Source organism: Apium graveolens, chromosome 11 (genome assembly GCF_009905375.1).
Source record: "Apium graveolens cultivar Ventura chromosome 11, ASM990537v1, whole genome shotgun sequence".
Taxonomy (NCBI): domain Eukaryota; kingdom Viridiplantae; phylum Streptophyta; class Magnoliopsida; order Apiales; family Apiaceae; genus Apium; species Apium graveolens.
In genome coordinates this window covers 4604327-4665274 of record NC_133657.1, presented here as the reverse complement: position 1 = coordinate 4665274, position 60948 = coordinate 4604327, and the positions used below count along the sequence as shown (strand labels likewise).

Below are 60948 nucleotides of genomic sequence, written 5' to 3'. Positions count from 1 at the left end.
TATGATGCATGCATGTATCTTTTATAATAATTAGTTATAAATAAATATATATACTAATTATGCAACAACTAATCGATATTAGTAAGTCAATTATGTATTATATAAATTCTTATGCAAGGGTTATCATTTAAATTTTTTATACTAATTTTTTTTAATAGAGTGTGTAAATTTTATGAAGAAATTATTTTTAATGACTTGCATATTAATGATGTTTTAATTGAGGTAATAAAAATTACATGAATAAATACGTATTAAATATATAATAATTAATGAGTTGCATATTAATGATGTTTTAATTGAGGTAATAAAAATTACATGAATGCATCGGTATTAATTATATAATAATGAATGAGCATTAATGGTTAAAACAAATCATGTATGGATATTAATTACTGTATTTATGATTAAATTTGCTCAGCGAACCCCCCTGTTGCTGTATTAGATATATAATAGATGAGCAGGTGGACTAACGTGGTTGTAAACTTATTGATCTATTAAAGCAGTAGTGATACTTTATATAGAATTTGTTGTATAAATTAATTGGTAATATGTTGTTTAAATTTGTTTGTTACCGTTATATTATAAATATGACAGGATAACTTTCAAGAATTACATTTTAACTGCTACAAAGAATGATGTATCTAACCAAAGGTTCCCTTTGGTTAGACGTTTTACTTATTCTAGTATTATAAGATGCTCTAAAAAAAGTAATTGTGACGATTAAGGGGATGTTTGGTTATTAGTGAATTTTATGTGATTGAACTCCTCTTGTTTTATATAGGAGCGGTTTTGGACAGGGGAGTAGATTGTTTGGTATTGAAAGGTGTTGACAGGAGCAATGAGTAGACTCCATATTTTCAGATAAGTTGTTCTAATTTTCTTTTATGGATGTTCTCTTTTCAGACCTTAAGGCTTTATTATCTAAGTTTCCGGACATCATGCATGACCTTCGGTTAGATGATAAATTTTATTGTATTAAATAAACTCATTTTCTATATCTCGGTACAATTTATGTACGAGTTTGTATCACCCTGACAAAAAAATACATGAAACTGATACCTAATTTCGTATTACCCCAACGAAACTACCGCTTCTGTAATTAAAACTGGTTTGAGTTTGCATGTTACTAGTTTTATAATGCGATGTTTATATATTTTTGTAAAAGTTTTAACTAAAAATTTGATATCTTTATTTATTCGTCTATTTATTTACATTAAAATCAACTTTACAAAAAATAGAAATACACAAACAATTGAATACACGAATCTTAAATAAATTGGTTTTATATTTGACATTTCGAATACATGAAATACGAACATGTAAATTACGAATTAATTGACAATTCTATTGTTAGTATGTTTTAAATTGAAGATGAACGTGTCGATATATAGCTTTTATTTTCAGAAAAATTTGAGGACGTAGCAAACTGTTTGAGGATTGTTTTTTTTTTAAAAAAAAATCTGCTTGCCATCTGCTTTCTTTCCATTTTTAAGGAATAGAAAGAATTATTTAATATTAAGTCAGTTTTTTTTTGCTAATTTTTTGTCAAGCAAAACCTATAAAAAGAATTATTAAATAAATCTTGGATATCTCTCAAAAAATCTCAAATTAATAAGAGTCAATTGAAAGATCGGCCTTACTGACAGAATGCTTATGTATTTGATTTAGATATTCTATTTGTTAGTAAATCCGATATTTCATTTTAAACTAGTTTATTTTTAGGTTGTGTTTACTCGATGATAATGGAATGACAAATGAATGAAATGAAAATTTATAAACAAAATGAGAGAGACAATTTTTATGAAAAATAATATGAAAAATATAAACAAGGGGAATAGAACACTTCATTCTAGGGCTGCACATGGGTTTGGATTGCCCGAGTTATAGGTGATTTTACAATCCGACTCAATTAAATTGATTTGAAATTTTTTAACTCAACCCGTAAAATATAAGTTCATAATCCAACTCTACCCGTCGTACATCGGTTTGTGTCAGTTTGGCTCGGTTTGGATGGGTTGAATGATTATAGTGCTAATATTAAAACTTGACTTATCATAATTTTAGTAATGTATATCATATCGTAAATAATATGCATATCCAAATAAATTAACAATACATCTGTAACCGAAAATGAATAGCAAACATGAATTGAACAAATAAAATTATATCATATTACTTAGAAATCTTAATATGATATTGGAGATGGAAAATAAATATACAAACCATTTAAAATATGGTAATAGTTACGTGCAAATATATGAGAAAAGGTGTAAATACATGTCAGACTTAAAAAATTAAGATATTGTAGTAGTTCCGTGAAAACAACCAAGAAGAGGTGAAAATACATATCAAACTTAAAAAATTATATAAAATTATGGGTGATATATTAATGAATCGGGTTGAGTTGAGTTAGGATAAAAATATTTGTAACCCGTACCCAACCCATTTATATCGGGTTGATAAAAAACAATTCATCTATAATTCGGTTTACGTTGGATCAGATTTTTTGGGTTGAAAAAAAGTTAAGTTGGGTCGGATTGGTCGATTTGCTCAACCGATATGCCGCCCTACTTCACCCGGTCTTCCCCGAAAACGACTATGAATTTTATTACATTATCTCCCGATTTCATTACATCCAAGTACACACTCGGTATAATGTGAAAGCTGATATTTATGCTCCAATTTGAGCAGAAAAGTAAAAAAGAACGATAGAGAATGGATAGCCAGTTAGTATGACTTATTCTTCTATTTCTAAATGCGGTATGCGGTTTGAAAAATATTAAAATAAATAATTTATAATTTAAAATAATAATTGACTTACAAATAATAAGTGTGTGAATACTTATAAGTTAAATAAGTGTTTAAATAATTTGATTTATAAGTCAGAATTTTTTTTACCTAATTAAACTACAATAAATATTTTTTATATATAATTATCTTAATTCGTGATTTCTAAATTAGAAAAATATTTAAAAATATAAATTTTAAAACTAAAGTTAATAAAAAAACGAAAAATTAAAATAAGTTGAGAAAAAGTACGTTACTCCTAACATTCAACTTATCAGCTTATAAATTATAAATTTCGCTAATAAGTTGAGTTGAAAAACACTCACCGATAAATTATTACAGGCTTATAAGTAAATAAGTCACTTAAACCGTGCCGGCCAAATAGGCCCCTTTCCTCGTATGCCACATATATTCAAAATTACGTGGGCCCGTTTAATTCGTAAAAAATGTAATTTATAACTTAAAGATGAAAAATATATGAATATCGTAACTTATAAATTATTTAAATGTTTGAATAGCTTGAAATATAAATTCCTTATAAGTTAAAAATGTATTTGATAAATTATACTTATAAGTAATAATTTTTAGAACACTTGCTCCAAGCCAGAACAAGAAATAAGTTGACAAATTGCAACAGAACAAGAAACAGAAAAAAAACAGATGGCAAGGTTAATAACCGAAAAACGTGGAATATAGAAGAGCAAAATTTGGATACATTTAAGTGGTGAGAAAATGGATTGCAAGCTTTTTCCTCTATCCTTTATGGAAAATATATCTAACCTGCACCTACTATCAAAATTTAAACTTGTGTTCCTATCAAATATCTGCTACACCAGCCACACAGAAACTTTTATGAGTGTATATCTAAGAGGCTCTGATTTTCTCAAACAAGCACAATCTGTTGTCTGCAAGTTTTGATTTATATGCAGATTTTTTATACTCAAACCAAGTGAACTCCTTGTACAAGCTGTTGTTGCTTCCTTCCTTGAGCAGTGAAGGCAATGGGGCTATTTTCTCACTCAATGGTGGTCCTCCAAAGTATATCATTGATACTCTTGATTTATAGCTGTTTGCCAATACCCTGTGCCTCACACTTTTGAATCTCCCATTGGTCATCACCTACTCAGTCAAATTATATGAAAACTCCATCAAACAGACTGCTATAAATATCAAGGACATGTCTCTTTCAAGAAAGAAGCAAATTTATAACTACTTAAAAGTATCTGTACCTCAGTACATTTCATAAAATTACCATGCAGACACAGCCCTATATAGCATGTCCCTCAACAATCAAGTTGATGCTTGAAATAGATAAATTTATATGTCATGAACCCACAAAGATTCATGTGACTCACCTTCTCAATCATTACATAACAACCTATACTCCAAAACACAGTCAGCGAGAGAGAGAGGAGAGGGAGAGGGAGAGAGAGAGAGAGGGGGAGAGAGAGAGAGAGAGAGAGAGAGAGCATGGGACTAGATAAACAGATAAAGTTGAGTTCATTAAAGTAGTTATTTCGAACATTGTAGAAAACTACAAGATATTATTGTATTAATGCAACAAGCCCACAAACTTGACATGAACTATAGAAAACCGAAAGTTGATTATAGTGGTGGGGTGTTGGTATTATTTTTACCTGTAAGGAATCACCGACATTGATGAAGAATGAGTCTTGGTCTGCTGGAACTGGAATCCAAGAGCCTTCTTTCAGTGAAATTTGAAGGCCTGAAGTGTTATTGGATCTCAGAACTGATATGATTTGTGGATCAGTGTGCTCTCCAAAACCAATCAAATGTTTACCATGAAACACTGGACATGGTGGATAGTGATTCAACCTAAAAACAGAGTCACTCTGTTTATCCATCAAAAGTTCACTAAACACATTCTTTTGTTGAATCATCAGCCCTTCTGCTAACATTTCAAGAATGTCACAGGCCATCTTTTTCACTGCTTTTACATAATTATTCACACACAAACTGCACCATAGAAAATTCTGTTTAATAATAATTAAAAAAAAATTGTGACTTCCATGAAACAAATTATCAGTCTTTGTTACCTGAAGTTTTCAGGAGTTTCACCAACAACTGATGCAATTCTTTGACAATCATTTTCTAAATTTGTACTTAAGAGAAGATATTCGACCCATCCTACGTCGCCATTCCGGCCAATGCTTTTATTTCCATAGCCAACAGGGTCAGGAGGACCTGCCTTTTCTTTCTCAGACATAGGTGAAGAGAAAAACTTGATTGCTTTTGATTCAAGTTTGGAGATAAATTCAGTAGGGATGCCATGGTTGATGACTTTAAAAAACCCGAATTCTTCGCAGGCCTTGACAAGACATGATTTCGAGTCAGGTTGAGAGAGGTCAATGAGGGGAATCAATGTGTTGGTAGATTGGCTAGAATTCACTACACAAAACTGTTCCATGTTTGGAGATTGCTTGGACATGACAACCATAGTTTTGGATGAGAGAATGCAAAGATTTATGAATGCACTGGTGTGCAAAGGTGACTTGTACAAGTGCTGGTTTAACACAGAAATGAGGGATTTAATGTAAATATGTTGTATCTTATTGGTTGTGCAGAGATAGATGAAAGGCATGGTGGTTTTGCTTGGCTATTTATAGGGAGGAGGAGGGGGGAGAGATTTTTAAGTAATATATGCTTCCTGCTACTTTCCTAGCATTGCATAGTATCAAAAAGTTACAGGTATATATTCTCCTCGCACATAATAATTATCAGTATTGTTTTATTTTATAAAACTAATAAAAAAAATAATTGAAACTTTCGTGGCTTTTTAACTCATCCAAATAAATTTCTGAAAGATAAATTTTTTTAATTTTTTCAATAAAACAAGAGTTGTATATATATTTTGTAGCACTTCTAATTTTCATTGTATTTGACTGTCCAAAGGTATTCTTGCATAAACACCCAAGGATATCAATATTTATAATTTTAATTAAGAAACATATTCGTGAAAATCTTTTTTATGTTAGAAAATGGTAAAGTTCAAGACACTAATCATGTGTGTTCTTGATGAAATTATCGGAAACTAACAAACGAAGGTTTTTACTTTTCATAAGAAGATAAACTTTTATATTTGGATCTAAGACATTTTCTTAACGTAATCCAGAAATGAGAGAAAAGTTGCTTATTTATATAAAGTCTTTTTAGTTTTAGTTGACAAGTGAGTTGTGAATTTTTTAGACATACTCAGTGGACTTGAATATAAGCTCAGGGCTTGTGAGGCTGATCAGGAGACCTGAGCATATGCTCGGGCTTGTGAGTTTGTGTTAAGCCCTTAATCAACTGTAGAGGGGGTGGGTGAATACAGTTCATTCAATCAAATCGACAAAGTTTCAATAGAATCAACAGTTTTTATATTAACTGATAAAAACTTATTACAATCATACTCTCTCGAAAGGATGAACAAAATTCCTTGAGAGCTGCTAGGTTATGCGAAAGATATAACAATGTCGCAATGCATATAGCATGAACCTAATATGTGCTTTATATAGAGCACAACTACCAATGTATAAGGAATCCTATTCTATTAACAACAAGGAAACCTATACAATTGCTTCTGAGATAAAGTCCTTCACCGACTTGAGTTCCTGTTTCCTTTTTCTCCTCAAAGATCAACTGATGTGACAAATACTGATTTCATCATCCGTTGACATCATCATCCGTTGATATCATTATCCGTCGATTATCAACATCCGTCGATGTCATCATCATCCGTCGATGCTTGTAGTCATCATTCGTCGATGCTGGTAGTCATCATCCATCGATGTCATTATCATCCGTCGATGCTGGTAGTCATCATCCATCGATGTCATTATCATCTGTCAATGCTTCTGATGGTTTCAGTTTGATATCATCAATTGCTCCTAACAATCTCCCCCAACTTGTTTATTATAGAAATATGGACAAGTTCCAATTGATGATGTCAAAACTATCTAAATGCAGGAATCAAGTTTGCATATTCAATCTTGCTTCAGTGAATATCAGACTTTACACTTCATCATGGACTGCTTCTTTAACTTGAGCAATGTCAGAGGTTAATTCCACTTCCTCAGCTCAGAATGCTTCAAAAAATCTTCCTTCTTCTTCTTTCCAACAGCTTTGGCTTTGTACTTTGAAATCTTTGACTTCTCTCATATCGTCTTTTTTCCTTTAAGATTCAAGTCAACAGTTACTGTAATTTGTGATCTGAGATCTTCTGCTTGACTGATTTCCCTTATAACTATACCTCTAGTTGGTATGTTAGAAGGATCATCTTCATAAAGTACTTGAGAAATAACATCAATGTCAGCATTTGCTGTCTTCATGGAATTCTTGAAGTCTTCCTCCATTTTCCTTAGCTGTTCAAGATCAACTCCAGAACTTTTTTTGCAAATATTCTTCTACTCTCCTCAGAGTCAAATAATTGAATCTTCGGATCCTTATAGAACAGAGTTGTTTGTCTTTCATAGATTGAAGAAATTGACTTGCTTCACCACCAGCTTCTATCTCCAGAATACCTTGGTCTTCATCAGCAATGTTAAATCTTCAACTCTTCTTTTTCTTCTTTTATTTTCTCCTTTTGCTATCCTTCTGTCCCCCCTTATTACCTCCATAAGAATTTTCAGCATCAGTACTTGTCAATGACAATTGTTTGCATTTAGATTTAATAATATTCTCCCCCTTTTTGGCATCATCACTAAGCAGTAGAGAAAGAATCAGCTCCATTAAATTCTGTACTTCTGTAAGTTGAGCAGACATTTGATCTTGTTTAGCTTCCAATCTAGCTTGACTGGCTTCAATTGCAGTGTGTCTGGCAACTATTGGTGAAATTTATTTCTGAATTTTCTGATGAGTAGTCAGCTTTGAAGCAATCAAAGATTCTTTAATCTGATTGATTTGAGTAGTAGTTGCTTCATGAGCTGTGTGTAAGGATCTGACAACTAAAGTTGATGCTTTCAGATGATTCAGCATATCAGGATTTGTAATCTTTTGTTCTGTTGTTTCCAGATGTGCAACAGCTTGTGTTCTGGAAATAGGATAAGTATTATCTTTCCAATGAGCATTTCAGAGATTATCAGAATAATCCTTTTCTTTTGTAGCATCTAACTCTTTCAGTTTCTGTTGTCTCACATGCATAGGCATATCTTCAGGGAAGAATAGATCATCCTTAGGATCTATAATAGCATTAGAAACATTAGGTTCTTCACCATCATTAGATTCTTTAACAACACCCGGATTTTACACTAATTGCTGAATTTCATCACTAGCTTCAGCATGAAGATTTGAATGAGAAATTGGTGCAATATGTGATCCTGTAGTTTTAGAAGCTTCCACACCTTCAGTAGTTAACTCCACATCTTCAATTATTGTAGATAAATGAATTGGAGCTTCGAGATTAACTTCCAGAACTTCAGTTCCTATAACATGTTGTGGTGAATCTGAAATGGATGAAATTTTATGAATGGACTATTGTGCTACTACATCTTCAGCAACAACAGGGATTTCCTTATATGATGGTAAAGTAGAATAAATGGACTGTTTTTCAACAAAAACAGGGATTGTAATATGTGGTGGAATAGAAGAATGTGTGGACTGCAAGAAAGTATCAGTACTTAGACTTGCAGGGAAATTAATAGCCTTTGGTGTATCATAGTGTTCTTGATGTTCAACAGAATGTTGTTCAGCATCTGTTCCTTTACAACTCTGAGCACATGCAAACATATAGCAAATAAAAACTTAATCTCTCTGTTCTTTTAAAGTAGTCTCACTACTCCTCACACCACACATCTCATAACTTTCAATAGTCAGAGCTTTCTCACAGGGATTACTAAATCATATCTCTCATCTACCTCTCCTTTTTCCAGGAAGGACCCTGCCTCTCTTAAATTATATTTTTCTCTCAATCTTTTCACGCATCTCACAGAAAAAGGCTCTGAAAGATTGTCCTACAAAAATAAGAGATGGCTAAAGAAGGGTGATTTGTGGTCATACAACTAGAGGTAGTCCTTAAATAAGGTCTAGTAGTAATCATGCCAACATGATTTATATCATGAAAATATAATAAATACTGGAAGAACTAGATCAGTATTTAAAATAAATGTTGATAAAGTAATAACATTATTTATACCTTGTGAATACACAATTTAACTCACAGTTGATATTGTGGTTATGACAGTTGTTGTTCATCAATAATGAGAACCTCCATTTGAATTGGAGAGGATTTGATCAGGTTACTGTCATGTACCATGATCTCAAACCTTGTTCTTCTTTCAAAAAACTAACACTTGAATGTGTATATTGAAAGCTATCACAGAGTCTTTAGTAAAAACTGATGAAACCTCTATGTCTCTGTTAGTATCATTAAGATATACCTCAGCAAGTAGTCTCTGACCAACTTAATGTTGTTTCTGAGTGGTGAGCACAATTTAAGAATTATGTCACTTGATTTTTGGCAATATTTGAGAAAAAAATCCAAGTGTTTCAGTTGTGAGAAGAAATTTAAGATGTAAGATATGTAATTTTTAAGAAGTGAGTGTGAACAACTTTCTTGATGAGAAAAAGAAAGTTTCAAAAAAATTGAACAGAATGCAACACTCAAAGATAATAATTCTTAATGACTAAGAATTAAATCTTCCATAAATTTCTTCTTTAATAATTGTTACCTCCTGTAGCGTGCTCAATCTGTACTGAAGTGATCACATGAACTTAAACAGAGATTAGTTTATTCACATGCACTATTATAAACACTCGAAGTTTAGCATGTAGTACTGATTTGGATATAACATGAATAAGCATTTAATCACACACAAATAAGAAAGTAAACAAGTAATCACTTAAGAATAAAAGAAATTTAAAGATTTTCATTAATTATTAAGAAGATGAATACAAGACAGATTCATAAAATAATCCTAACACAAGCTAGAACTATTCCTAGAAACTATCTCATCTTCAACTTCTTCAGAGCTTCTTGCTTCTTCATGGCTCGTCGATGATAAATTCTACTCATTGTGCCTGCAAGAAAGATGATATTCTCTTGCAGTTCGAGAGCTTCAAGTCTCTGCTGCTCAGCCTCTTCTGCTAAGCACTTATCCTCAAAAGTCATTTCTAACTAAAACAACTGGAGATCCAGCTGTTGATCACTAGACAACTCCTCAAACACTGATGATGGAACATCATGAGGACTAAAGATTTGATCGTTAATCTTAACTCTATGTCCCCAGGGGTCATAATCGACACGAACCTCTTCGAACTTAAAGGAAGGATAGTAGGTTCCAGAAATAGTACGAGTGCAAAACAGACGTTGAGCCATGAACATCTCAGAAGATGAGAAGTTGTGTTCAAGAAGACTTCAAAAATGAGTTTTTGAAGTGAAAGGTCAGTGAGAAGTGTTGAGAGTGGAGGGTTGTATTTATAGAAGAAAGATTTAGAAACTGAAGAGACTCTTTGATTGACCATGTAATAATTAACCATCATGCAAATACACGATTACGCATTCTAGGTAAACAAAAAGTAATCTCTCTCTACAGATTCCAATTCCCAATGTAAATACTCAAGTATTAGAAGATACTTGCACCAGTAACCCATGTAAGCAATTAAAAGATATTCCATTATCTCAATGTATAATTAAAAATACTGCTTAACAATTTATTTTGCAAAAGTTCAAAATAATCAATAAAGTATAACAATCAATCAAGTCTTGATCATTATCAGCATTTTAATTATAATTATCAGGACTTATCAGTCAAAACTGGGTTGACCAATATCAGAATTTATCAACTACTGCCATAAACTATTAGTCAAAGCAAGTTTAACTAATAACGAAATATGTAAGCATAATCAGTAGTTTAACATGCGTTTTCACATAAAATCATTTAGCACAATTTGCATGTTATCATGGCATCAACATTGAACATAAGAATCAGTATCTAGCAAGTACTGACAAATAATAAGATACCATGCTTCAATAATATCAGTAGACTTAATTTTCAGAGTTTGAGAATTATCCTGAAATCATTCCCAATTCATTCACCAATCTTGTGAATGTAGCTTCACAGAGAGGCTTGGTGAATATATATGCTACTTGCTGATATGTTGGAACAAAGACCAATTCCACTGTACCACCTTCCACATGTTCCCTTATAAAATGCTATCTGATACTGATATGCTTAGTCATTGAATGTTGCACTGGATTTCCTGTCATTGCAATAGCACTTTAATTATCACAATATATAGGAATAGAAGAATAGTCTACCCCATAATCCAGTAGTTTTTTTTCATCCATAGAATTTGAGCACAACAGCTTCCTACAGCAATGTATTCTGCTTTCATAGTTGATGTGGAAATTGACTTTTATTTCTTGCTAAACCAAGAAACCAATCCGTGACCAAGGAATTGGCAGCTCCCAGAAGTGATTTTCCTGTCTAATTTGCATCCTGCAAAATTAGCATCTGAATATCCAATTAGCTTAAAGTCTGAATCTCTAGGATACCATAATCCCAGATTCATGGTGCCTTTGAGATACTTAAAAATTCTTTTCACAGCTAATAGATGAGGTTCTCTAGGGTCAGTTTGGAACCTTGCACAGAGACAGGTAGCATACATGATATCAGGTCTACTAGCGGTCAGATATAGGAGTGAGCCAATCATACCTCTGTAGTTAGTTATATCTACTGAAGAACCATTATTTAAATCTAACTTGGTTGCACTGGTCATAGGAGTTGATGCAGTTGAGCAGTCTTGCACTCCAAATCTCTTGAGTAGATTCATGGTGTATTTGGATTGATTTATGAAGATTCCTTCATCAGTCTGTTTAACTTGTAATCCTAGAAAATAACTCAATTCTTCCATCATACTCAATTGACACCTGGGCTGCATTAGCTTTGCAAATCTCTCACAAAGTTTATCATTAGTAGATCCAAAAATGATATCATCAACATATATATGTACTAATAACAAGTCCTAACCGTGGTATTTATAAAAGAGATTTTTATCAATTGTACCTCTTGTGAAACCACTCTCTAGCAGAAATAGAGCAAGTGTTTCATATCAGGCCCTTGGAGCTTGCTTCAGTCCATTGAGTGCTTTATCCAGTAAGTAGACATGATCTGGATACCTTGGATCAATGAACCCTGAAGGTTGTTCAACATAAACTTCCTCTTCGAGTTCTCCATTTAAGAATGCACTCTTCACATCCATTTGGAACACCTTAAACTTCTTATGAGCAACATAGGCAAGAAAGATTCTTATTGTCTCTAGCCTTGCAACTGGAGCAAATATTTCATCATAATCAATGCCTTCTTGTTGAGAGTAACCCTTTGCAACCAGTCTTGCTTTATTTCTTGTAACAATTCCCTCACTGTTAGTTTTGTTTCTGAACACCCATTTTGTTCCAACTACAGATATGTTCTTTGGTCTTGGCACAAGAGTCCAGACTTTATTCCTTTCAAATTCATTGAGCTCTTCTTGCATTGTTGTAACCCAGTTAGCATCTTGCAGAGCTTCTTCAACCTTTTTAGGTTCAGTTTGAGATAGAAAAGAATGGTAGAGACATTCATTCTGAGTGGATTTTCTTGTTTTTACATGTTAGATATATTTGATAATGTCATGACTAATATGATTTATGTTTAGTTTTCAGATCTTACTTAAACAAGACAAATCAGTACTTAACTGAAATCAGCACTTATACTGAAATCGGAACTTAAGTCATCAGTACTTAAGGTTCAGGAGATATTTATCAGAAGATAATATCAGGACTTAAAGAAAACGTTCAGATAAGGAAGGCGGCTGATTAAAGGAAGAGAAGATCGAGACAAACATAAGAAGAGATATGCATGAAGAAGGAATTCTATGAAGAATAGAATACTTGGAAGAAAAGATATCTGATTGATATATTTTAGGAAGCAGAATTATATTCCATATCAATTAATGATTATCTTGTAACTGTGTAGTATATAAACACAGACATAGGGTTTACACTATAAGTGTTATCATTATCGAGAATATTATTTATTGTAACCCTAGCAGCTCTCGTGATATTTGTTCATCACTGAGAAAGGACAGTTCCATATTGTAACAGAGTTTATTGCTTTGAATAAAGTCTATTTTCTGTTACTTGTCTTATTAGAATTCGATTTGATTGTGCTATACACTGTATTCAACCCCCTTCTACAGTGTGTGTGACCTAACAAGTGGTATCAGAGCCTATCTATTAACACGCAAACAGTTTAAGATCCAAAAACAATCATGTCTAAAGTAGAATCTCCAACTAAGTCCACCAAAATTGAAGAACCTCCAAAGACACAAATCCATAGTTGATATGAGGCTATTAGAGTTCCCATATTGAAACCGTCTGAATATCCCATATGGAAGGTGAGGATGACTATGTTTCTGGAAGCTACAGATCCAGAATATCTTGACAGAATCAAAGAAGGACCTCACAATCCAACAAAACTCGCAGTTACAGTTGCAGGTGAAGCAGCAAAGTCTGTACCAAAGGAGAAGAGTGATTACACTGCTGAAGATATCGCTTCAATTGCTAAGGATGCTAAGGTACGACACTTACTGCATGAAACCATTGATAATGTAATGTCAACCAGGGTAATAAACTGTAAAACTGTAAAGGAGATATGGGATGCCTTGGAAACAAGATGTCAGGGAACTGATTCGATTAAGAAGAACAGGAAGACAATACTCACTCAAGAGTATGAACACTTTGACTCAAAGGCTAATGAGTCATTGACTAACTTATATGATAGATTTATCAAACTCTTGAATGATTTGTCACTGGTTGATAAGGAGTATGATCATGAAGATTCAAACCTTAAATTCCTGTTAGCTCTTCCTAAAAGCTGGGATTTGAAGGCAACAACTATAAGAGACAACTATAATCTTGATGAAACGACTTTTGATGAAATCTATGGGATGCTCAAGACTCATGAACTTGAGATGGAACAAAGAAGCAAGAGGAAAGGAGGAAAGTCAAGGACAGTTGCTCTTAAGGCTGAAGAAGAATCTCCCAAGGCAGCCACCTCAAGGAAAGGCAAGGGTAAAGCGCTCTTCATAAAGTCTGATACTGAGTCATCAAGTTCTGATAGTGATGATGACTCAGAATCTGAAAGCTTGCCTGAGACAGATGCTGATGAAGAGATGATGAAGCTGTGTGCTCTTATGGTGAAAGGAATCACAAGGATTGCATACAGGAAGTTCAGGAAGGGAAAGAAGTTTTCCAGGAAAGCTACAAGTTCTGATAAGAAGAATTTCAGAAAATCTGAAGGTAAAGGAGGGAAGTCTGACAGAGGAGATTACACAAATGTCAAATGCTACAACTGTGGTGAGAAAGGCCACATATCTCCTGATTACAAGAAAGTGAAGAGTGACAAAGGCAAGGCTCTTGTCACAAAGAAGAAAAGTTGGACAGACACCTCAGATTCTGAAAGTGAGGAAAACTATGCCTTGATGGCAAATGCTGATATGGCAAGTGCTGAAAGCAGGACTGAAGCTGCTGAGTTAAAGGTACCTCAAACTACTTATGCCTTTCATACTGATGATATTAATGAGTTGAGAAGATATCTTAAAACCATGTTCATTAGCTATAGAGATCAAACTTTAACATGTGAAAGATTAACTTCTGAAAATCTTGCTTGTAAAAAGAGGAATGATTATTTAGAAAAAGAGTCAGTCATGTTCCATCAAACTCAGAAAGATAGAGATGATGCTTTCTATGTTAGGGATGAAGTACTTAAAATGAATGAATCTCTAAAAGCTGAGTTAGAAAAGGAAAAAGAGATTATCCAGACTTGGACTAACTCTGGCAGAACAACTCAGAATTTGTTAAGTAGTGAAAACTGGAAATAGGGCTTAGGTTATGGAGATGATAAGAATGACAAAGGAACTGTAGATATTAAGCCTAAAGTTGTTAAACAAAAGCCAAAGTTAAAACCTGTTAAGTTTGTAGCTGTAAAGTCTGATACTGAGAAATCAGAAGTTAAAAAGGAATTAACTTCTGACAAACTAAAATAGGAAAAGAAAACTGAAGTAAACGTAGGCTTGATGACAAAGAAGCAGCTAAAGCATAAGCTGAAAGATGTTAAGTATGCAAACAAGGTAAAAGCACCTAAGAAAAATAGGAATGGAAAGGAAGGTGTGAATAAAAGCAAAGATTATAAACCTGTTCCTAATGCTCCTAGAAAAACATGTCATAATTGTGGAAGTTCTAACCATCTAGCTTGTTTTTGCAGGAAGAATAAGAACATAAACTCATTACCTTCAAAGTCAGGAGTTAAGAGTCAGTTTGTTAGATATAAGCCACAAAATCCTTGTTTTCATTGTGGTAGTTTATGGCATTCCATTTATACTTGTAAGGAATATCATAGTTTGTACTATGATTATTCTCAAATAAAACCTTCTTTAAAGAAAGTTAGCATTGTTCCTTCTAGTGTAAGTTCTGATTCAAAGTCTGATAGTGTAAATTCTGATAAGAAAAATGTTAATATAAACTCTGATGCTAAATCCGCTGTAAATGTTAACAAACTTAACAAGGCCAAAGGATCCAAGCAAGTCTGGGTCCTTAAAACTAATCATTAGTGGTCTTTGTGATTGCAGGGCAACAGGAAAAACATCCTAGTTCTGGATAGTGGATATTCAGGATATATGACTGGAAATAAAGCCCTGCTATCAGATTTTCTGGAGAAGGCTGGCCCAAGTGTTTCTTATGGAGACGGCAACATTGGAAAAACATTGGGATATGGCAATATCAATCTTGGGAATGTCATCATTAAAGAAGTAGCTCTGGTCTCAGGACTTAAACACAATCTGCTGAGTGTTAGTCAAATCTGTGACAGAGGTTATCATTTGGATTTCTTTGAAGAACACTGTGAAATTGTGAGTAAATCTAAAGGCAAAGTTATTCTAAAAGGATACAGGCGTGGTAACATTTATGAAGCCAAGCTTTCAACAAGTATTGATGGCTCTGCAATCTGTCTGATGAGTAGAGTATCAATTTAAGAAAGCTGGAACTGGCACAAGAAACTCTCTCATTTAAATTTCAACAATATAAATGAACTAGTCAAGAAAGATCTTGTGAGAGGATTGCCAAACACAGTATTTGCTCCTGATGGTCTTTGTGATTCATGTCAGAAAGCCAAACAAAGAAAATCTTCATTCAAGAGCAAGACTGAATCATCAATTCTTGAGCCTTATCATCTACTACACGTTGATCTATTTGGTCCAGTAAATGTCATGTCTATTGCAAAGAAGAAGTATGCGTTGGTCATAGTGGATGAGTTCACCAGATACACATGGGTGTATTTCTTGCATACAAAAAGTGAAACTGCATCAATCTTGATTGATCATGTCAACCATCTATATAAAATGGTCAAAGATTCTGTGAAAGTTTTAAGGAGTGATAATGGCACTGAGTTCAAGAATTTGATAATGGAAGAGTTCTGCAAAAGCCATGGAATAAAGCAGGAATTTTCTGCTCCTGGAACTCCACAGCAAAATGGAGTTGTTGAAAGGAAGAATAGAACTCTCATTGAAGCTGCACGTACAATGCTTGAAGAAGCAAAGCTTCCAACCTATTTCTGGGCTGAAGCTGTGCAGACTACTTGTTTTACTCAGAATGCAACACTCATTAATAAGCATGGAAAGACACCATATGAGATGGTGAAGAAAAAGAAGCCAAATCTGAAGTATTTTCACGTATTTGGATGCAAGTGTTTTGTTCTTAAGACTCATCATGGACAGCTATCCAAATTTGACCTAAAAGTTGATGAAGGAATTTTTATTGGATATCCACTTTCCATAAAAGCCTTCAGAGTCTACAATTTAAGAACAAGGGTTTTCATGGAATCTATCAATGTCTCCTTTGATGATAAGAAGATTACTGGACTTGAAGATTTCAATGATCATGATCAGCTGAGATTCGAAAATGAAGACTTAAATTCTGATACTGAAAATCCTGACAGTCGAAATCCTGATACTGCAAACTTCGATGGATTAAACTCTGATGTTATTGAAACTATGGTGACTACGCCAAAGAAAGATGCACTTGTGCAGGGGGAGCATACTGAAGATACAACCACATCTCAAGAAGCATCAGAATATACAATTGGCTCGTCAAGTTCTGATTCGTCAAGTTCTGATAAGCCAAGTACTGATAGTACTGAAAATTTAAATACTGAAGAATCCAACTCAGAGAGCCTAGTTTTAGGGGGAGCATTAGAAAATGTTGATGAAGATAACATGGATCATGGGGGAGCATCCAGTTTTAGAGAAAACCTTCCATCTGCAAGAAAGTGGACTAAATCACATACACCTGACTTAATAATTGGAAATCTTGATGCAGGTGTCAGAACTAGAACAGCTACTTCAAGTGAATGTCTTTGAAATTCTTTTATTTCTCAGACTGAACCAAAGAAAGTGTAAAAAGCTCTTCAAGATGCTGATTGGGTGCAAGCAATGCAGGAAGAGTTGAATGAATTTGAAAGAAACAAAGTCTGGACCCTAGTGCCAAGACCAAAGAACAGATCTGTTGTTGGTACAAAGTGGGTATTCAGAAACAAAACTGATAGTGATGGCATAATTACAAGGAATAATGCAAGGTTGGTTGCAAAAGGATATTCTCAACAGGAGGGAATTGATTATGATGAAACATTTGCACCAGTTGCTAGATTGGAAGCCATAAGAATATTTTTGGCTTATGCTGCTCACAAAAAGTTTATTGTCTTTCAAATGGATGTGAAAATGCTTTTCTCAATGGAGAATTGGAAGAGGAAGTATATGTTGAACAACCTCCAGGCTTTATAGATCCCAAATATCCAAATCATGTCTACAGGCTTGATAAAGCACTTTATGGCCTTAAGCAAGCTCCAAGAGCATGGTATGAGACTTTAGCTCAGTTTCTTCTGGAAAGTGGATTTAACAGAGGAACTATAGACAAAACACTGTTCTACCTCAACCATGGAAAGGACTTACTTCTGGTTCAGATATATGTTGATGATGTCATCTTTGGTTCTACAAATGACAGACTTTGCAAGAAGTTTGCCAAACTGATGCAGTCAAGATATCAAATGAGTATGATGGGGGAACTTAGCTATTTTCTGGGCCTTCAAGTCAAGCAGAATGAAGAAGGCACTTTTATTTGTCGAACCAAGTACACCAGAAATTTGCTGAAGAAATTTGGAATGCAAGATTGTTCAAGTGCATCCACTCACATGGCCACTGCAACAAAACTGGATAAGGATACTGGTAAATCAGTAGATATTACTGATTATAGAGGTATGATTGGCTCTCTACTCTATCTAACTGCTAGTAGACCTGATATCATGTATGCTACCTGTCTTTGTGCAAGATTTCAAGCAGATCCAAGAGAACCTCACTTAACAGCTGTGAAAAGAATCTTCAAGTAACTTAAGGGAACAGCTGATCTGGGATTGTGATATCCTAGAGAATCAGATTTTAAACTAATAGGTTACTCAATTGCAGATTTTGCAGGTTGCAAATTTGACAGGAAAAACACAAGTGGAAGCTGCCAATTTCTTGGAGGCAGACTGGTTTCTTGGTTTAGCAAGAAATAAAAGTCAATTTCCACATCAACTGCAGAAGCAGAGTACATTACTGCAGGAAGCTGTTGTGCACAGATTCTCTGGATGAAGAATCAGTTACTGGATTATGGGTTAACATATTTTAAAATCCCTATTTATTGTGATAATCAAAGTGCTATTGCTATGACAGGTAATCCAGTTCAACACTCAATGACAAAGCACATCAGCATTAGGTACCACTTCATAAGGGAACATGTGGATGAAGGTACAGTGGAATTGCACTTTGTTCCAACAGATCAACAACTAGCAAATATCTTCACAAAACCACTGTGTGAAGCTACTTTTACAAGATTGGTAAATGAACTTGGAATAGTTTCAGGTTCTTTGTCTAAATCTGCTTAGTTTTGTTCTGATGCGTCAAACTTTATGATCAGTATTTACAGATATTACTCTCTTTGTGTATTATGTGCTTAATTGAAAAATTATTTAAGTACTGATTGTTGTCTGATGTGAATTTCTAAACTCTGATAGTGATATGAATTTTTCTGTGACTATTCAATCCTATGAGGATAACTGTGTTAGATGCTGACCTAGTAGTCTTTAATATACTAGAGATCCCATGTTAGAAGTAATTATTTATGTGGAAATCTATTGACACAAGCAAATTCTGATATTGAGCTTAGTTAAGTTTACTTTGTCTATCTTATTACTAAGTCCAAAATTAGAATAATGCTTCTCATCTGTTAAAGTTCTGATGTTAGTAAATCTGCTGAATGTACTAAGTGCTGATAAACCTCACTTATCAAAAGAAAAAGGAAAAGAACAAGGAATAAAAATCAGGTACTCATTTGAGATCTAGAGTAAAAATGTGGAAGGGACGACCCCAGTGGATTGCTGGTATTAAGTAATATGCATCAGAAAAGCAAATAATTATTTTTCTTGGTGACTTTTCACACTCTATGATTACTGGAGAAATACTCTGATAATAGCATAAATTATGATGAGCAGTCGTGACTCACTTATACTGAGAAGCCATTGTAAAATGGAATTTCAAAAGATGCATAAAATAAGCACAAAACAGTTGAGGTGGACTCATGCATGAACTCATTCAATAGTAGGCTTCAGAATAATGACAGATTTTAAGCAAAGTTCTTAGTTATGCCTTATTTCTAAGATGTACTGAAGTGAATCAAACTTTACTCCTTGTCTGATATTTAGCTTAATGCACACACTTACACTCCATGTGAATGATGAAAATTACTGTGGTGATCAATGTTGTTTTTGATGAACAATTTATGTGTCAGATTGCATACATTCTGAGGACAAGTTATGATGGAAGTTCTGATGATTAAGTTCTGAAGAACCGAAATCAGAATTTGTGTGAAGAATTACAGAAATAGGCATTCACTTTTCGAGTTAAGAAATCATGTTCTGATGACTGTTAAGTTATGATATAAGTCTAAGTGTTGATATTAAATTCTGATTCTTTACTTGACTTATTTGTGCTTTAAATCTGAAACAGTCCCATTTTACATCAGAATATGTTCGGGTGAGATATTAACCGTCACTACAATTAGGGTTAGTGGTACACGTCCATGCCAAGTAATGTTTACTTGTTTCTTGTGCGCATTAAACACTGTTTTACACTTCCAATGGCTGTTTTTATTCTCCTCAATCTAGGGAGACGAGGTAGAATTATTTCTACCTGTCAGCATTAAATTTCCTTTGCATCTCCTGGCATTCTATTGCCTATATAAACCAGCACTTCATTCCAACCAGTACATCTCTCCTTAACACTCAAACTCTCAAACTCATTTCTTCTTCACTCATCACAATCATGGTTAATTACAACTTAGCCCTGAACTATGATACTTTCTCTCTCTCCATGAGATGTCCAGAATGGCAGCAGGAATGGCATGTTACTGCCATTCCTGATGAGGTTTGGGACTCTGTTCCTCAAGAGGTTCTGACAGACCTCTTGTTCTTCTATATGGATTACCATCGCCATGTTGAGCGACTGGAAGAAGAACGGTTGGAAGTTCTTCGACAGCAGGAGCGAATCATTCATCTCGCTGTTCTTTTTGTTGAAAGTAGGAAGAAGAAATAGATTTTGTAGCTTAGGACAATCTTGTAATATTGAGCTGTAATTTAAATTTCATGAATGTATTCTTTTAATATATTAATGGAATTTTTATATTTTTACAAGATGTTGTCTCTGAGTTGTTTGAAATTCTCCATATTCTGATGACCATTTTATTACTGATACAAATCAAGTTCTGATTCTGACGTGGCAGTACCTGTTTACTTGATTTATTTTTTGGTCATTCTCACACTTGATGTATTTTTACAGAATATTGGTTTCGCAGTGAAAATGATTTAATAAGTGGGAACAGTTTAAATTTTGAATTAAAACTGAATTACCTTAATTAATGGGATTACTTGGTAAGTGGAACGGTTTTTCCTTGAAAAACTGCATGTGATAAGTAATTATTACTATTTTCTCGTGCCCATTAATTATTCTTTACTGTTGCATGTTTGACAGGTGTCCAACGGTTATTTTTTCTATCGTGTATAAGTAAAAGAGAGAGAAGATTGTAAAATCTTTTATTTACTTTCACACTTTATATCTCTTTCTTTACTTCTATTCTCTCTCATCTCCTGACGTTGTTTTTCATACAGACATTTTATCAAACACCTTACAGGCAACCTTAATTCTCAATTTTTCTCATGGCACCTAAGGATTTAATCATAGATGGAGCCAAGTTCGTTCCCAACAACTATGCTGCAATCTTAAACAATGATGAAGCTCCATCTGATTTGCACTTTGTGCAAGATCTTCTGGCACACAGTGAAATTGGGTATGCATTAACCCAGCCTCAAGTCATTTCCGGTCATCAAGTTCTGACGTTCTGGCGGACTGGACATTTTGATAATGGTGGTGCTACTAGAACTCCAAGCATTATCTTTGAAGTAAATGATGTTGAGCATGTGGTAACTCCTGGAGCAGTTCGTAAAGCTCTACATTTACCAGAAGGCTGTATTTTCTCAACACCGGAGAAACCAGTTCTACAGCAGCTCATGGATAATTTGGGGTATGGGAAGAGTTTGGCCAAGCTTGGACAGTTGAAAAGAGCGCATATCAGAAAGGAATGGAGCTTTTTCTTCGACTGCATCACTAAAGCCTTCGAGAATAAGTGTTCTAACTTTGATGCCATTCCTATTATGAGTCAGCACATCGGGTATGCTATTATTCACCAAACTCATTTTGATTTTGCAAGTGTTGTGCTAGGTTTTATTGGGGATAGGTTGACAGAGGATAGGAATATCGTATACTTTGCTAGATTCTGTCGGCTTATATTTACTTTTTGTTGTGCTGATGAACCTCAACTAGCCAGTTCTTTATTTCCACCCTTTAAACTTGCAAAACGAGCTTTTAATGACTTGGTAAATGCTGACCTTAAGAAAAAGGTGGTTAGACCCTTACAGATTCCTCAGTCTGTAAAATAGATCCTGGTAAATGCTGATCCTCAAACCTACAGATCTGTTTATCCTGATGTTTAACCTATCACCACATCCCAAACACCACAACAACCATCAGAACATACCACACATACATCTCAACCTACTCAACCCTCTATCAGAACTCATCTCAAACCTTCACAGAAAGAGCACATACTGTGAAGCCTTCATCTTCCAAGCCCAAGAGGACAAAGACTGTCCCTCAGACATCACAGAAGAGAAGGAGGATTGTTCTGAGAGATGAGTCAGATAGTGAGGAACAGGTTCCTGTATCAGAACCTGTCATGAAAGAAGCTGAGAAGGTCTCTTCTCAGAAGGATACTGGTATTGGGGGATCTAAGCTTCTCAAAAGGCTTAGAAGAATGTCTTATGCTGAAACTCCCAAAGAATCTCCTTCTTCAAAGAGATACAAGAAATAGAGAGCTCAAAGTCCAGTTTCAGAGGATGAGGATGAAGCAGCTACGAAAGGAGATCAGGAATCTCTGATCTCAAAAGAGCCAGAAATTGCTACAGCTACTACTTCTACTCCTCCATTGTCACCAACTCAGTAAGCTGCTACAGATAATGCAACTACACCACCTGTGTCTCCTATTCATGAACCAGTATCTACTGCAGACCCAGGTACAAGTGCTGAGATTGATATTCACAACTTCATTATTCCTGAGGTTCTCTACTTAGAAGCTCCAACAGCTCAAATTAATCCATCAATAACACCACTTACTGATGCTAATGAAACTCCAGAATTTTCTACAACACCTTCTCTGCATCTAGATACTGATGATCAGAATATAGGTGAGCATCACACTATGGATGTTGATCAGAACTTGGAAGCAGATCAGCACTTAGAGGATAATGTTGATGCCTCAATAGCTTCTCATACTGTTCTTTAATCAGAAGATGCTGAATCTGTAAGTTCTGATGTTGCAAATGCTGATACTACTGGTGATGCTGCTATAAATGAAGATGCTACTACATCTGGTCCATCAGGATTTGCACCTCAACAAACTATTCACAAAAGTGAGATAGTCAAGAAGTTTTTTACAGGGGAAGCACCAGTACCTTGGAGTGAAACTCCTAGAGGACAGGAGTGGACTAACGAATAAAACACAGTTACTTTTGTTCCATTTGAAAAGATTCTTGTTGAGCATCTTGCAAAATATGATGAGTTCTTAGTTAATGAAGATTTCAAGACACAACTAAGAGTTACTGCACTTACCACAAGGCATCTTCAAGGTCAACAGTCTGTTACTCAGGACAAGTTGAACAGGGTTCAAGAACTCTTAATGCAGCAAGATACACTTGTCAAGCTGGACAAGAAAAACTTTTTCAAACCTACCTTTGACAGAGTTGCTTACATTCAGAAGACCCAAGAGAAGCAACAGTCTCAGATTGATGATATTTTGAAAAATCAAGCTTCTCAGCAATCTCAACTTGATGAAATCCAATCCTCAGTGGAATTGCTTGTCTCTCTTCTCTTACTTGCTGATGTCAAAAAGGGGGAGAAAGTAATTAAGTCCAAATGCAAAACTGTTAAGACACTGAAGGGGAAGGATGATGAAAAAGATGACCAGGGAAACTCTGGAATGGGTGGAGGTCATGGTCAAGGTAGTGGTTTTTCATCAAGAAGAATTGAAGCTACAAGTCATAGAACAAGTTCTGATACGGGAAAAAGAATTACTTCTGATACTGGTAAAAGAATAAGTTCTGATGAACTTTTGGATCTTGATGAAGAAATTTCAAAATAGTTATTTCTAAAGGAAAATCCAGGAATGGACTTTGAGAGTCTTTTGGAAGAAGAAGCTAGACTTAAGTCAGAAAAAATTAACTCTAAATCTAAAGCTTCTGTTGGTAAAAAGAAACTTCCAAAGGCCAAAGGCATTGTGATAAAAGAAAGGACAAATATTGAGGCAACCAAGGTCAAATCACAATTGCAGATAGATCCAAGGTCTAAGGGCAAAGAAAAAGTTGGTGAACCTGTAAAGGTTTATGTTGGATGAAGAAATTACTGTTGAAGATGCTGATCTTACTCTGACTTCAAGGAAGATTTCTACGACAACCTCTGACATGGCTCAAGTTGTTCAGAGTCAAGATATAGTTAGTTCCGATATTACAAAGAAGCAAGTAACCTCTGACATAGCTCAAGTTGACTTGATATCAGAAGATAAATCAAAGAAAACCTCTGACATTGCTCATGTTAAACCTTCAAAATTACTCCTACCAAGTTTCACCAAAGCCAAACAGACTCAACCTTTGAAGACTGTTGCAAGTGGTTTTGAAGCAAGAGTGGTTACTGGAAAGGAAGCAAGAGATAAATCTGGATTGGGTAGTTCTGATGAAAGAAGAGTACAGAACACAACCAATGATCCAACTTCCTTAAGTGAACCAGGTATTGGAGCAACTCCTGAAAGATTGAATCAACTAGAATCTGTACAAATGGTTTACCATACCTACTTGAAAGAACACATCTTGTTGTACTTCATGATAGATGGAAGGGTTTATCATATAAGGGAAAATGCTATTCCACTGAAGTATTTTGAAGAATTGGAACATGTATTATTCTTACTTCAAGTGAATGACAAAATAACAGAAAGTGCTGCAAACTATTTGAAGACTCAAATTCAGAGACAGAAAAGGCTTTATTTTGTAAAGTCTGACATCACATATCTTCCAAAGTACAGAGATCACAAGGGTGATATTGTTGAGATGATACCTAACTCTGCTAAGATTATAACTACATTTCTGGGTTATAAGGCTGTAGAATTCAATCTTGAGTCTGATAAGGCATATTTGATCAGACTGGATCAGGACATAAGGAAAGCTAGAATTAATGATCTCAGGGCTTCTATCTTCCAAACTGGTGAAGATTCTGCAGAACTTAAAGATGCTAAAAGGAGGATGATTGATGAACTCAGATATGCTGAGAGATGTTTATTAAAGAACTATCTCAGAACAACTCCTGACATCAGAGAGATCAGAAAGTAAAGCCAAGTCAAGATCTACAACTGCTCAAATTTTGATATCTATACAGACTGAAGTTGTTATCAGCAGTTAAAGTTGGTAAAGCTTTAAGGACTGTAAGTTGTTGTTATCTAGTCAAATTATCATGCATTTGTACTTAATGTTTTTGACATCATCAAATAATTGTTAAACTTGTATATTATGCTAATTTACAAGTTGAGGGAGATTGTTAGATATATTTGATAATGTCATGACTAATATGATTTATGTTTAGTTTTCAGATCTTACTTAAACAAGACAAATCAGTACTTAACTGAAATCAGCACTTATACTGAAGTCAGAACTTAAGTCATCAGTACTTAAGGTTCAGGAGATATTTATCAGAAGATAATATCAGGACTTAAAGGAAACGTTCAGATAAGGAAGGCGGCTGAACAAAGGAAGAGAAGATCGAGATAAACATAAGAAGAGATATGCATGAAGAACGAATTCTATGAAGAATAGAATACTTGGAAGAAAAGATATCTGATTGATATATTTTAGGAAGCAGAATTATATTCCATATCAATTAGTGATTATGTTGTAACTGTGTAGTATATAAACACAGACATAGGGTTTACACTATAAGTGTTATCATTATCGAGAATATTATTTATTGTAACCCTAACAGCTCTCGTGATATTTGTTCATCACTGAGAGAGGACAGTTCCATATTGTAACAGAGTTTATTACTTTGAATAAAGTCTATTTTCTGTTACTTGTGTTATTAGAATTCGATTTAATTGTACTATACACTGTATTCAACCCCCTTCTACAGTGTGTGTGACCTAACATTACACCACTGTCAGGGTTTCCAATGATTAAGTCTGGTGTGTGTGACTTAGACCATTTTCTTACAGATGGAAGTTGTCTCCTTGAAGATGAACCTCCCCCTTGATCCATGAATTCTCTGTTATTTTTTTGATTAGTACCACTGTTGTTTCCTGATGTTGCCCTGAATCAGTGTTCTCATTGTTATCAGTATTTAACTCATCAGAATTTAAGGAAGATGAGTCTGATAATCTTTCTACTGATGTCTCTTGAGATGAATCACTTGTTGTAGTCTCTGGATTTGAGTTATATTACTCCCCCTCAACATATGCTTCAGTGTTAGAAGAATTTCCACTGTCCTGTGGAATCTTAGAGCTTTGAGTGATATCAGGACATACTGTATCAGAGTTAGGATTTAAAAGTTCAGCATAAGGTACTTAATTTTCAAATCTCAACTTGTCATGGTCATTTGCATCTTCTAGACCTGTTATCTTTTTGTCATCAAAAGATACATGTATAGATTCCATGACTGTTCTTGTTCTCAGATTGTAAACTCTAAAGGCTTTTATGGTCAACGGATAACCCACAAATATTCCTTCATCAGCTTTCAGATTAAACTTAGTCAGCTGCTCCGGATGAGTTTTGAGAACAAAACACTTCCAACCAAAAATATGAAAGAACTTCAAATTTGGCTTCTTTCCTTTCACCATCTCAAATGGTGTTTTTCCATGCTTGTTGATCAATGTTGCATTTTGTGTAAAGCAAGCAGTTTGCACAGCCTCAACCCAGAAGTAGGCAGGTAATCTTGCTTCCTCTAGCATGGTTCTTGCAGCATCTATTAGAGTTCTATTCTTTCTTTCAATAACTCCATTTTGTTGTGGAGTTCCAGGAGCAGAAAACTCTTGTTTTATCCCCTTGAGTTTGTAGAACTCTTCCATAGAACCATGACCCATGACACCATCTACAACCCAAAACCTGTCGAAGAAATACGAATACCACCAGGAACCCGAACATACAACAAATGAATGTTTCTCCCTTAAGTTTCTGCTTGAGAAGTGGCCAAACAGGGATACATTTCGGCCTTCTTTCCAACCTCCACCAGAATACCGGATTCGATAACCAGATCCAAGAAGGTAATCAACATGTTCGTTGGGCAAGCCAGCTTCTCGAGCGGGATACATTTCAAGAAATTCTCTTCATCGACCAGTCTCCAAACTGCAAAATGGTGTCATTTAGCGACATGGACTACGAAAGGTCCACCCGGGCCACAACCACACGATGGTCATCATATTGAACATCGTCGGCCACGACGTGCCAAAAACTCTAGTAGACAACGGATCCTCATTCGATCACCGGTTCTCTCATGCCCTCGGCCGTATGCATCTAGGGGACCAAAAGCATGAACCCCCGGAGGAAGCGCCTTGTATGGCGTGAGATATAACACGATCCCCATCCAAAGAATCATCTACCTGCCTGTTATTTTCGGGATCCCACCTCAGCAGATCTACCACATTATCAAGTTCTACATCGTTAACCGCCCCTCAGCATGCAATGTCATTCTCAGAAGTCCCGGTCTAGGCAAACTCCAGGCCATAACCTCAACTCCCCACCTTAAAGTCAAATTTCTAACCTCTAAAGAAGTCGGAGAACTAAAGGCCGAAATCTTAACAACGAAGACCTAATACGGGATTGAGTTGGCTCTAGAAGAAACTCACAAAGGCAATAAAAGGAAGGTCTTCGATCGCCAGAAGGAGGAGTCGGTCATCATCGGAACCTCTAAAAAGGCCAAAAAGGTCGAGGCCCGGAAAGCTCGAATAATGTAAGAACACCATCGCAGACTCTTAGAACAAGTCCATGTGATGAAGCAGTCAATTAACCTAGAAGCTTCAACCTCCGCTCAACCACCCATCGGGGACCAGCCACGACCGCTCCCAGTCGAGGCAGCAGAAGATATTACGGTCACCCCGAAAAACCCGGACAAAATGGTCAGCATAGGAACCAAGCTATAACCTGAGACCCGAGAAGAGATGATCAACCTACTACAGACTTACTCGGATGTCTTCATATGGACCGCGACAGATATGCCCTGCTTTCCTGAATCGGTCGCTGTCCACCGACTAGGAGTTGATCCCCGTTGTCATCCCGTGAAACAAAAAAGGTGAAATTTCGCTCCAAAACGACAACAGGTGAACGAAGCCGAGGTTGACAAGCTCCTCACATCCGGAATAATTTATGATATCAAGTACCCATAATGTCTAGCCAACATGGCCATGGTCAAAAAATTCAATAGAAAATGGGCATATGTATGGATTACACCAATTTGAACAAGGCATGTCCCAAAGACTGCTACCCCTGCCAACGATCGACCAGCTGATAGACGCCACAGACGGACATCTCATGTTCATCTTTATGGACGCTTTCTCCAGATATAATCATGTACCCATTTCCCTCTAAGATCATCCAAAGACGGCTTTCATCACACACCGAGCCGTATAGGCATACCGATGTATGCGCTTCTGGTTAGTCAATCTCGGGACAACATACCAAAGGGTGATGAATAAAATCTTTAGAACTCTGTTGGGTCACAATATGAAGGTATATTTCGATGACATGATTGTCAAATCCATGAGGGAAAAAGGACCATCTGTAATTTGAAGCAATGCTTCGACAATTTGAGACAAAGTGGCATGAAACTCAACCCGACTAAATGCACTTTCAGGCTAAGCGCTGGAAAATTTTCTAGGTATCCTCATAAGCAACTGAGGGATAGAGGCCAACCCTGATAAGATCCAGGTCATACTCGACATGAAGCCTCATCGGAACTAGAAAGAAATCCAACAGCTCACAGGCTGCCTCACGGCACTCATAATCATAAGGTTCATTTCCAAGATGGCTGACAGTTGTATCCCGTTCTTCGATACTCTCAAGGGAGCCAAGAATAACAAGTCTTTCGAATGGAATCCGGAATACCAGGACGCATCCAAAGCCCTGAAACTAGATACCCGAACCTCAAGAAATTTGCATAAGCCCATGTGACAAGCAGAAAGCTGAGGCACTATTTTCAAGGCAAGGAAATATGAGTAGTAACCAATCATCCGCTCAGAAAGATTTTACACAAAATCGAGTTATCGGGGAGGATGGTAAACTGGGCGATGGAACCCAACCAATTCCAGATGTTGTATATCCCATGCACCACCATTCGAGGACATGCCCTAGCTGACTTCGTCATGAAAAAAACTTTTCTCGCTAAAATATAGAAAATTCCCGATTTCGTAACCGAAGAAAGAGCCACCCAAAACAATAATTGGAAACTGTTCGTAGACGGATCTTCCATTATAGAATGAAGCAGCATCGGGAAAATTCTGACTTCCTCTGATGGGTTCCAAATTCAGCAGGCGTTTCGCTTCCAACTCAAAGCAACTACCAATCAGTCAAAATATGAAGCACTATCGGCCGACCTCAGGTTGGCACAATACTTGAGGGCCAACCATGTTGTCACTCACAGCGATTCCCAACTGGTCGTCAGAAATATTCGGGGGGAACATCTGGCAAAGGATCCCGTCATTCTCAAGTACCAGCAACTCGCCCAACAGGCAATCCGAAGCTTCTAAACCTTTGACTTGAAGCAAGTAGACCGTGAAGACAACACCATAGTCGACGCGCTCTCGAAGCTCGCCTCATTTGAGCTAGAAAAGCTAGAGGGGCATGTTTACCTCAAGGACCTGAAAAGCCGAGCATTGACCCACCTGGCGCTATGCAAATCTCAACTGACCCCGGCTGGAAAATCCCATTCCTCTCTTATCTCGGCTAAGGGGCCCTACCATCCTACTCAAGAGAAAAAAAGGCAAATAAGGCCAAAGCCTCAAGATACATCCTTATCGATGGAACACTCTATCGAAAAGAATTCCGTGACCCACTGTTGAAATGTCTAAGGCTAAAAGAGGTCGAGTACGCTATAGCCGAGGTTCATGAAGGCATGTGTCATGACCACATGGGAGGAAAAGCCCTAGCCCATAAGCTGCTTCGGATGGGGTACTATTGGTCAACGCTCTTCAAAGATTCAATTAATTACGCGCAGAAGTGCAAGCAATGTTAGTTCTACAACAACATCCCTAAACAAGCCCCCGTATTTCGGAATTCAATCTTTTTACCTGTACCGTTTGCCACCCAGAAAATATACATCATGGGACTATTCCCCCTCACACCCGGACGCGTAAAGTATGTCATTGTCACTATTGACTACATGACTAAATGGGCAGAAGCCAAACCACTAGCTCGTATTACTGACAAAGACTGTCGAAGGTTCTTCTACAAAAATGTCATATTGCGATTTGAAATCCCGATTACGCTAATATCGGATAACGAAGGCCAATTTATGAGTAGCATATTCATAAATATTTTTTACAGTTTCCAAATAACACACTGCCGGTCAGCGGTGGCGCACCCACAGTCTAATAGACAGGTCAAAGTTACCAATAGGAGCCTCCTAAAGGGCATGTAAAAGTGCCTCACCGAAGCCAAAGGAAAGTGGGCCGAAGAAATCCCCAAGGTCCTATGGTTCTATCGAACCACGCCCCGAACAACAACAGGGGAAACCCCCTTCAAACTCTGCTATGGAACTGAAGTAATCATCCTGGTCGAGATCGGCGAGCCCACCTTCAGACTCATCTAACTCAGAAATTCTTCTTCCACACCCTGGGTCACAATTTAAGTTATTTCTAAGTAAAGAAAATATTTTAAGGCATAAGTGGATACCTCTAGAGCATCTATGTTGCATCTAAAGCTTCCAATGGGAGCTAGGGTCGCCACTTAGCCTACACAGGGAAGAGGTCGCAAGTAAGCTTCCTAGAGAAGCACTAGGAGTCGCCACTTAGGCACACAAGGTTTTAGTGCGGAACTCAGCCTTACCTGGTGTCCTAGGTCGAAACTAAGGGAGAATTGGCTAAGGAAAATTCAGCTCCAAGGTGATAAAATTGCAAGCTAGCTCTCCTAAGTAAGTGGTGGTCGCAACTTGCGTGCAAAATAAGGAAAAGGCCTCCTAGTATGCGCAGGTAAGATTGTTTTCCACAAGAAATCAAGTTCCCTTCCCTATAAATGCAACTCACATGCTATCTTGAATATTCCAAGTGTTAAAACATCCATGGACGCAAGTAACTCTCAGCCACAACTTTGTTGAATTGATCAATTAATTTATGTGGTAAATATTTAGCCATGTAATTCTTTTTGATATAAAGTCTACACAAGCTGCAAAATAAACAATTAACAATGAGTAATTGTTCTGTTTATCTTCTTCTCCAATGAGAAAAAAGAGATACATAGAAGCTTAAACACATTGTATATTCGTTAAACTTCTCACCGGAGAAACGTTATAATTCTTGATTTAACTCTTGTATATTCATAGGGGGCATTATAATCGTTATCCGGTAATTACATCTTTGAACAAACAAAAAGCTAGATCATTGTATAGGATTTAATTTATATATATTTGTAGAAGCAAGATCATTGTTGTTTTTGGATTGTAGTCGGTTAATTTATTTACCAGAGTGTAGCAACACCACCGAAAATTTATATATGAATATATACTTCCCCGAATATCTTGTGTTCGTTACTTTATTGTCCTAAACACTATTCACCTCAAGAACACAGAACCACTAACCGAACACCAAATTATATATCCGTGAAAGATTCGAAAGAATTTTTTAATTTAGTGAGAATCATATCCAACCCCCCCCCCATATACGATACTTCGGGACCTAACAAACTTTAACGAACTGACCAACGAGCAGAGACTGTGGACAAACCTCGACTTACTTGATGAGAGACGAGATCAGGCATTTATTCGAATGGCCGTCTACAAACATAAAATAATGTCTTACTTTGGAAAAAGAATCAAGCCCCGTTAGTACACCGAGGGGGATCTTGTCCTCCGAGAGACTGAGGTCTCCGACCCGGATCACCAAGGCAAGTTATCTCCTAACTGGGAAATACTGTACAAGATTGTCGGAATCATCCGCCTTGGATCTTACCGCCTCACATATATGGAAGGAATTGAACTCCCTAACTTATGAAACGGGCTCCGGTTACAAAAATTCTATGTTTAAATTTTTATGCCTCAAATATTATGTAATCAAACTCGGTTGTGGCCGGCTTATTTTATAAAAGCCAAGGTCACGATTATTTATAAGAAAAGCCTACTTTTGTATCCTCTGAATTCTCAAAGAAAAGAACACAAATGAACAAATAACAAAGAAGCATCCAACCGATCTTAAAGGTCCTTGACAGACCTCAACATTACAATTTTGAAAGTTCAACAAAATAACCATTCAACTAGAAACAGGGAAATCCTAATTAGATATTAAAAAAATATGAGAAACCCTACTAAAAAATAGAAATTCAATAAAAAATTAAGCACCATCTTCAGTCTCCTCTACAACATTGATCCCAAGCTCTGAGAGAGGAATCGGTCGGAGCGCTAGGGCCAGCCTCCTCGATCTTAGGATGACCTTCGGCATTATCCTATTTCTCCAGTTCAGCTCGCACACACGCCTCATAAGTATGGATATGCTGGTCATACGCATTTCGCATACCCAGGGAGGTCCCAAACTCATTAAAAACCATCTCATATGATGGAGCCGCCTTCTGGGTCACCAGCGGGGCATAAGACTTGGTCTACAAGAAATTTTTCACATTCTCCACATAGCCCCGATCCGGACTCCTAGCTTTCAGCTCTTCATTCTCCTTCCTCGGGTGCTCCAATTTTGGTCGCTCCGCCTCCTATTTCTCATCCTCCTTCTTCAACTCACTAACGGCATCCTGAAGATTGACAATCTCCAAGTTACTTCTCCCAACGTCAATATTGAACTTGTTAGCCTTTCCGTCCCAAAGTATGGCCGAATCATGGGCCAACTATAGCTGGGAGGCATCCATCACCATCAAACTTAGCCTTCTCCCTCTTCCTTTGCTCTGCCTCAACCTCCTTACGATGCCCTGATAACCGACTGGAGGTAGCCATCACCACAACCCCTAGCTAAAATAAAAGAGACAAACAACAAGTAAAATATCATATCCCAAGAAGCCATAATAACCAGACTCACAGAACAACGCGTACCTCTTCAATCTTGACTCGAAGTAGCTAGTCAAGTTCCTTTGTTCCCAGGGCATCATAATATTCGGTATCGGCTGGTACCTGAAGAGCGTTCAAAGTATTATAGGGGTAGGGGACCCGACATTGACCATCCCTTGTACGTCTATATATCAAGGGTCGACCACCCTAAGTCACCCTTGGGCTCAATCATCATTTTTATCGGCTCCGGATAGCCCCCGGCCAGAGACTTCATGCCAGGCCAAATCTCTTCGTCAACCTCCCACTTCTCCCCTTCCTCAGTATCCTGAACCTTGGCCTTTCTAACATCTCACTTCAGGGGGCTGGTCCCCTCATTTAATCTCGGTATTTCCTCTACCTTGGGCACAACAACCGCCCCAGTATGGTCCATAGCCTGTTGTAGGTAAGGCTCTAAAGTCCACTGCCTCTTGATGGGATTCTCAGCAGTTGTCTTACTTGCATGTGATGCAGTACCCGTATCCCCATCAGCAGCAGCAGCCGGTTTTCTCTTCGTCAGACGCTCCTTTGGGCCATCAACTGACTTCTCCTTGAAAACCTGAGCATGGCCCTCTTGTTTAACATTTCTGGATAAGTAATAGCGCGATGAAGAACTGTAGAATAAACACAGCAAATTGTCAAATAGTCGAGGGCAATAACCACGAATAATTAACGACAAAGCAAAAATAACATATATATACAACATATTATGCAACAAATTATAATAGCAGGCCGAGCACGAATATAAACCGGAAGAGCAGGATACGTATACATAAAAAAAATCCTTACCATTATACATCACCAAGAAAGACCTATCCTAAATTAGCTCTAAGATCCACTCGACATCTGGCTCGCAATGAGTAAACGTATGAATCTCACGTAACTCATCCTTAGACACACCAAATGGCTCCAATGGGATATCAATCTTTACATTTCAACCTGAGAACCAGGCCAATTCCCCACCGTGAATGAAGATATACTCCAAATGTTATGTCTTATTCGACGAAGGCATGCGATACCACTTCTTCCCAAACTTCTTGTTGCAAATCCAGTGAAGATCATAGATGGGGGCGTTACGGTAACCTGAACACGGAACAACATAATGAATAGTCGAGTGGTCGGCTCCAGGCCCATCACAGCACATCGAACAATTATATAGGCAATGTTATGCATACTGTTTGGGGTGAACTACCCAAAATCATACATAAAACATTAGGGAATAAATGGCGGACGAAACAAAGCAGCCCAAGCCAAAACTCAGCCCGAAAGAAACTGACTGGGACCGCTACACAGCCACCGTTCGGCCGATGATAAGGTCTCTCATCATCTTCCGCAAACATCCATTCATACCCATTAGAAATGTCGCAACCCCACTTAACAAATTCCTCATGCACCCGACTATGGGCATTCGCATACTCCATACCCCCAAAAGCATCATCCAAAAACTTTTTGTTAAACTGGGGAGGGGCAACGCCGTCCTCCGTTAACTCCTACTCATAGATTCTAAAATAATGATCTCGGATCGACATGAAGATTACAGGAGCCGGATAGAACAGCCTGCCAGTATATAACCACCCATAGTCATCCCCGTGAAGCGACTAATCAAGGTTGGCATAAACCGATTTCCCTTTGACATTTAAACCTAGAATCAAGCTCTCACCCAGCTCCCTGCCGGCAACAATCTCAATAACCCTCTTCACAGGGATGATGATTGGCACAGCCAAACCAAAGCTATCACCACCCCTTCAACAATAGTCACCACGGTCCGAGCCACCCGTTTAGGATACCTCGAAGTCCCAGCACCATCTACGCCTACTTTCGTATCAAGCAGGTTCAACCTCTCAAACGTTGTATTCTCCAAACCCCGATCGCCATGTTCACTAACACTACTCGCCACAAAAAAGCGGCTCACCCCCACTTTGAATCCTAGCATATACACACAGGCAGCCTCGGTCGTCGTACTCGAATAATGTAACTTCATCGATAGCACCATTTCATCGCGCTCTGCACTCGAAAATAACCTAGACAAACAAAAGCATTTAATCGATATCAACCAAGAAAAATATACTCTAAAACCTATACATACACATACACACGCGAGGAGATGAACATCAACCTCGATGTTCATCACACAAAACCAAAAACATATACAACCCCCGCAATAACACCTCAAAAAGTACAAAGAGAGCAAAAACAATGGATGTAAATAACACTATCAAGACCTCAGATTCTGAAACTAATAATAACATGCTTTCGAAAGTACTTATACAACTATGAACAAAAAAAAGAAAAAACGGCGGAACATTTATGCATCGACAAAAGGACGAAACGAAAGAAACAATCGGAGAAGATAGAGGATTAACCTTAAAGAAGAAGAGGGCTATAACCACCATGGTCTGTTAAGATCTCTAGTGAAAGCTCTGATCGTACCGATGATGCATCATCTTCTAACCTAATTATCTCTCTCTCACTATGTTCTTTACCCTTGTTAAGATAATTAAGTAAAAAGACAAATGAGGGGGTTATTTATACATGTAAAACAAATAAACCACCAGGGATACGTGACAGCATGTCGTTTGTTGCCAAGAAACCCACTAATGATGATTTGGCTTCTTATATGACCACGTCCCTAATTTTTCGCATAACCCCCCCCCCCCATCTCCAGCCCGTGCATTGATATCGTATCATTGATAGCCATCAAGGCATATTCCCCTATTTTGAGGCGCTCAACTGTTTGGGTTAAACCCAATAGGTAGTGTGGGCTTGGTGATAGAAAATATAATTGGATTGGGTACTAATTGTATGGGTAGACAATTATTATTATAATCGAGCTGGGTAATAGTTGTATGGGTAGACAATTATTATTTAATGGGATTAGGTTATTAGTCTTGGTGGTCAAGTTTGTGATGGTTATATATACATAGACATGTTATTGTTTTGATGTATGCTTGACTATTCTTTGACTTAAGTATCGCGTGAGTGAATATCGTTTGGTGAGATTGATTGTATTATTGATAATTGTTTGGATTAGTAATACAAGATGGGACGTGGGTTTTTCCGTGTCATATATTGTGTGTGTTGTATTGTTTGTTTGGTTCTATATTGGTATGTATTACCCCTAACATCAATTCCCCAAAAACCCTCATTTTTCAAAAAAAATCAAAAAAAAACCCTACATTTTTACTTTAAAGATTTCAAAAAGCAATACAACTTTTCGCCAACGGGTACAACCATCAACTTCAGCCTCACATTTTTAACTATCAACTACACTTTCCACCTGGAAGGCGGACCCAAACGCATTCCAGTGAGGGGAACTAACTCAACTTTGACTCAAATACACCTTTTACCTGGAAAACGGATCCGTTCGTCAGTAGAGGCACCAACTCAACTTCGACTCAACTATACATTTCACCTGAAAGATGGACCCAACCGCCTTCCATTGGGAGAACCAGATCAACTTCGAATCATATACACCTTTCACCTGGAAGACGAGCCCAACCGTCTTCCAATGGGGGCACCAACTCAACTTTGACTCAACTACACCTTTTACCTGGAAGACGGTCCCAACCGTCATCCAGTAGGGGCACCAACTCAACTTCGACTCAACTACACCTTTCACCTGGAAGACAGTCCCAACCGTCTTCCAGTGGGGGTACCAACTCGACTTCGACTCAACTACACCTTTCACCTGGAAGACGGACCAAGGTGCCTTCCAGTGGGGGCACCAACTCAACTTTAACTCAACTACACCTTTCACCTGGAAGACGGGCCCAACCTCCTTCCAGTAGGGGGCACCAACTCAACTTCGACTCAACTACAAATCTCACCTAAAAGACGGGCCCAACCGCCTTCCAGTGGGGAGCACCAACTCAACTTCAACTCAACTAACCTTCCAACTGGAAGATGACCCCAACCACCTTCCAGTGGGGGCACCAACCCAATTCGACTCAACTACACCTTCATTAGAAAGATGGGACCAACCGCCCTCCTGTTCACTTCCTAAACCGACTTACTCCCCCGTGCAACTAAAAGTTACATAAGGGAGTGGGGGCAAATGATAGGCCCGGTCCGTTCAGGCCCAGATCTGATGAAAGGCCCAAAAAGCCGGCCCAATCCAATACATTAATCGGCTTCAGTGCTCGAACAACCCGGATGCCGCCCGACAAGCCCACCTAACACCCCACATGAGCAACTGACACCCACAATGGGGCTCCTTAAACACCAATGACCGTCAAATATCATACTTTTGACAATAGTGTCACCGATGTCAGCAGGCGTGACAACTCTTGCACAGTCCCCCACGTGCATGTGCCACTTACATATATCTTACCCCTATAAATACCCAATAAAGCAAGAGGAAAAAGGGTTCATAATTTTCATACACTAGTAAGCTCTACCTTCTCTCTACCTTTCTTTCTCTAGAATTTGGCTGAAATACTTATTCTTACACCATAGGTGTCCCCGGAGATCCACTATACACTGACAATCCATTTCAGGTACCTCCGCACTCGAGCCCGGCCCAATCCTGAGGGAAGAAGAGCCAACGGAGATTTAGAGGTTTATTAGTAAGCACTTGTGTAGACATGAGTTGACACTTGAGAGTAAAGAAAACCCTATTCTTTCTTGAGTAGCCATAATACAAGCTCAACCATAACCATACACAACTTTCCTCCGCCCTAAAACACCACATTTGATCTTCATTCCTGCCACCAACCTCCAAAACACTGTTAAACAAAATTCTTCATTTAACTCTCTATATGCAAAAAAATTGATACTTGTTATAGTTACATGAAATTAAGTTTATTTTTACTATAATTGTAAAAAGTAAATATAAAGAATGATAGTCAAATGAAATATTTATATTTGGGTTTGTAAATGAGTCAAACAATTCATGAAATGCTCAAACTCGGCTCATAAAAAAGTCAAATTCGACTCGGTAATAATCGCGTTGTGCTCGAGCTAGTCAAATCTTTACCCAGTCGAGCTCGAATTTCAAATTACTCGACTCGTAAGGGTTGCGAGCCTTATCTAGTCTATATTATTTTTAATTTTTTTATTATAAATATATCTTTATATAATTATTCAATATTTCATATATTTAATCGAATCGAACTCGAGCCGAAACGATTATATTTCGAGTTTTTGTCAATATTTGGTTGAAATCGATTCAAGTTTTCGAGCCTAACTCGACCCTATCGAACATTTTAGAAGCCGAGTATCAAGCTTGATAATAAAGGATAGGTCGAACTCGAGCCAAGTATGATAGTGTTTGATTCGTTTTCGCTAGATTACTCCCCTATTTATATTATAATGGACAAGAGTATTCTCTATTGTATAACTTGTTTTTCAGTAGACACAAACTAATAATCACACTTTATTTTTGTTTATATTTATTTTTGTTCGTATGTGTAATAATAAAAAGGATAATTACATATTAAATTAAACACAATTAATACATGCTTATTAAACATAAATGTTTTTATTATATAATAGTGAAGGACAAAGTAGTAAATTCAATAAAATATTTTATCTCGAAAACTTCCTATTTACTCTACTATATATAATAAATGATATTATCTAACTTTTGTTAACCAATCTATTATATATACTAGTATATAACATGTGCGATGCATGGTTGTTTTTATCATTATATATTGTAAAATAATTTTAATATATTGTTGTTGGAATTTGAACCTTATACCCCTAGTATTTCATAATGCACCACAATTATTTTTATCATTATTTATTGTAAATTATAATTTTAATATATTGTTGTAAGGTTCGAACCTTATACTTCTTGTATAATAATTTTTAAGATTATATCTAACGGTTCTCATTAGTTTGATCTGACGGCTCTGGATTGAGTGACCAAAGATCAACAACCAAACTTTTAGTATTTCGTCTTAAATATAATAGTATATATAGTATATATATATATAGTATATATATATATATATGAAAAGTGGTCTCCATAGAACTTTCCTTATATATATATATATATATAATAGAGCAACTGATGGGTTGGTTGAGATAATTTATTCATATAAAATGACTAAATTACCCTTCATAAATATATGTTCACAAATGTCAAATTTAAGAGCCTATATTAATTACATATAACTCATTAATTATTACTAATTTTATATTTATTACAACTTCATTATTATGTATTAACAACTTATAATTATAAAAAATTTGTTATATTTATTATTATGGACGAGGATTTTAATATTAATATGTTAACCATTTCCGAAAAGACTATTAATTTATTGTCGAGTCCGAAAAATACAAGAAAACTTTCTCTTCACCTATCTATTATATATATATATAATAGGGTAACTAGAAATTTGCGAGGGAATTTATTCATATGAAAATTACTGAATTACCACTCATAATTGTATGCTAATAATTAATTTCATGTAAAATGCATGTATCAATTATATCTAACTTAATATGCACGTATAAAGTACTCAGACTCATTATTATGTATAGTTATTACTAATTTATTATTTAATATATTAATAATTTATTAACAATTTATACCTATATATGGATAAGTTAAATACATTTTTTAGGAAAAAAATAAGATTAGTATATGAAGACTGGAGTACGAATGGAAGAAATTATTTTTGACTCTAATCATACAGAGGGTAACTATTATAAAAAGCATATTTTTTTATAAAAATGATTAAAATTACATGTAAACAAATATTAGATTGAAATTTTTAAAAATATATGTGACATAATGCTGAAAAAAATTAACCTTGTTATATATAATAGATATCAAACTTTCATTTATATAAGAAAAACAATTTAACAAATTCGAGGATCATTAATATTACGATACATAATTCGAGTCGAGGGGATCATTAATTAACAACTCATACTTACGTCAAGATTAACATTCATGTGCCTCACTTATCACACTTTTAGCATTCAAATATATTGTAACGCCCTCTAAACTCGGGTCAGAAGTTTGGGGGTCCACAACACACACACCATATTTAAACCTGTTCATGAACATGATAATATATATATAATGACCCTACTTAACATAATCCACAGATCGACGCAGTTTAAAGTATGTCCACAAGCCACAACCTTATTTATATTACATACGTTTCAAATCCCAACTTATTTTATCTTACAACTGAAGTTCAAACCTTATTACAAACTATTAACACAACCAAGCCAAACGTCATCTGCTAGTCTATTCCATTCAACCTGGATACCTAGCTCGCACACTTGTCTGGGGGTCCTCGCTACCACCAGTTTCCTTTTTCACTGGAAAAGAGTATGAAACGGATTTGCAAGAGTGAGCTAACTAGCTCAGCAAGTCACAATGAAAGTAACTGAGATTAACAATGATCAACTGAAATGATATAAGAAATCAAGTTTTCTGATAAGCAATGATTAGAATTGGATATTCACTTTTATCTTAAAAACCAAGGTTAGGCTGCTAATCCGTCACGCACTAACCCCGAGCAAGGCTCCCAGCTTTGCTCTATATACTGGATCCAAGGCACATATTGGCCGACTTTGACCACGAATCTAGTCCGACCACGAATCTGGTCTATATTTGAAAACGATCCAATTCCAAAATAACAATCTGATAAACAATGTATATTAATAATTGAATCATAAACAATCTTTATCTCGAAGTGTAAGGTGATTCAAGATTTCCAAGTAGGTATAACAATGGAATCATAAGAATTGGCTTTTAATCAAAGGAGGAATCAAAAGTAGATGACCTAGGGTTCAAGGGTTACAAGGAGTGGTCTTTTGTTAAACAAAGAAAAAAGGTTGGTATATCAGGCAATTCAGTATCAAGAATCAATGTGTTGTATATATGTATTTGGGGAGTAGTATCGTATAGGTGTGGTTTGTATTTGAGAATTCAACAATCAATAGTTTACAAGGAACAAGGTGTATGGCTCAAGATCAATAAGAATCAGGGTTGAGGTTGAGTACTTTAAAGTACTTGCAATATAGACTAGGAATTACCGGAAATAATTGCAACATAATCAAAAGAGTTTAAAAGTATTCACAAGTATACTACAAGAAAGTTTAGGGACACTTGCCTTATCGGTTCGCTTTCACTTTACTAGCACTTATCAATTGATTCCCACTCACTGACTACCTGCTTTCCCTTTCTACATCTCGCTTCCTCTATTAAACATCACATTTACTTATCAATACTACTTCTCATCATATTCTATTCGTTACAAGCTTCTAACTACCATTCGTTTCACCCAAATCTGACGTACGGATTAGAAGTTACAGCAGAAACAGTCAAACAATGCACGTACAATCATATTACGCATCAATTAGACCATATATAACACGTCACATGTAAGATATTTAATTAAAATAATTAATCAAAGAGGATTCAGGGTTAAAATGATATTCCAAGTATCTATTACGAATTTTTTAACATTTTTCGGAATTTAAACGGGACTCCGAATCATTTTTTAATTAAAAAATAGGGTTCGAACGCCCGAATCTGGCTTTAAAATAATTTTATAATAATAATCGAGTCTTGAATATAATTTAAAATAATATTTTAAAACTCAAAACTATTTTTTGAAATTTTTAAATCAATTTTAAATAATTAAATCTAATTATTAAATCAATTAAAATTAATTAATAATTAATTAAATTAATTAATCAATCAGTTAATATCAAATTAATCAATTAATTAAAATAATTAAAAACTAATGAAAATAAATTAGATTTATTTTTAAATAATTAAAAACCATTTTTTTGAATTTAAAAATAATTTTTTAAAATTAAATTAAGATTTTTAGAATTTAAAATGAATTATTAGAAATAAAACAGAATTTAAAAATAATTTTTAAAATAAAAGAAATCAGAAACAGTTTCTGATTTTTGATTTAGGGGAAATGTGGATTAAAACCGGGTTATATCCCGGGTCAAAACTGACCCAGACGGGTATTTCATGAACAAACCGGCCGGTGCAGATTCCGGTGGCCGGGAACGGATTCCGGCGAAGCTCCGACAACGATCAAAACTTGATCGTTCGGCTTGATTCTCGTGTGGTTCGTACTCTAAACTCTTCCCGGAAGCCATTAACATCATTAAACATAGCAGAAACCGATTATATCCGCAAGTCCGGCGAACGTCGCCATTAAAGTCGATGAACTCGAGGTTTTCCGTCGAGTTATATCCAGGCTTCCTCAGATCATGTTGTACACATCAATCGAACTGTTATTGCACGATCTATTTATTGCTATCTTCAATTCCAACCCAGAATCAACCAATTTTAAAATCCCAATTTCAATTTAGAACATTCAAAGTTTAAAAATCCTAATTTCATAATCCGAGAATCAATCATCGATTTCTATATGATATTGAACTCTATTTTTGACATGTAATATACCAAATTGACCAGAAAGAAATAATCTACACGATTATGCCATCAAATCATATCAAAAATGCCAAGAACAAAAATTCATATTTTAATTTATAATTAATTCGAAATAAAATAAATAAATCAGAAAAATTCCTTGATTTCTGGGCAAAAACAGATGGTGGATTAAGGTAGAGTTTTTCGAGAGCTTCGTTTTGATATGCTGCACGCCCGAATCGGAGTTCGATAACGCCTTCGATCGTACGTTTGATTCTCAAGAACGTATCATTTTTAGGGTTTTTCTCTATATTTCTTATTTGTTACTGATTGGTTATGATTATTACGAGTAAAATGAAGCAATAAAAGGGCTATATATATTTATGGAATATTGGTTCGCGTTGGATCATTTTGGATCGTTAAATTAGTTATTTAGCCACTAAGTAACTGCAAAAACGATCCGATTTAATACCCGTATTGTATAATTATCTAAACCGGGCCTTTTATAAAACACTTTATACGAAAATAATGTAATATTATCCCGTCTTTCGAGAATACGGGTTTTGTTGATATATCGAAACAATTATCGTATCGAAAATTATGCGCCGGGACGCGCACGGGTCAAACCGTAATCCGGATTGAAAAAGTTAAAACACGAAAAATGTCCGGAATTACCAGATTAGGTTAGAAAGGAGTTTTCGGAAGAGTTTCGGGTTGTAAAAACGTAAAACGGTTGAGGTTGGACGATTCCCGGCTTTATAAAATAATTTTGTAATTATTCAGAAAATAATTAATAAATTAATAAATCAATATAAAATCATATAATACTCCAAAAATTACCAGAAAAATACCTTAATTATCTATATTTTATTCTGGACATAATAAAATTAACACACTCACATTTTATCACATATTTGTATCTAAATATTATTATCAACCAGCAGATAATTCACTAAAATTCACATAATAATTACATAAAAATCATTTATTGACAAAAATAATTACACACGATATCCCGGATATTACATCCTCCCCCCTTAAAAGGATTCTGTCCTCAGAATCTGCTAAGTAAACAATTGAGGGTACTTTTCTCGCATATCACTTTCTAGTTCCCAGGTTGACTCTTTAACCTTTGGGTTTCTCCACAATACTCTTACTAACTTTATAACTTTATTTCTCAGTATCTTTTCTCTCTTCTCTAGAATCTCTATCGGATTCTCTACATATGATAAATCTGCCTGAAGTTCTACCGGCTCATACTCGATTACATGCTTAGAATATGGATTATATTTCTTAAGCATTGATATGTGAAAAATATTATGAATATGCTCCATGTGTGGGGGTAACGCCAATTCGTAAGCTACTTTGCCGACGCGTTTTAGAATTTCAAAAGGTCCAACGTACCTAGAATTCAGCTTTCCTTTCTTTCTGAATCTAGTTAATCCTTTCCACGGTGATACTTTTAATAACACTAGATCTCCGTCTTTAAATTCCATGTCCTTTCGCGATTGATCTGCATACTTCCTTTGACGATCCTGTGCTGCAATTAGCCTTTTTTGGATGACTTCCACAACCTCTTTTGTCTGCTGTACCAATTCTGGTCCAAGTATTTTACGCTCTCCGACTTCGTCCCAATATACTGGTGATCAAAATTTGCGTCCATAAAGAGCTTCATAGGGAGGCATTCCGATACTGGCATGATAACTGTTATTGTAAGCAAACTCCACTAAGGGTAAATGTTCATCCCAATTGCCTTTGAAATCAATGGCACAAACACGTAACATATCTTCAATTGTTTGGATCGTTCTCTCGCTTTGGCCGTCTGTCTATGGATGATAAGATGTACTCATGTTCAACCTGGTTCCCAAGCATTCTTGAAAACTTCTCCAAAATCTCGAATTGAATCGTGGATCTCGATCAGATACAATAGACACAGGGGCTTCGTGACGAACTACTATTTCCTTCAAATACATGTGGACCAATTTATCCAGTGAAAATCTTTCATTGATAGGCAAGAAATGAGCTGATTTGGTTAGTCTGTCCACTATGACCCAAATAGCATCATGGTTCACTTTCGTCATCGGAAAGCCAACTATAAAAGCCATAGCAATGTGCACCCACTTCCATTCTGGAATCTTTAGTGGTCGTAATAATCCACTCGGTCTTTGGTGCTCCGCCTTAACTCTCTGAAATGTGTAACATTTGTTAACACATTCCGCAATTTCTCTCTTCATGTCTGGCCACCAATAATTTTCTTTTTAAGTCTCTGTACATCTTGGTACTTCCCGGATGAATGGAATACTTTGAATTGTGAGCTTCTTGTAGAATTTCATTCTTCAATTATGCCACTGGTGGTACCCAAATTCTTGATGAAAATCTGAGAACACCTTGATCGTCCTTCTGAGTGCATAACTCTTCTCCAACCAACCGATTGATATCCTGACCCATTATTTCCTCTTGGCACTTTCTTATCTTCTCTAACAATTCTGGTTGAAAAGTCATATTGTACATCTTCGCTTCATCAGGTTTGCAAATTCTAACCTCCAAGTCCATCTTCTGAAATTCCTTATATAATTCCTCAGGTATCGTCAACATGTTCAGTCTTTCTTTTCTGCTTAACGCATCTGCCACCACATTCGCTTTTCCTGGATGATAGTTAATCGTGTAATCATAGTCTTTGATCAACTCCAACCATCTCCTCTGTCTCATGTTGAGCTCCTTTTGCGTGAATATGTACTTCAAACTTTTATGATCAGTGTAGACCTCACACTTTTCTCCATATAAGTAATGTCTCCAAATCTTCAAGGCGAATACTATTGCCGCTAGTTCCAATTCATGAGTAGGATACTTCTGCTCATGGGGTTTCAGTTGTCTCGACGCATATGCAATAACTTTATCATGTTGCATCAAAACACAACCTAATCCCTTATGAGAAGCATCACTATAGATAACAAAATTACCTTGATCATCTGGAAGTGACAAGACAGGTGCCGTGATCAGTCTCTTCTTTAATTCTTGAAAGCTTTCTTCGCTTTTCTCGTTCCATATAAACTTCTCACTTTTCCTTGTAAGCTTTGTTAAAGGCGTCGCAATCTTCGAGAAATCTTGAACAAATCGTCGATAATATCCTGCTAATCTCAAGAAACTTCTCACTTCTGTTGGTGTTTTAGGCCTTCCCAACTTCGTAATAGCTTCAATCTTCGCTGGGTCCACTTTGATTCCTTCATAACTCACTACGTGCCTTAAGAATTGAACTTCTTGTAACCAGAATTCATACTTTGAAAACTTTGCATACAACTTCTTCTTCCTCAAAATCTCCAAAGTTGTCCTTAGATGTTCCTCGTGATCTTCCGTTGACTTGGAGTAGATCAAAATATCATCGATAAACACAATTACAAACTTGTCCAAATATTCCTTGAAAATTATGTTCATCAAGTCCATAAATGCTGCTGGGGCATTGGTCAACCCAAAAGACATTACTAAAAGTTCATAATGACCGTACCTTGTTCTGAAAGTTGTTTTTGGTATATCTTCAGGTTTAATCTTTACTTGATGATATCCAGATCTCAAATCAATCTTAGAAAAATACTTGGCTCCCTTCAGTTGGTCAAACAAATCGTCAATTCAAGGTAATAAATACTTGTTCTTGATCGTAAGCTTGTTAAGTTCTCGATAGTCGATGCATAGCCTCATGCTTCTGTCTTTCTTCTTAACAAATAATACTGGTGTACCCCATGGGGATACACTAGGTCGAATCACTCCTTTCTCCAATAGTTCTTGCAATTGCTTTGCTAGCTCCTTCATTTCAACTGGCGCCATTCTGTATGGTGCCTTCGATATTGGTTCCGTTCCAGGTGCTAAGTCGATTGCAAACTCAATTTCCCTATCCGGAGGAAGTCCCGGTAGTTCGTCTGGAAATACGTCTGGAAATTCATTTACCATAGGAATATCTTCCAGTTTTGCTAGCTCCTGACTTTTGTCTATCACGTAGGCAATAAAATGCTCGCATCCTTGTCGTAATAGTTTCTTAGCTTGAATCATCGTCAAGAACTTCTTCACTTGCTTTTGAACTTTAAACATTACCACTTTCTCATCTGGCATCTTTAAAGTTACCTTCTTGTTACGACAGTCTATCTGAGCATCATGCTTAGATAGCCAGTCCATTTCTAAAATAATGTCAAACTCTCCTAACTTAAATGGTATCAAGTCAGCGTCAAACTTATCGCCAGAGATCTCAATCTCACAATCCTTACACACTTGGTTCACAAATACACGCTCATGATTGGCTAATTCTACCGTCATTATCTCATTTAACAATTCAATTGGGCAATTCAACTTATCAACAAAATCTTGAGAAATAAATGATTGAGTTGCTCCCAAATCTACTAGCACTTTAGCACATAAGGAGTTCACAGTATGCGTACCTACCACAACATCAGTATCCATGATAGCATCTTTCACAGACATGTCATAAACTCTAGCTCTAGGAGGTTCATTCACCGCTGGAGGGGCTCTCATGATTCGCAGTATATTATTGACTGGAACTGGTGCCTTGCAATCCCTTGCCATGTGTCCTGGCTTTCCGCACTTGAAACAGGTATACCCAATTGCTAGAATTTTTCCTGCCTAATTCCTGGTAGGCTGATCCCTGTTAGCTGGCTCTTTGGCTGGCCGGTTACGACACTCCCTTGAATAGTGCCCCCTCTGGTTGCATCTGTAGCAGACCACATTCAACTTGTTACAAACTCCTCCATGCTTCTTCCCACAAACTTGACAATCTGGTAGAGCTGCCCTCTGCTGGTTTGGTTGGTTCCCCATGGTCGGGTGGTTACCTTGGCCTCCGTTGCCTGTCTTCAGTCTGTTAGAATTTCTTCTGGGCTGAAACTTACCCTTCCTCTGATTAAAATTTGGAAACTTCCCTGCTTGGGGTTGTCCTTCATTTCCCTCGAACTTTCTCTTCTTACCTTCCTTCTCTTTTTGAGACATTTTACTTTCCGTCTCCATAATCATAGCCTTCTGCACAACTCCCGTATACGTATCCAACTCAAATATGGCCACTTTCCCACGGATCCATGGCTTAAGTCCTTGTTGAAACCTCTTAGCCGTCTTCCTATCAGTGTCCACATAGGATGGCACAAACCTGGACAACTCCTCAAACTTGCTTTCGTAATCTGTCACTGACATACTTCCCTGCTTTAACTCTAGGAATTTCAATTCCATTTGGTCCTGGACAAACTGAGGAAAATACTTCTCCAGAAACAACTCTTTGAATCTCTCCCATACAACATCACCAGTACCTTCCAACACTTTAACAGTTTCCCACCAATAGGTGGCTTCATTCTTCAGATAGTAACTTGCAAACTCAGTCTTCTGCTTCTCTTTCACCTTGACCAAGGCAAATGCCTTCTCAATCTCCTTAAACCAGGCATTTGCCTCAATTGGATCTGCGGAACCCTTAAACTCTGGTGGATTCACCGCCTGAAAGGTCTTAAAGGTCACTTGAGGGTTAGTCTGCCTCTGCTGTTGTTGACTTAGGTGGACAGTCTGTTGAGCCAAGATCTGAAGAATCTGGGCTACAGCTGGGTCTATGAGGCCTGGATTCACATTTTGGTTATTGTTGTCTTGGGTATTGTTATTGTTGTTGGTTTCTTCATTTTGGTTGGTAGCACGGTTGTTTCTTCTAGGAGGCATTTTCTGTAAAGAATCAAACAACTTATTTAGCCTTTAAATCAAATCCTTTTTACGAAAAGATTTTGTAAAATAGAAACATCTCTCTTTGAAAACATTTTCAATCATTAAACTAAGTAAATTGCATGCATCCTTACAGAATGTAAACAGTTAAGGGAAAAGAGTACATGTTATCACAAGAGTTCATAACTGGTATAGTAAGATAAAACAGGTATAGTAAAGTATTGACGATGCTGAAAAGGAAAGACATTGGTCTATATCAATATTTGGTGGTACAAGCATAAAACGTTTTATTGAAGGCAAAGGTGCAATAGATCTTTCCATTAGTCAGCAAGCCTCATTTATTTATATTCCCACCAGAAGTCTGATATGACATATCCCACGTTATTATACACATATTAGTTGTCCCATCATCTCCGTTGTCTAGTTTCAGGTACTCCCCGGGTCATCTGAATTTCATTCTGAAGTTTCTTCACATTTCTGTCGACATCTATAGTCCTGATAATGTGTTGAAATCCCCGGACTTGTGCCAACAGGGCTTCTCATTCCAACAGAATAGCCCAATACTAGAGATTACTGAAGAAATTCATTATCATGAAATACCAAATGAAATTTCAAGATCAAGGAAATTAAATGAGAAATAATAGTGAAGAAGATGTAAGTATGACTGAGAGCAACCATACAAGTACATAAGATGGCCAGTCTTAGTACCGCATAGTTCACAACACATAGTTCGGTGGCGTCCCACCAGACCCTTTTGTCACACAGACAAATAGTCAACACATATGCATTGTTTACCCCAATCGTCCAATAGAATCACCGAGAAAAGAAACAATGTTTAGATAGAAAAATTCACAAGTAGGGAAGGAGAGAATCTGATTTATAATGGGATCAACAAAATCTTAAGACGCACCCACAGACAAATGTCTAATAGAGACGGAGTCAACAGGTGGAGGTCCTTGAATAGGTAATCTCACACTTAGAGGTAGAATAGTTCATATTGGTGCATCCATCACAACAGGTATTATGGCTGACACCGGTGGAGAACAAGATGTGGATTAGATGACGGTCCTCCGGCGAAAAGCTCCGAGTAATAAGATGATATCGAAATAAAGGAATCTGCCATCGCTGCTATCCGCAAATCACGTTGCTAAATAAGAATCTCAAATCTCGGCACGAATCATACTAAAGCCTATTATTTATTCGTATTCGACTTCTTGACATTCTATTTCTTTATTACCTAATATTAATCTTAACCCTCTACCCATTTCCGACAATCTAGGCTTGTGGCAGTGACTTTAAACCGTGGCTCTGATGCCAAACTGTAACGCCCTCCAAACCCGGGTCAGAAGTTTGGGGGTCCACAACATACACACCATATTTAAACTTGTTCATGAATATGATAATATGTATATAAGATGAACCTACTTACCATAATCCACAGATCGACGCAGTTTAAAGTATGTCCACAAGCCACAACCTTATTTATATTACATACTTTCCAAATCCCAACTTATTTTATCTTACAACTGAAGTTCAAACATTATTACAAACTATTAACACAACCAAGCCAAACGTCATCTGCTAGTCTATTCCATTCAACCTGGATACATAGCTCGCACACTTATCTGGGGGTCCTCGCTACCACCAGTTTCCTTTTTCACCGGAAAAGAGTATGAAACAGATTTGCAAGAGTGAGCTAACTAGCTCAGCAAGTCACAATGAAAGTAACTGAGATTAATAATGATCAACTGAAATGATATAAGATATCAAGTTTTCTGATAAGCAATGATTAGAATTGGATATTCACTTTTATCTTAAAAACCAAGGTTAGGCTGCTGATCAGTCACACACTAACCCCGAGCAAGGCTCTCATCTTTGCTCTATATACTGGATCCAAGGCACATATTGGCCTACTTTGACCACGAATCTGGTTCGACCACGAATCTGGTCCATATTTAAAAATAATCTAATTTCAAAATAACAATCTGATAAACAATGTATATTAATAATTGAATCATAAACAATCTTTATCTCGAAGTGTAAGGTGATTCAAGATTTCGAAGTTGGTATAACAATGGAATCATAAGAATTGGCTTTTAATCAAAGGAGGAATCAAAAGTAGAAGACCTATGGTTCAAGGGTTACAAGGAGTGGTCTTTTGTTAAACAAAGCAAAAGGGTTGGTATATCAGGCAATTCAGTATCAAGAATCAATGTGTGGTATATATGTATTTGGGGAGTAGTATCGTATAGGTGTGGTTTGTATTTGAGAATTCAACAATCAATAGTTTACAAGGAACAAGGTTTATGGCTCAAGATCAATAAGAATCAGGGTTAGGGTTGAGCACTTTAAAGTACTTGCAATATAGACTAGGAATTACTGGGAATAATTGCAACATAATCAAAAGAGTTTAAAAGTATTCACAAGTATACTACAAGAAAGTTCAGGGACACTTGCCTTATCGGTTCGCTTTCACTTTACTAACACTTATCAATTGATTCCCACTCACTGACTACCTGCTTTCCCTTTCTACATCTCCCTTCCTCTGTTAAACATCACATGTACTTATCAATACTACTTCTCATCATATTCTATTCGTTACAAGCTTCTAACTACCCTTCGTTTCACCCAAATCCGACGTACGGATTAAAAGTTACAACAGAAACAGTCAAACAATGCACATACAATCATATTACGCATCAATTAGACCATATATAACACGCCACACGTAAGATATTTAATTAAAATAATTAATCAAAGAGGATTCGGGGTTAAAATGATGTTCGAGGTATTTATTACGAATTTTTAAACATTTTTCGGAATTTAAACGGGACTTCGAAACATTTTATAATTAAAAAATAGGGTTCGAACACCCGAATCTGGCTTTAAAATAATTTTATAATAATTATCGAGTCTTGAAAATAATTTAAAATAATATTTTAAAGCTCAAAACTAATTTTTGAAATTTAAAATCAATTTTAAATAATTAAATCTAATTATTAAATCAATTAAAAATAATTAATTAAATTAATTAATCAATTAATATCAAATTAATCAATTAATTAAAATAATTAAAAACTAATTAAAATTAATGAAAATAAAATAGATTTATTTTTAAATAATTAAAAACCATTTTTAACCCTTTATTACTCTCACTAATAATTAAAACACCTTTTAATTATTAATCCTTTTTTTAAACTCTTTTGAAATAATTCTCTCACTTGGTTTAATTTCCAAAAATTAAATTCTTAATTAATAATATTAAGAACCTTTTCTTAATTAATTTATAATCAATTAAATCTCATTTAATCAATTATTAAATTTGCCAATTAATTATTTATTTCATAAATAAATAATTATCAGCCATTATTAATTAATTCCTCCACCATTAAATCATTCTCTTTTATGGTGTGACCCTGTAGGTTCAATATTAAGCCGGTAGTAGAAATAAATAATAATAAAACTATTTTATCATTATTTATATAAATTCTCTAATTCATTAAATATGATTAATTAATTAATCATATTTATTCTACATCGTAAGGGATACTTCTCAGCATATCGCGACTATCCGGATAATACGAATTCACTGCTTAGAATACCAAGAACCTATTCAGTGAGTAGTTACCGTTAGACCTGGCCACTTGTGCGGTCCGTGCGTGCCGGGCCGGGCCGCATACGGGTTGAGCACTCGAAGTATCGACATTGAATCGGCCTGTTGATGAACGAACCGAGCTCGGGCCGGGCTTGAACCGGAAAAATTGGACTCGTAACCGGTACACGAATAATCATGTGTTCGGGCTGTGCGGGCTTCCATGCGGGTTTATGTGCGGTTACACTTCAATTCAAGTTGCAGGGTGCAAATGAACTACTATTATAATAAATATTATTATAGTATTATTATTTGTTAGTGCAATTTGTATTGGACTCTACTTTTTTTATATCAAACTCTTTGACTCTTATGTAATTTAATTACACTCTGTGAATAAGTGATCTTCAGTTGATGAGGCACACCTGCGGGCCTGTGCGGGCTGTGCGGGTTGCCTGCATGTGCAACTCGCGCGGGTTCTGTGCGGGCCGGTCACGGTCCCGGTTTTTTAAAATATAATTCGTAACCGGCTCACTTGTTTTTACGAATTGTGCGGGTTTGAACCGACCCGGTTCGGGCCGAATAATTCCCGGTTTCCATACGAGCCGGTCCCGAACGGGCGGTTCAAACTCGCACGTTTGGCCAGCTCTAGTTACCGTACAATTAATTCCTTCTACCCTGCAATGTCACGATTAAATACAAGGCATGGAACTTGTGTCAAGCCTATCTTATTTAATCACTTGCTTTCCCATTCACTATGCTTAGTTCTATTTAATGTAAATTAGAAACTCCTTTCTAATTTCAATCACTCTGGCCAGAGATTCCTGAACTAACATAAGTGGATCGGCATTGAACATTTTCTTCCTACACTGGAAGGGGTAGATCCTTTATTTATCATACACTATCTTCGTGTACAAATTCTTATACCCAGTAGAGCCTTTATAATTGTCCCTTGAGACTAAGAACTAAACCAAAGCATAGTTCAGTGTACACAAGATGACTATGATGACCTCAAGTCTAAGGATACTTGTACAACTATCACTATGTGAACAACTGATGACACGTGAGTGAACTCCATCAGTTGTTCAGCTGTGTGAGTCATGTTCAGTGAACTTATTCTATAATAAGCACATACATACTAGCTATAGTGTCACCACACAAATGTCTATGAGAACAGACATCCTTTATAATGAAGCAAGCATAGTATGTACCGATCTTTGCGGATTATTAATTACCAGTTAGTAATCCTACGACCAGGAACTATTTAAGTTTAGAGTTATCATCTTTTAGGTCTCATTATTATGATCTCATCACAATCCATAAAAAGCTTTACTCTAAATTGTGGTATATCTTATTTAAACATTTAAATAAATAGAGCCCGCAATAAAAACAAAACAAGCCTTTTATTAATATAATGAAATCAAAACAGATTACATAAAAGTTATTCATAAATCCTCATACATGATTGGACTTAGGACATATCTCTTTCAGTTACATCCAGGCTTCCTCAGATCATGTTGTACACATCAATCGAACCGTTATTGCACGATCTATTTATTGCTATCTTCAATTCCAACCCAGAATCAACCAATTTTAAAATCCCAATTTCAATTTAGAACATTCAAAGTTTAAAAATCCTAATTTCATAATCCGAGAATCAATCATCGATTTCTATATGATATTGAACTCTATTTTTGACATGTAATATACCAAATTGACCAGAAAGAAATAATCTACACGATTATGCCATCAAATCATATCAAAAATGCCAAGAACAAAAATTCATATTTTAATTTATAATTAATTCGAAATAAAATATATAAATCAGAAAAATTTCTTGATTTATGGGCAAAAACAGATGGTGGATTAAGGTAGAGTTTTTCGAGAGCTTCGTTTTGATATGCTGCACGCCCGAATCGGAGTTCGATAACGCCTTCGATCGTACGTTTGATTCTCAAGAACGTATCGTTTTTAGGGTTTTTCTCTATATTTCTTATTTGTTACTGATTGGTTATGATTATTACGAGTAAAATGAAACAATAAAAGGGCTATATATATTTATGGAATATTGGTTCGCGTTGGATCATTTTGGATCGTTAAATTAGTTACTTAGCCACTAAGTAACTGCAAAAATGATCCGATTTAATACCCGTATTGGATAATTATCCCAACCGGGCCTTTTATAAAACACTTTATACGAAAATAATGTAATATTATCCCGTCTTTCGAGAATACGGGTTTTGTTGATATATCGAAACAATTATCGTATCGAAAATTGTGTGCCGGGATGCGCACGGGTCAAACCGTAATTCGGATTGAAAAAGTCAAAATACGAAAAATGTCTGGAATTACCGGATTGGAAGGAGTTTTCGGAAGAGTTTCGGGTTGTAAAAACGTAAAAACGGTTGAGGTTGGACGATTCCCGGCTTTATAAAATAATTTTGTAATTATTCAGAAAATAATTAATAAATTCATAAATCAATATAAAATCATATAATACTCCAAAAATTACCATAAAAATACCTTAATTATCTATATTATATTCTGGACATAATAAAATTAATACACTCACTTTTTATCACATATTTGCATCTAAATATTATTATCAATCAGCAGATAATTCACCAAAATTCACATAATAATTACATAAAATTTATTTATTGATAAAAATAATTACACACGATATCCTGGATATTACATATATTAGTTATTTCAAAAAAAAATATTTTCGCATTTTAAAAATGCTGGTGCAAGGTAATGGTTAAGAATACCAGAACATACATTCATTGTTTCAACTTAATATTAAATATTAAAAAATATGTTATGCACCAATATAATCGCATCCTAAAAAAGCGAAAACGGTTCATATATACAAACAAGTATGTTAACATCATCGGTTCATCTGAAGACAACATAAATATATCATCAAATAATTATAATTAAAAAAATATTAATTAGCGCAATATATAGTATGCCCATGCATTGCACGGGCGCTAATCACTTTTAATAGATTAATCAAAATAAATTCAAATTTATGCAAATAATTTTAAATTAATTATTTCTAACAAAACGGGTAAGAGCATTCACAATGTAATCCCGATCCCCATCCTCAAAAACTTACTATAAATAATAATTCCCTAAAAATATTCTCAAATTTAATTTACCTTTCAAAAATTTCTTACATCCAAATCCCCGTCGCTATCTTTATACTTATTTTATTAACTCTTTCTCTCACCTTTTTTTACAACTTCAACCACTAACTAATATTTTTATATATCTCACTCCTTCCTTACATAATAAAACTGTATAAAATATAGGACGGGGAATCAAAAGTAAATCCTCATATTTGGGGTCTCCATTAGTTTTCATATTTTGAAATAGAGAACCGGATGTAAGTTTATATTTGTACTAAATTTCATAATTCTTTTAAAATATTAAAATATGAGAATACGGAATTTATGGAGAATAAGATGAGAATGCTCAAAGTAGGGGTGAGTAAAACCGAACCGAAATTAAAAAATTGAACCGTTGAATTTCGGTTCGTTTCGGTTTGAAAACTTTAAACAATTCCGATTACTTCGGTTTTTCGGTTTTAACTGAAATGATATTAGTTCGGTTCGATTTTTATGAAAATCAATTCGGTTTAATTGAAATAACCGAAGTATGCATATATATATATATATATGAATAATATTATATATATATATATAATATAATATAATAAATATATGTAAAAGAACACAGACACACAGATTCACAGAAACACTGTCGACCTAATTAATTAAATCGTTGAGTTTGTATTCAGCCCAGTGATGTTGTACTCTGGTTTATATCACCAAGCTGCCAATATCATATGTAATATGTTTAGCATTGGCTAGCTCACATCAACATGGGAAGGAAGAACCTTATTATCTTATTATCTTTCAAATGATAATAATTGTTTGATTCTTGAGTTCTTACGATAATTTTTGAATGACTTTAACTTTAAATTAATTTGAGTCTGATTCTGGTCTTCAATTTATCATTTTATCTTACTTTTTTAATTTCAAGTTTGAAATGATTATAATAACTACAAAACTAAGATGCAACTTCAGTTTTATCGCAGAAACAAAAAAAATTCAAATATTTTGGTTTTCATAAACCGAATCGAATAAATCAAAATAATTCAGTTCGATTTTCGGTTCGGTTTGTTTCGGTTAGAAAAAAATTATCACTTGATTTTCGGTCAATTCGATTTAACTCGATTAAACCGAATCGAACCGACCGAATACTCGTCCTATCTCATGTCTAAGGTTGATCAATTGCGGGCACCCCTGAACTCGGGTACACTGGATAAAGTCCCTGTAAACAAAATATTTGAAAAAAGCATATTAAAAACAAAATTTAAAATATTTAATCACCATGTATATTATTCACTGCACGCATTTCGGCTATACAGGACCCGAGCCGCCAACTTTTATCAAGAGTGGCAATAAATTTGGATAGATCTTGAATCACCTGACATTTATTTTGTTTATGTAACAAAGGTTGTCTTTTTCCGAGAATTATAGTACTCTTATAATAACTCGCACACCTGATAATCATTTTTAATAATATTGGAACCTTCAATATCTTGGAAAGGAAGTCAGAAAGACGCCGGTTCTCATTAATCTCATTCTATTTGAGGACAATTAAATTCACAAAATTCTGAATGAATTTATATTATTTGGTGAATATCTTAATATTAATATTTTTAGGCCATTTTGAATTATAAATAAATAAATTGTAGTTTATAGGATCAGTTTACCCATATATAATCAAATGAATCAAATGCGAACTCCTATTTTAAAACGAAGGAAATGGCATAATAACAAATTTTTATGTTATTATGATGTAAAACCAATTTTGACTCCAATTAAATAATAATACAATAAATTCAATTTAAAATACTCATTTGATAAAAAATTCAAAAATCTAATATTTTTAGATATTTTATAAACCTTAGATCAATATAATCTATTATAAAAAGATGTATGCATATCTTAAAAATAAATCAAATATTCACCTTATAAAAGGACATTGGATGCCTTATAAGATAATGTCAAAAATTCTAAATTCTTTTGCAAATTACAGTTGACATATTTTAATTTGTGGGGCTTATATAAATGTAAGGGGGTTTAATTTATTTATAATGGAATAATCAATAATTAGATGATTCATTATCATTTGACAACTATTTTGGAAACAGATTTGAGAATTCTAACATTTCTCGCCTTATAAATATGTAATACTTGAAATAATATATTATACTTGAGAAGTATAATAATCGGTAGAAATTAATATGATTTAATCCAATGAAATTATTAGAATGTGTGTGTATATTTTATTAAATAATATATTTTATTCAAGTTTAGTGATAACTCAATTTTGACATTTCAAAGTATACATGAAGGGATTTTTTTTTACACAAATTAAAAACAGCTTTTATTAAGTAGAATATGTTATAGCTGAGACAAATCTCAACTATCGCTTGGACAATAAATAACATACATGAAGTAACTAGCGGATTTATGTAATGAACTAAAACACACAAAATTTTAAATTTTAAAATTAAAAACGAAATCAAAAACATTTTAATCCATTCAAATTGGATCGGTAATATTCCCAGAAGAAACAACATTACAATTGGTCTTATCACATCTCTCCGTCCCTCCCATTTGTTTCCATTTGGGTTCAGCATGAAGGTTAAAAAAAAAATAAGGTAGTTGAGTAAACTTAAAAAAAAAGTGTATAAAGTCGGTAATAGTAGGGAGAAATAGTGGATGTAGTTATTTTTTATATTATAAAAACTTTACTATTTTTGAATATTTTAGAAATGTAAACAATTCGAATGGACATCCCAAAAATAAAAGTGTAAATAAATAAGAGGGACAGAAAGAGTATAAATTATTGTTAATCCAGTATTCAGAAACCCCACTCGCATATACTCAGTTATTTAAATGTTGTTGGGTTTCAGACATATCAAAAGTGTAAAATCCCAAAAAATGAATCATATTAGATTATGAAAAATGAACTCTTACAATAATTAAAACTAACTAATATTTAATACGGCCTTTCTAATTCCAAAAATATCAATAAAATCATTTCTAAGTATACAGCACAACGTATGTTTCAAATGCACAAAAGATTTATAGCGCAGATGCAAATAATAATTAATTCAGCTATTAAAAAATTAATTTACAAAGAAAGTTTTGATAAGTAGGGATTGGTAGAGTCAGAAACACGTGTTACAAAATGACATCCACTTGTAATATAATGTCATAGGGACTGCTCATACAAATGACGTGGATGCTTTGTAATCACTAGTTTTCCATGTCGGCATCATCATTATGGTCTACTCAAACAAGTTGCTCATTTCAGCCCACGTCACACTTTCCCTGTCCCATGCTTCATCCTCAAAATCAATAATCGGTATCAGGATCCAGCTAATATTACTCTCATCAGTTTTCGTGCCACGAGAGATTGTATACTCCCTCGCTCAATTATTTACATTTGGTTTGGACACGGACATTAATAAATATGTATAAAATAGTGGAAAAAGAAAAGAAAAATAAGTGAAACAGTGAGACTCATTGATTGTTAATGTATAAAAAGGAGATAGTGGAGTAAAAATAATGTGAAAAGGGAAAAAAAGGGAAAGTGGTAGGACTTATTTACTATTTTTGGTAAGTTTTGAAATATAAAAAATTAGATGGACATCTCAAAAAGAAAAGTGTAGAGAGAGGGAGTCTTAAATAAACGTATTTTTTTGCATTTTGACCTAAAAAATCATTTTTTTCTTTTAGTTTTGGTAAATAAAAATTAAAAAGGAACATGTATTCTATAAAAACCCGTTTTTATATATTAATACACACCAACGCATAAGTAGTTGATACTCTCTATATTTTAATGAAAACATTTCAGCAGATAATCAAAGTAAGCGCTTATTATATACTCCATTCATCCCGTTAATTAGTATACGTATGAGCCGTGGTACGGAAATTAAAAAAAATTGTAATTTAGTGAAAAAAAAGTAAATAATGCCTAAAATAATGAGATTGATTAATATTAAATGTATAAATTGAGTGTAGTGGAAAAATATAGTAAATATAATTGGGTATATTTTTTTTGCTAGGTGCAAGTGGGTATATTTTTTTATATTATAAAATTTTACTATTTTTAAAACATATACAGTTAAAAGGTACGTATCAAAAAAAAAAATTGTATGAAATTAAACGGAATAAAGGGTATTATTTATCAAATTATGTCTTTACGGATATCAGATTATAACAAGCTAGTACGAATTGTTAGTAAGCTGACAGGTTTCATGCATAAAGATAATCAAGATTTGGGGTTTTCAAAGAGAGTTAACAGAGAAGAGTTTTGTAATGAATCTATTTTATATTTTAAGTGTTTGAATATATTAGAGCTCCTAAGGCTTGTCAATGAATCAGAGTTCTGATTCGGTTTGACCCGAGTCTTAATAGTTGAACATGGATTGTATAAAAATGAAATTGATCCGATAATAATCCAGTTCGATAAAGATTATATGGATTCTCACTCATCCGATTTGATAAAAACCCGATCCGAACTACTAAAATTATATATTTATAAATTATATATATGAATAAAATTTAATTATAATAAATCAATATAATTTACTTTTATATTAATATAATTTGCTTTTGTATGTATTAATATTCTTATTTTTAAAGTGATTTTATTGTATTTTCACACAAACTACTATTTTATCATATTATAATTTCTTGTTCACAACACATGTCCATGTCATAATATTCTAATGAGTGAATTATGTGTGTCACGAATTATTTTCATACATAACGTTTTATTCGCAATTCATAAAATTTCTCTATTTTAATTTATGAAATTGTCATATCTAATTAATTTTCATATTTTTCTCAAACTACATTATAATATTCTTATTTATTTATTTCATAATTATTTTAAACTCAAAGTTTTCACATATTTTCAAATATTTTTAATTTTCACAACATCTTCGACTATAATATAGTTTTTTTTATTATTGAATTGTGTTAAATTATTATTATTCGTCTCAAAAAAAATAAATGGGTCCGGAGGTCCGATCCGATAATCCGAAATTTTAATGGATTTGGATATGGATTATGTTATTAAAAATTCGAAATTGATCCGATCTGAATTCGATCCAACAAATTTAAATGGATATGGATATGGATTTAGTCAAATCCGATCAAAATCCGACTCGTTGACAAGAACTCTTTAAACAAAAATCATTCCCTATTTAATAGGAAATTGTTTAACAATATATTTAGAGAAAATTGCACTTTACACCCTCTTATTTTGTTTCAAAAACAAATGTGTATCAATAGTATTGGAAACTCAGTTTGCACCCTCAACTTCAACCCGCATATTCAGAAGGCACCCCTTCGACGGTTATTATTAAAAAAAGTAAGGGGTAGAATGGAAATTTCAGTAAAATATTAAATAAACTAATTTTTTTATTTTTCAGATTATATTAAAAATTGAATTTATTATTATAGCTATAAAATAATATCTTTAAATTTTTTGAATAATATTATATAGTTGAGTTTTGAATTTTAGTAATATTATTAATATCAAAAATTATATAATTCTACCAAAATTAAATTCAAAATATTTTTTTATATATATTTTATATATATTTAATTTAATGTAATTATTTCATTTTAAAGTCTTTGACGTCGTTATGATTTTAAAGTGCATTTAATGAAAATATTCTGATCAATATTAATATTTATTTACAGGAAATCATTTTTATAAATATTTTAACTTAATTTTGAAATTCTAACTAAAATTTATTTAATTTTAAAATAAAGTTCCCTTTTTACCCCTTATTATTTTAATTATAATTTGCAAAAGGGTGCATACTGAATTAGTAAGTTGAAGTTGAGAGGTGCAAGTTGTATTTCCGAAAGTTCTGATACAAAATTGTTTTTTCAACTTTGTTTGAGGGTGCAAAGTGCAATTTTCTCATATATTTATTCAAATAACTTTCTTTTAGATCAATATTTTTAAACAAAAGATAGAAGTATTCTAAATTGATTTCAAATCTATCTTATCTTTAGTTTAAATGTCTTTTAGGATTATCTTAACATTTAAATAATAACAAATTAGTCATGAGACTTGTTCAAGATCGAAAATATTGTGATTATATTTGAACGTTAATTTAGTCTATAAATACTCTGGGGTATACTTTTTTTAATGTTGATTCACGAAATATATATCATACCATGTAAGAAAATACAAATTCACATTCCATTGAATATCTTTTAGTTTGAGTTCTAACATATACCCGTGTATATATATATATATATATATATATATATATATAGAGCTCGAGGTATAAACATTTGTTTTTGAATAATTGAGCTTGCATAACAAGGGTTCAGGGAGTTAGATTGCTATACAAAGCTATACAGGTCTGGTATATGGCTTAGAGGGCAATTCACTCAAAGGAACAGGTGTTATCAGCAAGCTAATATCAGGAATAAGGGATAAAGTGAGATATATTATTGAATCTTGT

General features: G+C 35.1%; 1 protein-coding gene across 1 annotated transcript; it reads right to left on the bottom strand.

The window, feature by feature from the left end:
• Positions 1-3450: 3450 nt before the first annotated feature.
• Positions 3451-5447, bottom strand: LOC141698632 (gibberellin 2-beta-dioxygenase 1-like). The gene is made up of 3 exons (XM_074503404.1): positions 4845-5447; positions 4425-4764; positions 3451-3906 (listed from the first exon to the last, which is right to left on the bottom strand). The coding sequence occupies exons 1-3, from the start codon at positions 5387-5389 to the stop codon at positions 3652-3654; spliced, it is 1140 nt and encodes a 379-aa protein (XP_074359505.1). The 5' UTR covers positions 5390-5447; the 3' UTR covers positions 3451-3651.
• Between the last annotated feature and the right edge of the window lie 55501 nt (positions 5448-60948).

Excerpts from the sequence above, each read along its gene's own strand:
- LOC141698632 (XM_074503404.1), bottom strand. The coding sequence starts at position 5,389 with ATGCCTTTCATCTATCTCTGCACAACCAATAAGATACAACATATTTAC. Across the intron at positions 4,765-4,844 it reads GAAACTCCTGAAAACTTCAG|TTTGTGTGTGAATAATTATG; the intron begins GTAACAAAGACT and ends TCTATGGTGCAG. Across the intron at positions 3,907-4,424 it reads ATGTCGGTGATTCCTTACAG|GTGATGACCAATGGGAGATT; the intron begins GTAAAAATAATA and ends TTGACTGAGTAG.